At 40.8% G+C, this 72,089-nt stretch overlaps 2 protein-coding genes across 3 annotated transcripts; both read right to left on the bottom strand.

Moving 5' to 3' along the window:
- Window positions 1-2,049: 2,049 nt before the first annotated feature.
- LOC118809221 (nectin-2-like) lies at window positions 2,050-13,912 on the bottom strand. Its single transcript, XM_036572343.1, has 4 exons — window positions 13,831-13,912; window positions 5,693-5,802; window positions 4,182-4,431; window positions 2,050-2,132 (listed from the first exon to the last, which is right to left on the bottom strand). Exons 1-4 carry the CDS (start codon window positions 13,910-13,912, stop codon window positions 2,050-2,052), a joined length of 525 nt encoding a protein of 174 aa, XP_036428236.1.
- Window positions 13,913-30,774: 16,862 nt separating this feature from the next.
- LOC118811062 (poliovirus receptor-like) lies at window positions 30,775-56,344 on the bottom strand. Of its 2 annotated transcripts, XM_036575274.1 has the most exons (13): window positions 56,090-56,344; window positions 52,780-52,889; window positions 51,613-51,699; window positions 51,076-51,325; window positions 42,051-42,347; window positions 41,595-41,709; window positions 39,247-39,395; window positions 35,731-35,836; window positions 34,543-34,591; window positions 33,111-33,185; window positions 32,946-33,023; window positions 31,169-31,246; window positions 30,775-31,094 (listed from the first exon to the last, which is right to left on the bottom strand). In XM_036575274.1, the coding sequence occupies exons 1-13, from the start codon at window positions 56,145-56,147 to the stop codon at window positions 31,044-31,046; spliced, it is 1,503 nt and encodes a 500-aa protein (XP_036431167.1). In that variant the 5' UTR covers window positions 56,148-56,344; the 3' UTR covers window positions 30,775-31,043. The 2 variants fall into 2 exon arrangements, with proteins under 2 accessions (XP_036431167.1, XP_036431175.1); XM_036575282.1 differs by lacking the exon at window positions 51,613-51,699.
- Window positions 56,345-72,089: the final 15,745 nt, after the last annotated feature.

Here is a 72,089-nt window from a genome sequence, read left to right as displayed (position 1 = left end):
ATATCTAAGACTTCGAAAAAAGTTGTAGCAAAACCATTAAGTTCCTATTTGTATAGGAATCAAATCCATGAAAAATTCCAATCTGGCTTTAGGCCACATCATAGTACAGAGACAGCACTAGTAAAAATTGTAAATGATCTATTATTATTATTCTCTGACCAAAATCATGTGTCCTTGTTAGTCCTCCTCGATCTTAGTGCGGCATTTGACACAATAGCCCACGATATCTTACTAGACAGACTAGAAAACCTTGTAGGGGTAACAGGAACAGCTCTTTCCTGGTTCAGGTCTACTACCCATCAATCCTGATCTGTCCTTCGACGCACATATAACTAATATTACTAGAACAGCCTTCCTGCATCTCCGCAATATTGCTAAATTGAGAAATGCATTCTCTCTACAGGAAGCAGAAAAGTTAGTTCATGCATTTATTACCTCAAGGCTAGATTACTGTAATGCCCTGCTGGCTGGATGTCCCAGCAAAAGCCTTAACAAGCTTCAGCTGGTCCAGAACGCTGCAGCCAGAGTTCTTACTAGAACCAGAAAGTTTGACCATATCAGCCCAGTTTGATCAGCCTTACACTGGTTACCAGTTAAATTTCACATTGATTATAAAATTCTCTTACTGACCTATAAAGCTCTAAACGGACTCGCCTCTCAGTACCTGAGTGAACTTCTCTCTCACTATGAACCATCACGCCTACTTAGATCACAAGGTGCTGCTCACTATTAGTACCTAGAATTAATAAAGTTACATCAGGGGGCGGAGCTTCTCATACAAAGCCCCCCAGCTTTGGAATAGTCTTCCTGTTAATGTTCGGGACTCAGACACAGCCTCAGTGTTTAAGTCTAGGCTAAAAACTTACTTGTTTAGTGGAGCCTTTGGTGATTAGTTTTCCCTGTTAGATAAAAGGTGCAGATCTGGGGTTCATGGTCATAGAGTATTATGGTAAACTGGGAGTGTTGGTGCTGTCGTCCCGCTGCTCACGCACTCACTCAGGTTTGTTGATGGTGGGGCGGAGGGGTTGACGTCTCAGAGAGCCTCATGACTCTGTTACCTTTCTGGTTTCTCCCTCTTAGTGAGGCTGTAATATCTAGACCTGCCGGAGTCTCTGCTGCTCTGTTAACCCTGTAATCTGTGGTCAGTCACTCTGTACTGAACTGACTCTCTGTGTGTTTCCTTTCTTTGCCGAGCTTAACAGCTGCCCATCCTGTGGGTCTGATGATGTTCTTCTTCTGCCTTGATCAGGTGCCACTGCTCGCCAGCCTTCTGGACCGGCTTGACCACCATTGAGCTTCATGCTGTACAACGCTGTGCAATCCTAACAGTCCAAATTTAGTGTTCTATGGTAAAATTATGAGTGTACAAAATTTGGACTGTTAGGGTTTGAAATTTCTGGTCAACATGGTGCCCTAAAATGCAAACAGGGATCCATTTCGGTCAAGAGTAGAAGCCACATCGCCCTCTACATTTCCTGTAGTGTACTGCAACATCATTGAGAACTAACCTTGTTGGCTAACTGGTTAAACGTTTTGGAGTCAAATTAAGCAAAAATTTCAGCAAGAAATCAAAACATCCAGAATTTTCGTCTTAACCCAAATGTATTGGATCAGCCAAGACATGTTTGGAGGTGTCTGAAATTTGCTTCCTTAGTTTTACACTGCTACAATGCTAATGCAGCTAATAGGTACTAGAAGCCATGAGTTAGCACTGTGCAGACAGGTTTCTGACACTGTATTACATACTGTTATCTACAAACACGGACAAATTACAACAACATTCAGGCTTCAGGATGGCTGTTACTAGTGTTTTTAACTTTGCAATGTACTTTTGTACAGGATGTCATGCACCTTCAGAAATCACATTTGTTGCTCCAATAGCAACATTAGCAGTGAAAAACTGAAGAAGCACACGACTTTTCAGACACCAAAATGGAAAAAAGTGCAAATTTGACTTTTGGCTAAACTATCACCAAGTTTCCTCAAGCAATTGAGTTTTTACAGTACAAGGGTGCAGCAGCGCTGCCCGACAAGACTGACTTTTATTTCTCAACACGCTCTGAGGGAGGAGAGGATGAAGGAGGGAGGAAGGAGAGACGACTGCTTGGCTCGGCCCACATTATACCCGCATTCTGCTCAGAGAAAGACATCAAAGCGAGCGAGAGCAGAAAAGCGAGGGAGACAGTGAACGACAGGAGAGGAGCGGCCTCTCAATATGATAAGCAGGCAGATCAATAATGCAGAGAGAGGGAAAGAGCGAGAATCTGGCCGAGCTTACTGTCAAAGTTCTTACACAACCAGCGGCGCAAATGATCTGACAATATAATTTATAAATCCAGTTAAAGATACACAGTAATATATGGAGCAAAACATGGCTGTAAATTTCTGACCTCAAAATGATTCGATTAGACAATTCAGGAAACAATTCAGTGCCTCATAAAATTGTAAACATTAATATGATTCAGCTGAATTTGGTAAATTTGGTCCAATTCAAAATCATGTTTAACAATATACTGAATATGCAAATGTGACTGGTAGTAAAATATAAACAAACATTTGTCTCCTGAGTGGTGCAAACATCTAAGTTTCGGGAAATTGCAGTTCCCAGCCGTGCCACAGCCATTTGAGGAGTCCAAGAGAACATAGCCTCTGGGTGGGTAGGATGGTCCTCCCTCTCCCCCAGGACTCAGCGCAGTGCTAGCCAACACAGGCATCTGTTAGCTGGAGTAAAAGAATTAGCAGTTATTGTTCTTCTCCAAGTGTGCTGAGCTGCCCAGTGACCCTGCAGTGCTGGAGGATGTGGTGGAGCTTAACGTGTCTCAGAACCTTCACCCTCTCAGCCTGGTAGCACTGTGTGATGGGGAGACCTAACCAGCAGGTGGAGTCAGCCACAGCTGAACTGTGTTTTATCAAAACAGCATTAAGCAAAAGTCTCGACGGTACTTAAGCACATTACTTAAAACCATTTATCTTGGTATAGAGTGTGCTGGAGCTTGTAAAAACACTGTTTATCATCAGAATTAGTACAAATAAACAAACACAGTAAAAGTAACAAGAATTTCTTGTATTCACAGTAGTAGCTGATCCTATGAGCTAGTTTGAAGAACAAACTTTGGTTCCAGATTTCTCCTGGACACCTCCAGCTATAACATGGTTATCATCAAGCACCTGATTTAACGTAATGAAGGACTGATTCAGCAGCTCCACTGATTCTTCTTCTTTTTATGTTTTCCAGTCGGAGCTACAGTGCCACCAAATTCAAGCTGCTGCTTCCGTATAAAAAGTGAAAAGCGCCCTCTAGAGTCAGAGTTTGGTTTGTCCTTTCTGGGCTACTGTAGAAACATAGCAGCGCAACGTCAGCCTCTGTTGAAGAGGAGCCGCTCACTAGGTAGATGAGAAGGGCTCATTCTAAGATGACAAAGACACAATGGTTCATAGCTACAGGTGATTATGCACTAATGAACACATGATTTTATTATTGGGGGGGCGGGGGTCTTTTGAATGGAGGTGTTCAAGCTTTTTAACACAACTACATAAACAATACAAGCTGTTTTTTTACCATTTTGAGTGTATTTTACATTTGAAAATATTCTGATAATTTAATTTTGGTCAAAAATAAGCACAGTGTAACGTAGGGTGAGCAGGAGATGAAGCAGGATGCAACTGCATGTTGGTCCTGGCAAAGACTGGAGCAATATGCAGGAAAAACAAGAACACGAGGAAAACAAACAAGAAATGAAACAGAATCATGAAGCAAAACTAAAACACCATAAAAACAAGGCTAAAACTGCTCTTTGAACAATCCAGAACGAACAAACACACATTCACATTCAGTACCACACAAAGACAAAACTGAAACACGGGTTTATATATACAAACACTCAAGACAAGAGACAGCTGAGAACAATGACAGGGCGGAGCTAAGAACAAGAAACAGGTGTGAGCTGAACACTGGCAGAACAGAGGAGGAGCTGACACAACAACAAAAGCACATGGACTAGAAAACACAAGCACATGGCAAACGGAAACAAAGGCACACAGCAGATGAAAACAAGGAAACAAAGAAAGACAAGGACAAGGTCATTACACACTGAATATTACTATAATCAATCACAGTTTAAACCAATCACAGGAAATGCATTAATATCTCACAGACACACCCAGTCTTGCCTACTGCTCACCTAGTATGACGAGGTTGGTGACGCTCTGTTCGCTTCCACTGGGGAAAGTGGTGAATTCACAGTTGTACCTTCCCTGATCGGTCATCTTAATGTCTGTGATCTGAATGGCTGCATTCTCCAGTCGGGGCGGGTCACTCATGAAACTCAGGCGGCCTTTCAACAGGGACTCGGAGTAATTGACTCCAAACTGTGGATTAAACACTGCTATGTTGTGTCGGGCTCCAGTAGCCGTTTCAAAACTCCAGGACACCTACAGCACAGAAAGAGAGAAAACTGAACCCAAACAGAGACAAAATATCAGTATAAACATTAAATCATCTATAAAACACACACTTTTCACTCCACTCAGGCATTTTAGGAAGGAAAGGAACCAAATCAATCAACCAACCAAATTTAATTAAACTAGTACACTGTAGTACATTGAGGGTGACCCTTATTTGCAATGTAGCTGAGCCTATTAACACTGATATTATTAACATGATATCAATATTATTAACACAAATAATAGAATGATAGATTTTCAGGTTAGAGATTCAGTTTAACTTGCCTTTTTTATCTGCATGTTGCTATAAATATTTTTGCAAACCCCAAAAAATGATAATTATGATAACTCAGAAGAAAAATGTTGGACTTTTATGGCATGAGTCAACAAATGACCAGTAAGTGATTTCAAAGCAGGCAGATACTTTCTTTCTTATTATTGACTATAACTAAAGGAAACAATCTTTTTTGGGTTTAATTAGCTTTTTAAAATATAATTGATGGTTTTCTATAATTGATAAGTACAAAATTTTTTTGTATTAACATTTTTTTATTTTCTTTCGAAGAGGTACTTTTACTGCAGTCACTGTTTCAATTAAGGGGCCAAATCCTACAAATTTTTACTACTTAATTTTTCCCTTGAGATCCTCTCATAACCCTCATGTACAAAAACAGCCATCATTCATTTTTACATGGCCACTGTTAAACCTCTTCATCCCTCAGAGTTAAACAGGCTGTTTTGTTTGCTGTGCCTTTAAGGCTGATATATGTAAATGAGCTCTGTTCTGATTGGCTGCCCTGTGTTGAAAAAGCAGTCTAGACTGAAACACTCCTTATAACTTCAGTGTGAGTGGGCGGGGCTAAACTGCTGTAGGCTGAATTGGTGGATGAGTGGAAATGTATTTTCATGACACCAAAGAAGGAGTGAATTCAGAACAGACTGTTTCAGAAACTAAAACTGAAACTAAATAAGAACTAAACTAAAATGATCACTTTTCAGAAAATAAAACTAAACCAAAACTATTAATGCAGCTTTAAAACTGAAATTAAACTCAAATCAGAAAACAAAGTGAAAAACTAAACACAAATAAAAAAAATGATAAAAACTTAAAACCATGATAACCCTGATCTACAGTCACCTGGTCATTGACCAGCGATCAATAGGTGCATTAATCACACACAGAGACCAGCTGCATTGTGTCTGTGTTTGTTTGAGCTACTGGACTGATTATGGTGAGGTGACCTCTGACCTGTGTGAGCTGAGTTTGGCCTGGATCAGTAAAATGACACTGCAGGGTTACGACTTGACCCGGATACGAAACCACCTCCGGCTGAACCTTCACACGCTGAGCCAAAGACCCTGCAGAGAGAGGAAGACGAGGGGCCTGAGGACAGGATACTGCACTGAGCACAGGTGACCTCTGACCTTAGCCAGGTTAGGAGAGTCAAGCTAGGTTAAAACAGCCAACAGTAAAAGTGACAACAGCAAAATTCAGGTTTTTTCAAAGTCAAATACAAATTTGAAAAAGCTAATTAAATTGTGCATTTCCAATGCGAGTGTCCATCATCAAAGACAAAACTCAAATACAAAATGTAAAATATGTATTAGCATTTACTCTCTGGGTGAACTGGAAGAAGATTACACTGTATTTTCATGGTCTTGATGCTCTGATGTTTAAAACAGAATCATAATCGCCTATTTGCAATCGCATTTCCTCATCGTTGCTCTCCAGTTCTGCTAAAGTGAAAATGTGCTTGCAGCCCTGCTTGAATTTGCATTTTCACTGTCAAACATGGTGGGCGGGGCGTTGGGAGGGGCTTTTTAGTGCAGTGCATGTTTTAAAAGGGAATGAAAAGTAAACTTTGGTGGTGCTGGAAGATCAGCAATAGCTGCTAATAACATTTTAACACAGCATATTTCAACAACAATATAAAACTATACTCACAATTCACTATTATGTGAAATTCAAAATAATGAAATAGCTGCTTGCATCGCAAAACGGAGAAACAGCATTTACTGAACAGCTTTTTGCTACAAAAAATAATAAAAATAAATTCCTATATATTGTCTTTCCTTTATTTTTCTTTGTTATAAAGGCAGAAAGAAAAAAAAGAAAAAAAATGAATAATTCCACATGAATAACACATTCTGTGTATGCGAAGTGAAAGAGGGAGGCGAAATCATATAAAAACAAGTATTTTCTACAGAAAACTTCCACTTTACAGATAAAACTCCTCTCTAGAGGAGGACAGGGCGGGGGTGGCAGTCTGACGGTCCACTACACAGATTAGCTGTGGACACAGGTTCTGCACACCTGAATGAAGGCATTAAAAACATATTCCAGTTCCATTGTTTTCTACAATGAGGGAAATGACCTAAGGGGGCAGGAGCTTCTTCCTTTTGAAACGAGTCAGCACTTTCTAATCTTTCTAATTCTACATTTCATTTTCAAAACACTTTCAGCCTCAGTTTGTCTGAAAACACAACAGTCAAAATGAAAAACACACTCGTAATTGTTAGATTCATAAGCTGTTCATTCGTCCAAAGCTGACGGATTTACAGAGGTGAAATCCGTGCAGCAGTGTTTGAACTGAACTGCCGCTACTGAAAGCTCTGTATGCTCTACACATGTACAAACATACAGGGCTGCACAATGTACTGTATTTAAACAGGTTTTCTGCTATTGGTCTTTGCAATATGCAAATGAGATTTCCAAACCAATCACGATGTTTAAATCACTGTGTGCCGTAAGCATCCTGACCAATCGCAGTTTCACATGAGTTTCCAAATAACGTAACACAGAGATGATCAAAAGTCACTTCATGCACAGTGGAGTCTCGAGGTGGTTAACACATCTGAGTGAAGTCTCAAATCAGAGAGTCGGTTAATTGTAAGTCAGAGGCAAGTTATGAGTTAGTTAAATGAGCATCTGAGTCGAAAGCCAGCTGAGCACGTCAGAATTGTGAGTCAGTTGAGCGAGTGTGAGACTCGAGTCAGTTTAGTGGGTACACTAGTCTTGAGTCAGTTAAGCAAGCATCCTAGTATTGAGTCAGTTAAGTGCACGACCTAGTCTTGAGTCAGTTAAGCATGCATAGTAGTTTTGCTTCAGTTAAACACACATTCAATTTGAGTCAGTTAAGTGTGCGTTCTAGTCTTGAGTCAGTTAAGCAAGCATTCTAGTCTTGAGTCAGTTAAGCACACATCCTGGTCTTGAGTCAGTTAAGTTTATGTGATCATCTTAAGTCAGTTAAGCACGCTTCCAAGTCTTGAGTCAGTTAGGCATGTGTCCTACTCTTGAGTCAGCTAAGAATGCATCCTAGTCTTGAGTCAGTTAACTACGTGTCCAAGTCAAGTCAGTTAAGTGAACGACCTAGTCTTGAGTCAGTTAAGCAAGCATCCTAGTATTGAGTCAGTTAAGCACACATCCTGGTCTTGAGTCAGTTAAGCACACATCCTGGTCTTGAGTCAGTTAAGCATGCATAGTAGTTTTGCTTCAGTTAAACACACATTCAATTTGAGTCAGTTAAATGTGCGTTCTAGTCTTGAGTCAGTTAACAGCACTTCCAAGTCAAGTCAGTAAATCATGCATCCTAGTCTTGAGCAGAGGTGTAAGTAACAAACTACATTTCCTCTCGTTCCTGTAATTGAGTACAGTTTTCCCTGTAATGGTACTTTCTGGAGTAGAATTAAATCATAGTACTTTTCCTCGAGTTAATTTCTGATTAAATATTTTTTCTTTGCTACTTTAATTTTCATAACGTTACAGAGCAAAAATAAATGATGAGCATATCAGCTCAGAAACCAATAAGAACGAAGAGCGGTTAAATTTAAAAGACTCACCAATCAAAAAACAGCAGCTTCGGCGGGAACAACACTACAGAGAGGTCCAGTTTAGTGTAGACGGACAGAGGAGAACTGAACCAGCACACACGAGGAACAGACCACGTCCAAATGGTCATCTGTGTTCATTGAACATGAACTAAAGAAAACAGAGATCCGCTCTTCTTTTATAATGATTCTGTTTATTAAACTTAAAATCTGCAGCGCAGTAGGAAGAATGAGGCCACAGGCGCTGGCTGTGTGAATCCTGAGCTGATGTTGAGTGGAATATGAGTATTACAGGCTGGTAGGCCAGGTAGAGGTGCTCAGCGATGTGTGGGGACAGAGTGCTGTACTGTGCTGTGTTGATGATGATTCTCACCTGGTCTTCCAGTTTTAACTGTGTTTTAACCTCATATATCTGGATGGATCTGTTGTGATAAAGGTGTAATTATATAGACAGAATACAGTTGTGTTAAAATTTCACTCTCTCTCTCCATCTCTGTTCTTTTGTCTGTCTCTTCCTCCCTCTCTCTTCCTCTCTGTCTCTCTCTCCCTTTCTCTGTCTGTCTCTCTCTGTCTCTTCCTCCCCCTCTTTCTCTCTCTCTCTCTCTTTCTCTGTGTTTGTCTAACTGTGAGGCTGTGTAGCTGCTGTATCTGTTTAACTGTGAAATGCAGTAATGATGTCTGATTCTGTCTGAACTGATCAGCATGATTTCCAGTGAAATATATTACAGTAAAATCAAAGCTGGGTAATTTGCTGATGTTGCTGCTGATTTTAATGGTGTAAATGTTCTGAACTGATATCAGTGTAAATATACAGTGTGAAGGCTGTGAATGTGTTTACTGTCTGTAGAGGTTCACACCTGTTAACGTAAGCTAGAGTGCAGGGCATGGTCATCTACTACCCCAGACAGTGATGACGATGTGGTCACAGAGCCCGTTCATTCTGGCTGTCACTGATAACTTCAGCTTAAAGCTTCTCCGTTGGAGCGTCGCCTTTTGGCCGGCCTAGGTGGCGTCCCACGTGCCAAGTATCAAGAGCCTTTTATTGAAGCCACTGCTGTTTTGCCCTGACCTGACTGTTTGGGTCAAGTTTTCTAATTGATTTTTCTTTTCTTTATTTATTTAGTTTTCTTTAATTACTATCTTGATATTTGAAGTTTTATTAATTTCAAATTTATTTTGTTGGTTTATATTATTAGCTTGTTTACTTTTTTTTTCTTGCAACCACTAAGTCAATTTCTAAGTGGTTTGTTTTCATTTTTTTTTCTGCTGGTTTGATGATTGTTCCTTTCTTTTGATTATGGTTTACTCAGGTATATTGGCTGGGGTGTAAGTGATCTAAGTGCAGGTTTTGGGCAGTATATAATCTGCCTGGTATTAATGATTTTGTTTTCTTTCTTTAGAGCCTCCCGGTGCATGTGGTGTCTCTCCTGTTGACTGGTCACCCTCTTGGAGTTTTCCTCTCTCCTTCACCCCTTTTGCACCTAGCTTGCAGTGTTGAAGTCACTATTGTTGAGGTTCAGTAACCTGTGTGTGCGTGTGTGGTGTAGAGTTTTGGTGTACAGGTGTGTGGAACCAGGTGCTAGAGAGCTCAGAGTGGTTTGTTCTTTTGGTTAATAATATAGGGCGGTTATGTGTTTATAAACCTGCACAGCCTTTTTTCATTTTGTTTCAGTAGTACCTGGAGGACGAGGCCCCGGCTTGAGTGTTTTGATATTCTTTTATATCTATATATAGATTTTAAAATTATGTATTAATAAAGTTGTAACAATGTTAATGTTGAGTGGCATGTATTATCTTTTTAAACATCTGGTAAACATTCTGAACTGAACTCAATATCACGTCTCTCTAACTTCTAAACGTACCTGTGTGCTTGTGGGTTTCACTCCATTAAATTTCCTGTGGTGAAATTCCTTAGGTGGTGTAGTCGAATCCTTAAATTAATTTAATACCTGAGCAAGGGCCACACTTGCCTATGTACTATGTATGTTTTTACAGTAGTGCTGTAGACACAGGATTTAGAAAAGATCCTGCTGGCTTCCAAAGAAGTAACTTACAAAATGCCACTTGAGGTTTCAGAGCAGATTTGCTATCAGAATTGATGCAGACATCTTTAAAAAATGATAGATTTGGAAGCGAGTGTTGGAGTGCTGGCAGTAGACAGTGGGAAGAGGGCTTAACAAAGCAGTGGGCAGTGGAGACACACAGAGCTGGGCCAGCAGAACACATGGACTGAGCTACTAATGTAAGTGAAGCTGGCAGAACTTAGCAATAGGTCCACATTGGAGCTGAACCCAAACGCTGTGCTACATATAGCTCTGTAGTCTCATCCTCCACTCCTGTTACCACAGCTCTTCATGACAATGCTAATGCTAAAGCTGCCGTACATTAAAGTAGTACGGTAGATAAATAGATAGATTGCAGTGCTGCAGTAGCAACACATATAATTGCCCATAAACTATGCAGAAAATAAAAAATAGAAATAAATCTAGACATAAGTTAAAATACACTGAGAACACCCTGATTGAGCTGCACTTAGTGACTGAGAGCCGTGATGATGTTCAACTGTATCAGCTGCATCACCATCACCATCACTCCATCACCTTCTAACCCCATCTGAACTTCTCACCTGTTATGGAGAAACAGGTATCAGCTTGGAGGAGGCTGTCACTTTCCCTGTCAGCCCTCAGGTTCAGTGGAAAATCAGCCCAGTTTCTCCCGCTCACTCACCTGCTGCCCCAGGGACCCAACACCTTCACACTCACCAATCAAGGAGTTACTCAAAGCTGCCTCGCTGAAGCTCAGACAAATCGACAAACTATTAAACAGAGTTAAACACAGCTTTCCCAACACCTGCACCACCTCAAAGAAAGAGACAAGCTCCTCAACTAACAGTAAGGTTCGCTCTCCACCTCATCACCAGCAGCAGCTCCACCCACCCTCCTTCACTGAAAGGGAAGACGTCCCCCCATCTTCAAGTACTCTGGCAAACAGAGACTTTGAGTCTGTGCTGATACAGTGATGATGTCAGCAGTACATGTTTTCAAAACAAGCTCGGACCCTGTGTTCAAGAAATCTCTTCCATTCCAGTACTCATGTCAGATAATGTGAATGTATACAATCTCACGTAAAATGTGAAAAGAGACTCAGCTTCTGGAGCATAACACACAGACAATGCTGCATGATCTGGGCATTAGGGGCGCTGTCCTGGAGTCGTTTAAGTCATATCTGACTGACAGAAAACAGTTTGTCACCCTCGGTGGTCATACTTCTCACACATCTGTGGTTACTCAGGGGGTCCCTCAAGGCTCAGTCCTTGGACCTCTCTTGTTTATTGTGTACGTGTTTCCTCTTGGCCACACAATACGTAGTTTCAAGCTGAACTTTCACCGTTATGCAGATGACACACAGATTTGCATTAGCACTCAATCTATTAAAAATCCACCCCTCACCAAGCTTGAAAACTGCATAACAGAAAATAAAACATGGATAAAGCACAAATTTCTCATGTTAAATAGGGACAAAACAGAACTTATTCTTATAGGATCCAAATCAACTCTCTCTAAAACTTCTCCTTTCTCTCTTTCCATCGACAGTGTAACTCTGTCCCCTTCGCCTCTGGTACGAAATCTGGGTGTTCTCTTTGACTCAACTCTGTCATTCAGTGCACACACGTCACTCTCTCAGTCTGCTGCAGAAACCCTTATTCATGCATTCATTTCTATTTGCCTGGACTGTTGTAACTCTCTACTTGCTGGTATTAACTCCTCCCATTTATGCAAACTCCAGATGGTGCAGAACTCTGCTGCTCGCCTTCTCACCCGCACCCGTGCACATCAGCATTTACACCCATCCTGCAACGTCTCCACTGGCTTCCTGTAAAATACCGCACACAACTCAAAATTCCTCTCCTCACAGACAGAGCTCTGCATAACCTCAGTCCTTCTTACCTGTCTGATCTACTTATCCCTACTAACCAACTCGCACTCTCAGGTCTTCCTCTGCTGGTTTACTCACTGTCCCACCTTCCAACCTACATGGGTACGGTGATCGTGCTTTCTCTAGGCTGGCTCCCCGACTCTGGAACTCTCTCCCCTCACATATTCAACAGGCCAACTCTGTCTCCACTTTTAAATCTAAACTTAAAACTTATCTCTTTCCTATTGCTTATAACTGTTCTCAGTCCTAAACCAGCCCTTTGCCAAGTCCTGCTATGTTTTGCTTGTGATGTTATGACTGTGCTTCGTGTTCTCATGTTTGTCTTTACTGTTCTGTATTTCGAAAACCTGTAAGCGTCTTTGAGTTCTTGAAAAGCGCTATATAAGTATAATGTATTATTATTATTAAGATCTCTCACAAACAAGTCTTATTTGAGTAATGATTTCATTACAGCTCATGGGCTTGATTTTATGCTTTTGACAGAAACATGGTTGAATGAATGCAGCGTGAAACCATATTAATCGATTCAGCTTCACCCAACTTTAATTTTATATGTGTCTCAAATGCCGACAAGAAAGGTGGAGATGTAGCTGCTCTATTTGATGACTCTTTCCAATCCAAGCAATGACCACTGGGTGATTTCACATCCTTTGAGTATCTTTGTGTGGTTCTAAAAAGGGGCACCAAGAACATTATTCATAATTGTCTACAGGCCTCTGAAGTACAATGCTAATATTATTGACAAATTTATATATATTATTTTTAATTTCCACTGATTTTGATCATTTTATTATTGCTGGTGATTTCAACACACATATTGGCAATTCCACTTAAAGTTATGCCAAGGAACTATAGACTATATGTGCTATACTGGACTCTTTCGGACTCTCAGTATGTGACCGGGAGCACAAACTGCCATGGTCACACTCTCGATGTGGTCATCTCAAAGGCTCTTAACATATCAGCCACTGTTAAGGATGTCGCTTTGTCAGATTATCACTCTGTTTTCTTTGAAATGTAGACCTCACTAAACATCAAGAGCAGATACATCATCTTTAAGGTTCATAAATGACAGCACAGCTACACTTTTCATGAGCAGAATGCTCTGCACCATGTAAGCAATCAGACTCTTGATGGTTTGCTGGAGAGCTTCACCTCAAATTGTCAGTGTTGTGGATGGGAAGCACCAGTAAAAGTTAAAACATGCCAATAGAAACCTTTAATAGAAAGCTCCAAAAGAGAGAATGTAGGAAGGCTGAACACAGACGGTGTAAAACCAAGCTTCAAACCTTCAAAGACAGGATGCGTGATTACAGCACAATAATGAGCAAAGCTAGACAATCGTTCTTCTCCAGCATTATCAACAATAATATTAACAACAGCAGAATCCTCTTCATCATGATCGACAGACTAACAAAGTCACCTGTGGATATGACCCCTGAACCAAGGAGCTGGTGGTGGACTTCCGCAAGTCCAAACATTCTCCTCCGGTGCCTGTGAACATCCAGGGAATGGACATTGAGATTGTGAAGTCCTATAAGTACCTGGGTGTTCACCTCAACAACAAGCTGGACTGGACTGACAACACAGCTGCCCTCTACAGGAAAGGCCAGAGCAGGCTACATCTCCTGAGGAGACTCAGGTCCTTTGGCGTGCAGGGGGCACTTCTCAGGACCTTCTTCGACGCTGTGGTGGCATCAGCCATTTTTTATGGAGTGGTGTGCTGGGGCAGCAGCATCTCCATTGCTGACAGGAAGAGACTGAATAAGATCATCAGGAAGTCCAGCTCTGTCCTGGGATGTCCTCTTGACCCAGTGGAGGTGGTGGGGGACAGGAGAATGAGGACTAAGCTAACAAACATGCTGAAGAACCTGTCCCACCCCATGCACCGCTCTCTGACAGCACTGAGCAGCTCCTTCAGTGCCCGGCTGCGGCACCCGCGGTGCGTGAAGGAGAGATACCGCAGGTCCTTCCTCCCAGCCGCTGTCAGACTCTATAACAGTCACGGCACTCAGTAGACAGTAGTTTACAATTACTTTCCATGTGCGAGAACTCTCAACATCACTGCCACAGCACTTTACTGTGTGCAACATCTCAACCCACCATGCGTAGTATATTCACTGCGGATCACTGTCAACATGTTTACCACCATTATGTGCAATTATGTCAAGTGCAATATTTCTCCATTTATTACTGTTTATTTATTTGCTATTTTATTCACTGTGCAATACTCACTACAATACATACATTTCTACATTTCTAAATTTAAATTTAATACTTTGTATATTTTTCTTGTAATTTTTGTACATATACATATATATCTTTATATTTTTATTGTTTATTCTATTTTATTTTATATATTGTTTGTATATTTCCTGCTGCTCTGTCTTCTGTGCTGCTGTAACACCGCAAATGTCCCCGTTGTGGGATTAATAAAGGATTATCTTATCTTATCTTATCTTATCTGAACCTTTAACGAAGAGATATAATGAGTTTGCGTACTTTTAACACTAAAATCCATATCAGACAAGCCATTAATACATCAAGCTTTATAAAGGAGCATATTCTACCATTCTTATATTTTATTTTTCCCTCTGAGGTCCCTTCATATAGTTTGTGTGGGTTTATGTAACAAAAAAAAACATGTTTGATCTGTTAACAAAAGTGGAAATTTGGAGACAGAAATATTCTGCAGTGAAGGTAAAACAGTGTCTATTTAAAGACTCAGAAACAAGAATATAAAAGTAAAAAAGGTAAAAAGTATAAAGTAACACAGTGTCTGTTCTGTCACTAAAGTACAGTTTCTGATTTGTTCCACCCTGTTAACCCTGTAACCAAGAGCTACTCAGAGACGTGTGAAGATGGTGGAGACCTCATAACCACAAAAGAGCTGATCTCAGTTTAAAACAGTTTCAAAGCTCTAACAGAGTTAATCACACAAATAAGCTCTGATGATGAAGATCTTCAGCTTAAAGCTGCAGTTAGTCTGAATGTTCTGTGAGTTTAAGAGATTATAAAATGGTATCAGTTATTAATCTGTAGTTACTGCAGCTCTGCTGTTCGTTCTAAAGCCACTTCCTGTGACTGAATCGTGTCAAATGTATTAAAATGTTCTGAAACACACTGTAACTGTTATATGTTGAAGGATTTTTAGTCTCTACACGTTAATCTGACACAGAAGTAGATCAACGCTGTGGAACACAAACACATTAAGAGCAGAAATGTAAATAAATGTAAAGTTTACCTGCCAGTAAAATGAGGATCAGTGCTGCTGTAATATTTGCTGAGCTCTGGGAAAACATGGCAGCATCACTCTTCAAACACAGCGGATACCTGAAGGTCCAGAAGGTCCAGAAGCTCCTCACTCTGACTCTCCTACACTTATGAACTGTTCTGATCTCAGCAGAGAGAAAGTCAGCAAAGACACTGAAGACGTGATCTGCATTGTGTGTTCTGTCGTCACTCCTCCCCTTTCAGCTCAGAGTCACTTCCTTTTTCACTCAACACTCAGAAAGACGTCTGAGTGTGATGATCATTTTATTTCTGTTCTTCTTTGTGAGGATCATCTCATCACTGTCAGATCAAAACCTACTGACATACATTAAAGTCCAAAAACGCTGCCACTTCAGAGAGGAAAGGGTTAGTTATGATAGCAGTGATATGAGATGAAGCTCCTCTTCTAAACTGCTCTATTTCTGTCCTTTTATCTACAGAAAGGGTTGATAATGTTCTATCAGGTTTGGACTCTCCTGTGTCCTGATATTCAACTTCAAACACCTCCATCTGTTTGGTGGTCATCATAAATGCTGCACTCTCACTGTTACAGTACAGTTTCTATTTATTTGCTGAGTTTAACTTTGTGCTGTAACTTTTGCACAGGTCACATTTTATATTTTATTTTCCTCCAAGATGTTAAATTCAGTAAATAAACAGTAACTGTGTATTATAATGTGCAGATGTGTGTCTCTGTAGAGGATGTGCAACTTATTCACAACAATGAACAACAACATGGAATATGACCAGGGTGCCCAAACTTTTGCATGTGACTGTATTTGAGAAGGAAAATGGGCCGGACCACATTGGTACTGTGTGCAGCTGTTTTACTCTTTTACTCTTCTTTTTATTGTTTTTTTATAAAATTAATGCAAAGATCATTTTAAAATATTAAATATCAAAGTTTAAGGGCAGCAGAAACAGACAATTTAGGATTTTTCTAATTAAAAAAACAGCAATGAAAACTGGTGATAGAACAGACAAGCATATATGAGACAAGCTTATCTTACACTATCAGAAATTTGAAGAATTATATTTATACTATGTTACACCCTCAACCACAGGACCAACACTTCACACACACAGAGCTGCTGCTGTGTCCATTTAGCAGGAGTAGACGTCTTTATTTTGGTCATTTCAGAGAATCTCATGAAGGCTACGTTTGTTCATGTTTAAATATCTGAACACCAGCTTTAAAAATGGTTTTACACAGTAAGAGTCTGAGTGTAGAGTTAAAACCAGCTTAAATAACCTGTAGAGAGCAGGGCTTTCAAAACCAAGACTCTAATGAAACAGAGCACAGCAGGATGTTTAAACTGCTGCTATTAAAGTGTTAAACACCTTCAGCTGTTTGGTTAATGTGGCCATCATGACAGACACTGCACAGGTTTAAAATATATTGTGGCTGTCAGGCATTAACTGGGTCGTGTTTTGTGGGTAATGATGCAGTGATGTCATTCTGAGGGTGTATATATATATGTATATATATGTGGTTTCTGAAAAAGAAATGTTGAAACAAATGGCCGATGCTGCAGTAAACAGCACATGATATTTATTGTAATGATGTATATAAAATGGAAAATAAATTTGGGTGGTGGTCAATATACTTGTGAGGTGAGGGGGGGCGACTGAGTAAAGCCTATGTGTGGGAAACACATGCAAAGCTTTCGGTACTGCCGGTCAAATGACATCACACAAGTCATCACATCTTCTACAGAAAACAACCTTAAATTCCAACATGGAATTTGACCAGGGGTGCACAGACTTTTGAATAGGACTGTATGAGCAGTTCTGTGGTTCTGGAGTCGACTCTGACTCTCGATTCCTGCTCCTCGACTCCACTTAACCGACAGCGTCAGAGCCGGTGATAAACAGATACAGCAGAGATTAAACCACCCTAAACACAGTTCAGCCAATTAGCTACAGATTAAAGAGATACGATGAAAGTTCACAGACCAAACGGTTTATTCATACAGTACACACTGCAGTGAACCTATAGTATAACATCAGGTAGCTGACTGACGCAGCTCACCATCAGACGGCCGACTTCACATAACGAGGCTGCTGAAAGGAGCTCAAGCTCCCTCTCAATAACCGATTGATTATTTTACCACCTGGGCTTTCGAACAGGTCAGAGGGGCATCTGTACATTCACCCCCGTAAAGGTCTACTCTCTGTAGTCCTCCAGGTCAGAGGGTGGGCGCCGCCACATGCACTCTTGGTTGTTGGCCAGAGAAGCTTAATCTGCTTAGCTTTTTGCTCGTTTTGTAGTTGCTAATTGGTTTTGTTTGAGTAGTGTGGATTTGTTTTGTTCTTTTCTTTGGTGCTGTCCACAGTTTGATTCTTCCAGTTTGGTACTAGATATTATAGTACAGCATTTTTACTGTGGTTAGTTTTAATAAAAAGCTCTTAATTGCTCAAAAGCTCTTATTTGTCTGTTCCTCATGCTTTTATCTTCATCACTGGATCAGTATTTTAAATGGCACCTGTTACTGTGCAGTGTGGGGTCGTAACACAAGCATGTGTGAGATGTGCTAATCTAACACAATCAGCATTTAGAACAACTAAATTTATGCTACCTTAGTCAGTCACAAGACCAACACTTCACACACACAGAGCTGTAGCAGTGACCATTTAGCAGGAGCTGTAGACATCTGTTATTTATATTGCCCATTCTAGAGTACTGTGTGAAAGCTACATTCACTCCTGCTTAAACATCTGAGCAGCAGCGCACACCATCTGTTTATGATTTACACAAAACAGTACAAGTGTAGAGTTAAAACAAGCTCAAATGACCTTTAGATGAGAGCAGGCTTTCAAAACCAAGACTCCATGCTGAGTCAGAGGGACGATAAAATACCATAAGGAGCGACGTCTACATCATTTAGGACACTTCAGGGATGATTACATCAACATTAATATTCAGGTTAATGTCTGTAATATCATAAAATCACACCCTAAATATTGCAACATTTGATTGAGAAACTGTTTTTAAATTGCTTTATTAGTGCTAAAGCTTTCGCTTTAAGACTCTCAGAGACGCTGCCTAGCAGTGATCTCCAACCCTGAGTGAGAGGCGCCTTCCTGCAGAGTTTAGCTCCAACTTGTATCCAATAAGCTGCCCCACCCCTTACTTAATGTTCAGATCGCCAGCTCAGAACAGATTTTCGGCATATTCAGACTGGTTTTTGGTCTCGACAGCTGAAACCCACACGAAATCTGATTTTTGCACATCAGATCCAAACCACATTTGGAGCTGGTCTGAAATGCAATTCTGACTGAATTTGTACCGACGCGTCTCTGTCTGGACGCTTTGGACGCTCAAATCTGATTTCAAAGTGTCTTTTGTGTCCCTCGCTATGCGAAACAATGTCAGATCCAGAGTGATGAAGTGCTGGGATTCAGGAAGAGCTGCAAAGATTCATGATGATGAAGAGAGTTCTGAGAGTTTGGAGGGGAGATGATGCTCCTCCATCTCTCCTGCATCTGCGTTTGAAATCCGCATCACCAGCGTAGCTACACAGCAACTGATGCAGACGTCGTTACCACAGCAACCCATGCAGACTGGCTGGTGATGTCTGGACCAACAAATCCGATCTGGTCACTCACCAATAACACTGCAGACAGTCGCCTCAAAAGATCTGATTTGAGAAACGAATCTGATATGCCTGCAGTCTGAACGTAGCCTAATGTGTCTGATCCAGGAATCAGGAACATGGAAAGAGGTTGATTAGCTGAAGCAAGAGTGGCAAACTGTGGTTGGAAGAAGCTCTCCAGGACCAGGGTTAGGTACCACTGCTGTACAGTGTATCTGAGAGTCTTATGGCTAAGTTTTAGCATTAGCTAGAAAACATTTACATTTACTGATTTTGGCCAATAAATTTGTCCAAAGCCCCTAAATAGTTAAAGCTAAACAGTTTTAAGACCTGGAGAATAAACATGAGGTGCATTTTGATTAATGAGTGAATAATTAAGTGCAGCTTAAGAAGAGTGCAGGATTAAGAAGTGAAGAGTGAATGAGAGCAGAGAGATGTTTCACAAGGTAACACTGTAAAAGTAACACCACTCCTTACTGCAATAACAAGTGTACTTTACTTATTTCATACTATCCTAGTGATTTAACTCCTGTAATTTTAGTGAAATACTCATTTTCTGTAAGACTTCTAAAACTAAATACACTTGAATAAACTACCCTGGACACTTTCAGGCACATGTAGGAGAACTTTCCCGACACTGGACTTACATGTGGGAAGCAGAACAATTGTTCTGGTAAAATTCTTTTGGTAAGTTATTCAAGTTAAATACTTATTAAAATTAGTTAGCTACAGTTTCAATACTCACAACTGCATTTTTAGGCCATATTTTCTGTTTATAGTGATAACCGCCAGTAAATAAGTTAAAATTCATGACAAGCTAAAAATACTGTCATACAGACTATCACCCAAATTTTAAATTTACTTTTAAAATTTTACTCCATGCACACACTGCAGTCTCTCTACCCTACAAATATCAGAGACGTTACTTGAAGGCTCCATGGACAATTGTTTTTAGACTGATGGCAAAAGCTCTAAGGATGTGAACACTAAGACAATTCAGCCTTTCATGATAAATTTTTTTCTCATATTTGAGACTTCTTTTTTGCAGCTTCAAGATGAGGAACTAAAACTAGTTCTGTAGACTTGCAAGTTTTGCAAGTTTACGTGTGAAAAGAGAGAGAAACTACTTAGACATTATTGACTGAAACATGGCGCTCACACAAGAACACTGCCAGTACTAGTGCTGTGTGATATGAGTTCAAATCAATATCACGATTAATTGAATATTTTAAATTGATTATGAATAATGAACAATTATTTTGTTTTTTGTTTGTTTGTTTTTCTGCCCTCATAGTTCACTGACAAGGTTTGTACTGTAATTATGTTCTGCATATTTTAATGTAAATTGTCTCAACAGCCAGATCGGAATTCATGCAGATTTTACATCAGTCCAACTCGACATTCGTCATAATTTCACGCTGCTGAGATCTAATAAACATTTGGGTGATATTTCTGTACAAAAATTAGAAAAGACTCATCCTAAACCCTCAAGAACCATCCTTAAAGAATCACAAACCAAAGAGTCAAAAAGTCAGTGAAGCTTCATGATGGCTCCTGTGATGCTGGCGAAGATGAAACTGATCCTCCGGGAGCGACTGGCGTTTGTTCATAGTCATGATTGTTTACCTCTGGATGAACTACATAAAATAACATGACGTGTTGTTTTGCGCATGTGGGCCGGTTTAGGAGCTGATCTGTTCAGAGTGATGTCACATACAGATCACATTTGGGATTTGGGATATACACCAAAATCATTAAAACTCACAGTCGTTAAATCCCCACTTAAAAGCAAGATCTTGATCCCATTGAACTCGCCAACTACAGACCAAGTTCCAATCTCCCCTTCATTGCTTCATTCCATGCCAAAGAAACCACTGAAGGTAATGGCCATTAAAACTGGAACCTGATCAGACTGCTTACAAAGGCTCCACTAAACAAGTGGGTTTTTAGCCTAGACTTAAAGACTGAGGCCTGAGTCCTGAAGTGTCTGAGTCCTGAACACTGACTGGAACATTATTCCAAAGCTGGGGGGCTTGGAAGAGAAGGCCCCCGATGTAGCTTTATTATCTCTAGGCACTGATAGTGAGCAGCACCTTCTGATCTAAGTAGGCGTGATGGTTCATAATAAGGGAGAAGTTCACTCAGAAAGAATTTTGTAGTCAATGCGGAATTTAACGTGCAAACAGTGCAGGTTTGATAAAACTGGGCTGATACGGCCAAACTCTCTGGTTCTAGTAAGAACTCTGGCTGCAGTGTTCTGGACTGGCTGAAGCTTGTTAAGGCTTTTGCTGGGACATCCAGCCAGCAGGGCATTACAGTGATCTAGCCTTGAGGTAATAAATGCATGAACTAACTTTTCTGCTTCCTGTAGAGAGAATGCATTTCTCAATTTAGCAATATTGTGGAGATGCAGGAAGGCTGTTCTAGTAATATTAGTTATGTGTGCGTCGAAGGACAGATCAGGGTCTATAATGACACCAAGGTTTACAGATGAACCTGACGCAACTGAGAAACTATTAAGTTTAAATGTTAAATTAGACAGTTTGTTTCTAGCAGCTTTTGGACCAAGAAAAACCTCTGTTCTGTCTGAGTAGACAGTGCGCAGCAGCAATTGTTTGCAACTCATGTACCTCAATACACAGTCTTTGCAGCATCATCTGTCACCATAGACGGTATTAAGTATGCAGCTGACATGGTGATATCTGTAGGCTCATGTGCAGGCCTCCCAGAATCAGGCAGATTCAGAAGATTGTGGTTGTGGATACCAGGGTTTGGTTAATTTGTAGACAGATGTTTGCATGGTACCACGAACACCTTAGATCTTATGAGGTCTGCAAAAGTAGTTCATGCTTGCTCATGACCAAACAAGCTTAAAATACGTCTTTCTCCTGTCTGGCTACAGAGTGAAGGGCAAACTGTTTATTACTCTGAAGCACTAAATTTTGTGCTGATGTCATTATTGTCACTCTTACAGACCCATGGACTAATCCTGGCCAGTGAGGGTAACAGTTTGTAAAAAAAATGACATTCATGAAAGACCTCATAATGTGGAAGTTGAAAAATCAGCTGAATCTACAGTTCGATTTCAGGCTAATTGCCTAATAGAGCAACTCTGAAGATTATCTCTCTGTGGAAAGTATAATTTTAACATTGTCTTCAAGTACACTGTCTTCAGCAAGTTCATCTGACACAGAAATACTGCATCGCACTGAGCTGACCTTACCTGAAGAGTGGCCTTCATTTGAGGTGCCTTATTTCTCTTTGCATGTTGAATATAGACTGAGACAGTTAAACCAAATTTAGAGGAGAGATGGCAAACACATGTCAGTTTCACGAGACAGGCGTTTCTAAGCACCCTTGCCTTGCTGAGCCAGGGTCAAGCAGATGATGCCTCGGACGAAAGAATAGTTTAAAAATCAGAATGGGTAATCTTCGTTCCAAACTTCACAGATGTGGAATGGTGGATGTGCCAGTCAATAGTAAAAATAGAACACAGCAGAATCCAGATCAAGAGCCACCTGCAAAAAGCCTTGGAAAGCTCCAGACAGTTGCTTGAAAATGAAATGAAAAGGAGTAAATGCAGTACTTGTGAGTCAGCTGATAAATCAGACCTTCTCACTGAGACGGAAAGGAAGAGCAGCCTCCAGTGAAAAGAACGCTGGTCAGCACTTTTCAGAAAACAGCAGGCACGTTAACAAATGCATTTAAGTAAGATCAACCCATCAAGTTTTACAGTGCAGAGTTCCACCACTGAGGGGCGCTAAAGAACTGTAAGATCCTACCTTGTGAGAATGATCAGATCTCAGGGAAGAACATGAGAGTCCAGAAGTGAAGACCTGAGCTGGCGTGCAGGTGTGAAGGTCTGAAGGTGCTGAGGGAGGTTCTGTATCTGATTCTTGTCTCCACAAGAAGTGAAGTGACCTAAGAAGGAAACAGTCTAAATTAGTCTAGTTAGTTACAGCAGCTCTGAGTCTTTATTTCACTGTATATGATAATAATCAGTAATGAAGAATAATAACCATTAACAATGTAGACTTGCAAAAGTGATAAAGTCTGAAATACAAATGATGTAACATTACAGTAAACTAAGGCTATTAAAGAAATCAGTTAATGATGAAGTCATTAATCTCCCTGAAAAGAACAAAGTTGAGGTTGTGTCTGTTGTAAATAGATCATGTTGATCACTTTCATAAATAAACATTAATAAACTCTATTTTTCACATTATAGACAGCACTGTACAGTACGCCCCTGACAGAAACTCATCTGAAAGGAACGTTTCTGATACAAATAATTTCTTTTACTTATTTTTTTTACTAAAGCTGAAAAGGTTCCACACACTTTTTACCTTCTTAAATAAATGTTTATCTCCTTAATTCTAACACATATTCTACTAAATCTGAATTTTATCCACCTACAACAGTGATCAGTCTTTGTGTCTCAAACTCCTCTTAAAATCCTGACTTGTTCAAGTAAACAGGAACCATAACCCAAAGTTCTGTACATCACAGTATTGATTCACTGTTATTTCCCAAAACTGTCCCTTATCATTCTTTATGTTTCCATCACACAGAAACTCACAGCAACATACAAGTTAATATTCTTTTACAGGAAGTAAAATAAACTCACCACCTTTATTTCCTTTATTTTTACAGTTATCTTAGAACAATACAACAGATAATCATTTCTTTTCCCATATTTTCAGTGTAATTAATCTAGAACCTTGCTTTCTTTATCAGGTTCTAACAGCTGAGTTACCTGTTCAATGTGCTCTCATTCACCTGTCATAACTAAGTTTATATTAATAAAATAAACTCCTACAAAGAGTTTTAAAGTGTGCTGTTTGTTCCCAGCATCTACCTGCTTTACCAAGACTCACCTGAATATGAGCAGCTTTCATCTCTCTGGAATGTTCTACATGTTAGCGCTGTCTGCTGTCACGGCAGCTTCAACCTGCTCAGAGTCCAACAAGGCAAAAAGAACATTTTCCTCCACAGCTTTCAGTGAAACTGTCCTTAATCCAGTAAAATGGGTCGGTACCGTGTGGGTTTAGTGCGTTATATTAGCGTTTAGCTGAGTTAAACCCACTTTACACTGAGCTGCCCTGCCAGGAAAGCTAACAGGATTAGCGTGATGAGCTACTAAACGCTAAAACAGAGATTGTGGTTTTCTGAGGAAAACCAGTGAAATAAACTCCCCCAGATGTGCTGCTGAGCCGCGTGTTGAGCTTCTGATCAACATTAACGGCTTTTGTTGGTGTTTTTTTCTGTGTTTGAGTCCTAAAGCGACTTTTCTGTAGAGCTGTTTGTTTTAGCTGCTAAGCTAACTCCTCACTGAGAGTCCACAGCACAGAGCGCGCGACGGAGACACAACTGAGCGCCAAATAGCCCACTGTGGTCGTGTCGTCATTTTGTAGTTGGCGCCATGTTCTTGTGCCCATATTAGGAACTCCGGGTCTGAGCCCCATTTCTCTATGGGCCAGAATGAATAGGGTTTTCGAAAAATCGCCTCTAGCGCCCCCTGTGTTAAATAAAAATGTTCAGAACCCGATACGTTCTGTCCTGTGAACATTCTCCTCTCGAATATCACTGGATCCTCTGAATTACGAGGTCGTTAAAGAGCTGAAATATGAATATTGCTCCATGTGAGCTAAAGCTCTGAATTCACCTCATTAGACTGTCAGCCTCCTTAATCAGGTTCGTCAGCGTACATTTCCATCTACAGACTGAAGGCTGATGAAAAGGAGTCAGAACAAAATCAGCAGGTTTCCCTGCAGTTCTCTGTTCTTCACCTGATGCTCACTGAAACATGATAGATCTCTCCTTTTAGCTTGATTTGAAAAGATCTACAAACATTCCTGAACTCAGGCTGATCCAGCACAGACTCAGCTTAATGATCACTGCTCACCCTGATAAACTGATTTAGGCTCTCAGAATATCCTCATTATTATTTTAATGCTAGGAACATTTTTCTCAGGACATTCGCCAGCTTTTTGTTCGACTTTTCCCGTGCCACCTTAAACGGTGCAGCAGTCACGTTCTGAACTACTGCGCCATTTAAGGTGGAATGGGAAAATTTGAACAAGCAGCGGCGAAAAAGAAGCAGTTCAGCTTCATGGAGGGCTGAAAGGCCTGATATGAGGAGGTTTCTCTATTTCCGCTGAACAGCTGAGAGACATTAACTTTCTCAGAACCGACAGGTCAGGATTTTGTCTTGCTTGCCAATGTTTGTGATAGCCAGTCACAGCTGCTGCACCATTTAAGGTGGAACAAGAACATTCAAACAGGAAGCTGTGAAAAAAGAAGCTAAATTCAGCCTCGTAGTTTTAATGCTGGTAGTATTTTTGAAAAGGAGTTTTAGCCTTTATCAAAATATCCCACCCAGAGGTTTTATTTACGGAAATAGCTGTAATTATGCACTACAGTAGAACATTTCCATAAGGTAGCTCAGCTCGTCAGAGCAGCGCCACAGCCCGCCTTAGTTTAGTGTAGCTTAGTGACATCACATTGATGCGCAGTAGCTTTAGCTCACATGTAGCAATATTAGTATTAGAGCTCTTTAACGACCTCGTAATTCGGAGGATCCAGTGATGTTCGAGAGGAGAATGTTCACAGGACAGAACGTATCGGGTTCTGAACATTTGTATTGAACACAGGGGGCGCTAGAAGTGATTTTTCGAAAACCCTATTCATTCTGGCCCATAGAGGAATGGAGCTCAGACCCGGAGTTCCTAATGTGGGCATAACGAGGACTACAGAGTGACGTACGACTACAGTGGTCTATCTCGGCTGATGAGGAGGCGTAGGGGGGGACTGATGAAGAGGTGGGGCTAAATGGAGGAAACTGATGAATGGGTGGGGCCAAATGGGGAAAACCGATGAGGAGGCGGGGCTAAACTGGGAAAAGTGATGAGGAGGCGGAGCTTAACGGAGAAACTGATGATGAGGCACAGCTAAAGATTAAATATTTTGCTGGGGGCGGAGCTAAAGATGAAATATCTCGCTGGGGGCGGAGCTAAAGCACCCATTTGAACTGCCTGCACTCCAGTCTGACTGCATTACTGGCTGTAACACTGAGTGTCAGTATTACTGAGTAACTCAGACTGATTTAAAGCGACTGTCTGATTATTTCCTTAATCTGTTGGTGCTTCTAGCTCTGATTGGCTCCTGCATGAATTCACTATTAACTGTCAAATAAAGAACAATGCGGCACATTTTGATTGACAGATTCCTGCACTGTTGTGTTTCCTCTGTTGGCTTTGAGGTGGGCAGTATGTTGAAGAGGCTGATGTCCAGTTTCTCCTCGTACCAATCAGAATTAGGACAGATTTTTAAAAGTCCAGAAAATAAAAGCTTTAAAAGTGTAAAAATCTGCTGCTGCTGTTGGTTGTTTATGCTGCTTTATGCTGCTGTCAATCAGCGTGAGGTCAGACACGCCCACACAGTCCTGATCAGGCAGGAAAGATGAGCTTTTCTAGCTTTTAACTCCATTTGAATTGTGGATTAAATTCAGTTTTAAATCTCTCTTTGGTTAAAGATCATCAAGTCCTAAATCTGTAGGATCATTTCTGATGTTGAGTGTCTGTAACGGAGCTGACAGTCTCTTTAATTACTGACTGACAGAGAGAGAGACTGAATAACTGACAGTATCCAGTGATGAGAGGCTGAAACAGTGAAGGTCACTGCAGTTACAGGAAGAGTGGCTGAGAACAGTGACCTACACTTCAGCTGGTCTTCTACACAGGAGGAGTTTGGGGGGAATAGGTGGTGCACTGCGCCCCCTACTGGAAGGAGCTCAAACTGCTTTATCTGGTTCAGATTAACAACTGAAAGGAATGAAATGTGAAAAGATAAGATAAGATAAGATAAGATAATCCTTTATTAATCCCACAACGGGGAAATTTGCGGTGTTACAGCAGCACAGAAGACAGAGCAGCAGGAAATATACAAACAATATATAAAATAGAATAAACAATAAAAATATAAAGATATATGTATATGTACAAAAATTACAAGAAAAATATACAAAGTATTAAACTTAAATTTAGAAATGTAGAAATGTATGTATTGTAGTGAGTATTGCACAGTGAATAAAATAGCAAATAAATAAACAGTAATAAATGGAGAAATATTGCACTTGACATAATTGCACATAATGGTGGTAAACATATTGACAGTGATCCGCAGTGAATATACTACGCATGGTGGATTGAGATGTTGCACACAGTAAAGTGCTGTGGCAGTGATGTTGAGAGTTCTTGCACATGGAAAGTAATTGTAAACTACTGTCTACTGAGTGCCGTGACTGTTATAGAGTCTGACAGCGGCTGGGAGGAAGGACCTGTGGTATCTCTCCTTCACGCACCGCGGGTGCCGCAGCCGGGCACTGAAGGAGCTGCTCAGTGCTGTCAGAGAGCGGTGCATGGGGTGGGACAGGTTCTTCAGCATGTTTGTTAGCTTAGTCCTCATTCTCCTGTCCCCCACCACCTCCACTGGGTCAAGAGGACATCCCAGGACAGAGCTGGACTTCCTGATGATCTTATTCAGTCTCTTCCTGTCAGCAATGGAGATGCTGCTGCCCCAGCACACCACTCCATAAAAAATGGCTGATGCCACCACAGCGTCAAAGAAGGTCCTGAGAAGTGCCCCCTGCACGCCAAAGGACCTGAGTCTCCTCAGGAGATGTAGCCTGCTCTGGCCTTTCCTGTAGAGGGCAGCTGTGTTGTCAGTCCAGTCCAGCTTGTTGTTGAGGTGAACACCCAGGTACTTATAGGACTTCACAATCTCAATGTCCATTCCCTGGATGTTCACAGGCACTGGAGGAGAATGTTTGGACTTGCGGAAGTCCACCACCAGCTCCTTGGTTTTTCCTGCGTTGATCTGCAGGCAGTTCCTCTGGCACCATTCCACAAAGTCCTGCGTCAGTTCTCTGTACTCCCTGTCATCTCCGTCTGTGATGAGGCCGACGATAGCAGAGTCGTCAGAGAACTTTTGCAGGTGACAACTGGCAGAGCTGTACTTGAAGTCCGCAGCGTAGAGGGTGAAGAGAAAGGGAGCGAGGACAGTTCCCTGTGGAGCCCCCGTGCTGCAGACCACCGTGTCCGACTGACAGCCCTGGGTCCTCACATATTGCGGTCGGTTAGTGAGGTAGTCCAGGATCCAGGTGGTGAGGTGATGGTCCAGGCCCGTGCACTCCAGCTTGTCCTTCAGCAGTGTGGGTTTGATGGTATTGAAAGCACTGGAGAAATCAAAAAACATGATTCTCACAGTGCTCCCAGCATTCTCCAGGTGAGAGAGAGAGCTGTGTAGGAGGTGGATGATGGCATCCTCCACTCCAATGCCAGGTTGGTAGGCAAACTGCAGTGGGTCCATTGAAGAGCTCACCAGGGGGCGCAGGTGGACAAGAAGCAGTCTCTCCAGGGTCTTCATCAGGTGAGATGTCAGCGCCACCGGCCTATAGCTGTTGAGGTCTTTGGGGTGTGGGGTCTTTGGCACTGGCACCACACAGGATGTTTTCCACAGCTGTGGGACTTTCCCTAACCTCAAGCTGAGGTTAAAGATGTACCCGACCACGTCACACAGCTCATTCGCACAGGTCTTGAGAAGCCTTGAGCTGATGGCATCTGGACCTGCAGCCTTCCTGATCTTCATCCTCCTGAGCTCACTTCTCACCTGGGATGATGTGAATGTGAGGCTGGAGTAAGGGAGAACAGTGCTGGGATGTATGTCAGCAGGAGAGCCGTCTGATGGTGGCTGTGTGTTGAGATGAAGGGGGGTGGGTGCAGGAGAGGGGGGAGGGCCAAATGCTGGTAGTGCCAGACAGGGAGAATTCAGCAGTGATGTGCCTGTGGTGGGGGGAGCAGGCGAGTGATCAAACCTATTAAAGAATAGATTGAGTTCATTCACCCACTTGTGGTCCCCCACAGCCCGGGAGTCGGGCTTCTTGAGTCCAGAAATAGTTTTGAGGCTATTCCAGACTCCACTGACATTATTCTGCTGCAGCTGGGCCTCCATCTTTCTCCTGTAGCTGGCTTTCCCCTCCCGGATCTTCCTTCTCAGCTCCCTCTGCACAGATCTCATCTCCTCCTTGTCACCTGATTTAAAAGCCCTCTTCTTCTCTTTCAGGAGGGCCTTTATATCAGGATTAATCCAGGGTTTGTTGTTGGAGAAACACCGAATGGTCTTGGTGGGTACGGTATTCTCCACACAGAAGTTGACATAGTCTGTTATGAAGTGTGTGAGGCCATCAATATCTTCCGCATAAGGATCACACATCTCCTCCCACAGTGTTGCGCTGAAACAGTCTTTCAAAGCCTCTTCAGACTCTGCAGTCCATTTCTTCACTGTGCGGGTGATGGTTGGTTCTCTGTGTACAAGTGATTTGTACACAGGCAGAAGATGAACCAGGTTGTGATCTGATCTTCCCAGGGGAGGGAGGGGTAGGGAGTTATATGCCTCCTTTGTATTGGCATAAAACAAGTCCAGTATTTTATTGTCTCTGGTGTGGGAGGTGACATACTGGGTGAAGGTAGACAGTGTTGAGGATGGAGAAGAATGGTTAAAGTCCCCAGAGATCAGGAGGAGGGCCTGTGGGTGCTGGGTCAGAATCCTGCTCACAGCTGAGTGCAGGACGTCACAGGCAGCATCAGCGTTAGCAGACGGAGGAACGTACGCAGCTATCGTGATAGCATGCGAGAATTCACGTGGCAAGTAGTATGGCCTCATGCTAACGGCTAACAGTTCAATGTCCTTACAGCAGATTTGCTCTTTAATAGAGATGTGTCCAGAATTACACCATCTATCATTCACAAATACTGCCAGTCCTCCTCCTTTCCTCTTACCGCTCTCCGCTGTCCTGTCCGCCCGTACGAGGTGAAAGCCATCCAGAGAGACGAGTGTATCCGGAGTTAGCGAAAATAATAAAGCGTCTCATTTTCACATTTCAGACAGTAGGAATGGTGTAATTATGGGGAAAATGACATGGTGTGATTATTTTTCTAAAAGAATTCTGTGTTATTATTATTATATATATATATATATATATATATATATATATATATATATATATATGCTATAATAGATGTTAAGTGTCTCTTTTCTATTTTGTATGGTGGTAAATTTGACAGTAACAGAATACACACAATACTCAGAGTGTAATTACTTTAGCTGTTGAGATGTGAAGCAAATCAAACTAAATGAAAAGATACAACATCACAAATATGAATATGTTTACAGAGACGTGTTATTAGCAAGACATGAAAGGTAGTTTTAGTTACTCACTCAGTGGCCAAGCTGCAGTTTTTCACTCAGCCAGCCAAGTTTTTAAACAAGTTTTGCCCCCAATTTTAAAGATGTGACGCCACTCCTGATAGATTCTGTTATTATTGCCTTATTAAGTCCTGTGATCTGTGCATTAAGACACTTACACATAAAATATACATATACACAGACACTATATGGCCATTAAACAGAAGACAATACCTGCTTCAAAACTTTATTAATAATCTATTTTTAGTCACACATTTAGAATAATGACAGTACAGCACAGCTATAGAAGAGTTTATGAGGATCTAGTTAAATAAAATAATAAAACAAATGCAAAAAAGTGATTTAATACAAGCAAACCTGTAAAAAAAGATATAAATAAACCAGATTGTTCAGAATTACATTTTTAATCAAACAGGATTCATATAATCTTAACTCTGTTCATCCTGAGTGATCAGAACTGTCTGATTCTGGTCCGTGTCTGAATCATCATGGTGTATAAAAGCACAACAGTGAATAAAGACCCTTCATAAACAGAAGCTCCTCTGACTGATCTGAGAGAATCACTCTGACTTTAGGAATCATCTGATGTGTTTTGAGCTCTAAAAGCTCTTTAATCCTCAGAAATCCTCCGTACGCCTCTTTAATGTTCTGTCCATAGAGCTGAAGCTACAGTGGTGAATGAAGAGTAAATGAACACAGCTGTTAGTTCTCGTTCTCTGGAGCTCTTCTCATCACTGGGTGAGGACGGACAACCTGAAAAACAGGAGATCTTAGGAACTGTTATGAAGCTCAACCAGAGAATGAAGGTACACAGAGTGCAGACTTACAGTCAGAGTGTCGTAATCAGACGTCCTGGTTTCAGGGTTCAGGGCTGAGTACGTGTCACTGGGAGAGTCTCTAACAGGCTGAGGATGAAAACAGAAGCGTACAGAACTGAACACTCTCTGCAGGCTGACTGTCAGAATCAGTGACGGGCATTTCAGTCAAATCTGATCTTCAGTTTCTAATAAAATTCTAATGTCTTTTCTACATGATTTCATCTTCAGTGGTTCAGACTACTGTAACTCTCTACCTGCAGAATCAGCTCTTCTTCCCTTCACAAGAACTCTCGTCTTTCACTCATCCTCGCTCTCATAACCACATTACAGCTGTTCTCCATGATCTCCACTGGCTTCCTGTAAAGCACCGCCTTCACTTCAAAGCTCTGACCGACCTCCCTCCTTCTTACTGTCTGATCTCCTCCTTCACTGTAAACCCAGCTGTTCTCTCTGCTCTTCTTCAGCTGATTTACTGAACATTCCTCCATCCAACCTTCACAGCTTCCAACATTCCCTAGTTCTGCTCCTCGTCTCTGGAACTCTCTTCCTCCACAAGTCCAGCCGTCTAATTCTCTTTATATATTCAAATCAAACATCTAAACCCGTCTCTTCTCTCAGACTTCAGCTCAGTGCTGTATAGTTATAAATATTTTCTCTTGCCAACCTGGTAAAGATCTTTTTGTCATCAGTCAATTTAATCACTACAGTCTGCAGATTCACTCTGTAGGATCTTCTTCCCAAACGTGAACTGACACCAGGCGTACACACTCATTACACCAGGTTCTGTTGAAGCTGAGCTCCAGTGTATCATGTGTGACGTTCTGTTAGATGAAGTATGGATTTCAGAAACTGCTTAAGGGTCTAAATGTTCAACTTCATGCAGTTATTAGTAAATTGGAGCGTAATGTCTGCATTTGACTGTTTCTGCTCTGAAGCACTTTTTCTGAGCTTATGTCACTTTATATTCTCCATAACTGAACTATATCCTTCCAGATGATGTTAGCAGGTAGCTAATAGGCTAACAGGCTTATTCATACTGAGAAACAAGCTTCAAATCCAGATCATTCCAGAAGTCACACTAAAACTGTACACATAATAAAAATATGGTTTTATGTCTGTTTTAAACTTCATCTGCCAGTGTTTAAGCTAGAATTGGCATCAGATGTGATTATACAACATTGCTAGATCGGCGCCAACAACACTACAAATTCATAGAGATCCATAGAGAAGCTAGCAGAAATGAGTGATAGGCTAATCTGACAATGCAAGGCTACTTGAAAATGAATTATGAAGTTGCGGCATTAAACAATGTAACAACACACGACTGGCAGATCTGTTTGAATTTATTCCTGCTTCACAGCAGAAATAAAACTAAGATTAGCAGTCAAACTCTCTCCTGAACTCTGTGCTCCACAGGCTCAAACTCGTACAGTACAGGCTCCTGTATGCTGAAATAAACTCTCTCCTGATGTTCTAGATCAGGAGAACCAAAAAAATCTCCAACACTACAGTGACTGCCGCTTTCTACATGGCGGCCATTTCTCTGGGTTTAGAACACTGTCCACTTCACGAGTTACGAATATTAAATATTACTCTTTACCTCATGCTGCACTGCTGAACATTGGAATGATTTCATGTGTCATTCAGTTATTTTCTGCTGGAGTGTATCTTTAATGCTTGACCCTAGAACAGTATCTAACATGAATAACACGCTGGAAAATACTTACAAAACTAAATACACTAATAACCATAATAATACTCAATTATAGAAACACTCCAGACTTACAGTGAGAGTGTCGTAATCAGAGGACATGCTTTTGGGGTTCAGAGCTGAGTATGTGTCACTGGGAGAGTCTCTAACATGCTGTAGAATAAAAGAATATTAAAAATACGTATGAATTAAATACATTAACCACAATAATACTCAGTCACACAAACACTCCAGACTTACAGTCAGAGTGTCGTAGTCGGAGGACGTGGTGTTGGGGTTCAGAGCTGAGTAAGTGTCGTCTCCAGACTTTGGAGCCTTTTAGAGAGACGAGGAGAAACAGCTTCAGTTTATAAGGATCAGTCAGAGATGCTCATTCAGGGATACAGGAAGAGTTTTAAGCTCTGGTGCTGAAATTTTAAGCAGCCTGTATGTGACAAACAGTGACATCATGCACTGACATCAATATCGATAACGTCTATAATAGAAAATAGTTGCCAGTGAATCTGGTTCCTAATTAGATGGCTCGATGATGTTTGCGCTCCTCGTTTACATCACTAAAATAAAAGAGGGAAAACAGAAGATGGAGACTTTAGTACAGGATCTCCAGTCAGAAATATGGGGACACTTCACTACAACATCATTTAAAAAGACGGTTTCCTGTTAGACGTGTGAAACTGGGCTGACCTGTGACAGCAGCACAGCTGTCCTGAGTGAAGATCCAGAGAAACACGTTCAGGACAGAAAAGCTCAGCATGGTGGTTTATTCTAGAAGGCTGAAGCTCACAGACCGGCTCGTCCTCACGGTAAAGAGTCCTTTTAAAGCAAACTTTCTCTCTCTGTGTTTGAGCTTCCCGTCTGTAAGACAGCGCTGCTTTAGCTCACTGAACACGGAGCTGATAATCGATCTGCCTTTGTGGTATCAGGTTTGATTACATAGTGTTACCAACCACACAAACTAATTAAGTTAATAACAGTGTGAAGCTCTTAATTTACCTTCATACTCTTTCAGAATGTGGGAAGTAGTGTCTGGTAGTAGCGGTCCTGATAATACTATGCTGTAGAGGATCGGGCAGGTGTTTTGTGTTTGAAATAATGTTGTGCAAAATGAGGAATAATCTCTGTTTTTTTAAAGCTGTACCAAGTTGTACTAAAAACAGTGCAGCTTTGACAGATTTAAATGATGTTTGACTGCTCTGTGTCTGATTCATGAAACTTTCACAGTGTCAGTGTCAGAGGTGTAAAACATAAGCAGAGTGCAAACTGTCTTTAATTGATAATATAATAGTCGCAGCATTTGTTTATACCAATGTGCCTGAATATAAGTCCAGACACTTCTGTACTGGATAGCCAAGTGCACAAATTACTAGTATTACTGTTATTTTCTAATTGTTTCTGTTGTAGGCTGTTAAACAAAGTTTTATACACTCTTACCAGATGTGAGTTTGATTGTACAGATATGGAAAAGATGAAACTGATGAATCACAAACTTGTCAGTTAAATTTGCACGTTCAGATTTAACCGTATGTAGCCTGATGAATAAGGCCCACTGTGTGTGATGTGGAATACGTTAGTTACTGATTACTGGCTGCATGTTTCTTTTTCCAGTTAATCAATTAATCGGTTGTGGAAATCATGTTGACTGGATCCAAATAACTCCCTCATTAAAACTCACCTCTCCACTGCTCTCCTCTCTCTCTCTGCTGGTCACTGCTGCTCGTCTCCTGTTGGAGTTTTCACAGGAAAATGACCTTCAGATTCACATCTCCAGCATTAAATCAACTCCTGTTAATGTTCTGAAACTGCACACCGTCTATTTTACTCTCTACTGTATTCAGGGTTGGGTAGTGACAGAATACATGTAACGGCTTTACACAGTCGGGATCCAAAGAAAGGTAACTGTAATCCATTACAGTCCCAGTAAAAAAGACAGTAATCTAATCACAGTATAAAAACAGGCTGATTACCAGCAGGATTAAACACAAACTCATCGTCTGCTGTCAAATTTGGCCTTTTTAATTCAGAAATCTGTCACATAAATTGTGTATGTTTGTTTTTATTTTGGGAAGAAGGGAGTTGAGTCCTGATGGTAGGAATCTGTAGAAATATAGAAACTGTTTCATTTTCATTCACAGAACTGAGATAATATATCTGAATCAGGCGTTTACTCTGGTTTACATAACGTAAAGTTGAAGGCAGCTCTTTTATTCTAGTTTTCTATAGTTTTTCTATCTGTCAATCAAACTTTTTCCTACGTTAAGCTGCCAGACTGTAACATGGAGTGAGCTAACATTAGCCAGAAGAGCAGTGTAGATTTAACTACACTGCTTTTGAATGGATGTTGAACTCAATGGACTGGATCAGTTTCAGTTACAGAGCATCAGTTCTTTTCCTCTTCAAATCATTGTTCAGAGGAGCTGAAGAAGCCTTGATCTCTGAGATTGTCACCTTTTGCTCATGCTGACACATCTAAATTCAAACTTCACTAAATGTGACAGAAGAGACGTTTGTGTGAGGCTCAATATCAGCTGCTTAAATCCTGTCCTCTCTGAAGTTCTGCATCACAGCTTATTTGAATAGTCAAATTCTTGAAGAAAAAGTACTGTTTTTTATTTAATATACGACTTTAAAAGTACAAGTAATCCAGAAGTAACAGAAAGTAATCATATTACGTTACCTTAACTGAGTAATGCTTTGGATTAGGTTACTATAGTGTTTTAACAGGTAATCAGTAATCTGTAACTGAATACATGTTTAAAGTAACCCTCCCAACTCTGATATACTCTATTATACTACTATATAATATACTATATTACACTACTTATATTAGAGCAGAACGTCTTATGTGAGTTCCGATTCTCACCTGATCCACAAAAAGACAGCAATGAACATCAGAATCAAAACCACGACGACTCCAGAAGCTGCATATACTAAAGTCCTGTTATCTGTATCAGTGTGAAAATGCAGGCCTGGAAAAAGAACAGAGAAATTATACTTCAGTTCAGTCCAGTTATAATTTTACTGAAATTAGGAAGCCTTAAAACATTCTCGAACGTTTAGAATAAATTTACATATACAACAGTGAAAGTAAATAACTACTTGTAGCACGTCATGTGCTACCCTGGGCTCAAGGAGGACGCTGGGGGCAGGGTTCAGTGCTGCAGCAGCCATATTTATTAACAAATAAACGCAAAGCAAATAAACCAACTCCAAACAACCCAAACTATGCTGGCCACTTTTCAGTGGCTTAAGCTGGCTAGACTTTTCAGTCTCTCACACTCAAGCTTTTTAGCTCTTCAGTCTCTTGCTGCTGCTGCTGCTTTTTCAAAAAACAATAAAATTTCTTAGTTTCAACATTTTATATGTTGTTTTTGTAGTATTTTCAGTGAAATACAGGGTTTAAATGATTTGCACATCATTGCTTTTTGTGTTTATTTACATTTTTCACAGCATCCCAACTTTTTTGGAAACGGGGTTGTATATCTCAAGATATACTGGGCAGTATTTATTATTACAATAAAATACATCTTAATATATCACACTGTGTGAGTATTTTCCAACATGTTTCATTAAAAATAATAATGATAATAATAATAATAACAACAACAACAACATCAACAACGACGGGATTTTGAGATTTGAAATAAATGTATGAAGAGAATTAGACGGCTGGACTTGTGGAGGAAGAGAGTTCCAGAGACGAGGAGCAGAACTAGGGAATGTTGGAAGCTGTGAAGGTTGGATGGAGGAATGTTCAGTAAATCAGCTGAAGAAGAGCAGAGAGAACAGCTGGGTTTACAGTGAAGGAGGAGATCAGACAGTAAGAAGGAGGGAGGTCGGTCAGAGCTCTGAAGTGAAGGCGGTGCTTTACAGGAAGCCAGTGGAGATCATGGAGAACAGCTGTAATGTGGTTATGAGAGCGAGGATGAGTGAAAGACGAGAGTTCTTGTGAAGGGAAGAAGAGCTGATTCTGCAGGTAGAGAGTTACAGTAGTCTGAACCACTGAAGATGAAATCATGTAGAAAAGACATTAGAATTTTATTACAAACTGAAGATCAGATTTGACTGAAATGCCCGTCACTGATTCTGACAGTCAGCCTGCAGAGAGTGTTCAGTTCTGTACGCCTCTGTTTGTAAGTCTGTGTTAAACTCCTCCTGTGTGGAAGACCAGCTGAAGTGTAGGTCACTGTTCTCAGCCACTCTTCCTGTAACTGCAGTGACCTTCACTGTTTCAGCCTCTCATCACTGGATACTGTCAGTTATTCAGTCTCTCTCTCTGTCAGTCAGTAATTAAAGAGACTGCTCCTATACAGTCAGTGGAGCTGACAAAGTGGACTGTGAGTGTAGAAACAAAGAGGAGGACTTAATGAACCGGCCAGTCGGTGTATATATTGGTGAGTTTATATACGTATATAGACACACACACACACACACACACACACACACACACACTCGAAACCTTTCCTCTGAATCTCCCACATGCCTCCCACTGTCCTTCTCCAGTCAGCATGTCTATGTATCTGATTTACAATCAGAACTAAACTGAGAAACCATGTGTGCATCAGTGAGTCGAGGTTAGGGAACCTGACTTCCTCTTTATTGTTTAGAGAGAACCTGCTGTCCATCTATAACACTGACAAGAAGCCCATTCAACCCTGAGAGAGACTGTAGTGCAGCACTCAGTTCTTACTGACAGACATACGTTAGAGTTTTCTTTTCATTTCAGATAATATTTATTTTGTGTGTTCAAGGTCAGAGGTCAAACTGCTGAGATTGAGACTGGGTGTAGTTTGTGTGGCTGTGTAATTGAAGTGTTTAGGTATAAACGTGGGACTGATGAGTTTAACAGCCTGTTCACCAACTTCAGTTTTGTTAGCTAGTTACGACTCTGGTCCAACACAGCAGCTTGACGTTACTGATACAGCTGTATTTATATCTCACTGTGCCATCGCTTAGCAGATCAATCAGATGTTTATCCCTAAAAACCTCAATTACATCACAAAAACAAGATTCACCCTATAAAATTTACATAAATATCATCTTAATGTAATTATAGTTTAGGTTGAATGAGATTTTTGCCAAAGCTTGTCCAACTTCACAACAGTAGACTGGAAAGAACACGTTTGAGGAGCTTGAATAGATCAGTTAACATTAACAGAAATGAGAGCGAGAGGAATAATTCAGAACAAAGGGTGAGAGAGAGAGAGAGAGAGAGAGAGAGAGAGAGAGAGAGAGACGGAAAAAGGGAACAAGAGAAAAAACCTCAGAAACCACACAAACAGTGGAAGCTGATTGGCTGGAAACCAGATGACCTGCTCTAATTAAAGTGCCAGTTCAGTGAAAAATCCCCCTTAAACCAAAAGTAGCCCCTCAGCTGAGACGTGTTCGGAGTCTGAGGTTTGCTCCTTTAGTTTTGCACTGAAGCTACGAGGCTGTTCAGCTCAGTAATGGACGCTGTTGTAGCTTTGTGTAGACTGTCATCATCACACACTAATAAATCATTCATAACTTTTACAAACTGATCCTTTAATGATGTTCCTGCGTTTGAATTCTGAAGATCTTAGAAGGCTGAATTAAGTGATTTAAAGAGAGCAATAAAAAAATATTTTGAGGGCGGGGCTTAAATAGATCAATTAACACTTCAACAATGAGAGCGAGAGGAATGAGTCAGAATGAAGGGAGAGAGGGAGAGAGAGAGAGAGAGAGAGAGAGAGAGAGCGAGAGAAAGAGCGAGAAAGAGAAGCAGAGAGAGAGAGAGAGAGAGAGAGAGAGAGAGAGAGACAGAAAAACGTAGAGACCACACTGCACTGAAGCTCCGATGCTGGTTTAGCTGGTATGCTCTGTACACCAGTTAGCTGTGTGTGAACTGTCATCATCACACACTCATAACTTTCACACACAAACTACTCCTTTAAGGCTGTTCCTGAACAAACTGTCCAAGAAACAACAGCGTCCACACATTCAGAGAGAAAGAGGTGAAACACAGAATATGGAGACAGACGGACGAATGAAGTGATGAGTAAACGTAAAAAAAGAACAGTATGGATCCAACAAACTGCCTTACGCCACTACCCACAATCCCCTGGGAGTGGAAACCCAGAATATCGGGCGATTTCTGGTGGTGTTCAGCTCCACGTCTCACAAAAGACACTATAAAGCTGCACAATATATCATTTATTAACTTATTGTGATTTTGGCCTTTTCAATATTGAAATCACAGAAAACTGTAATATGCAAATGAGCCCTCCAACCAATCACAGTGTGTTTTACTGTGTGCTGTGTGCATCCTGACCAATCACAGCTCCTCTGTGGAGCTGAAGCTCAGCCATGTGAGAGTGAACAGTGATCCTAGTGCATGTATACGGATGGTTTCACTCACCCCTGACCATCACGGTGACCTGGTCTGTTCCTGTGCTGACGCCGTTCCTGACCTCACAGATGAAAGTGGTGCTCACCGTCTCGTCCACTTTCAGCACGGTCAGTTTGTTCTCCTTCACCTGCACCGTCTCCGGCATCAGACCCGACGTCCTGTCACGGCACGTTAAAGCAACGTCAAAACAACGTTAAAGAGTCCTTTTCTGTATTTTTACTTATTTCACCTTTTCACCTCTGAAATCCACAGATAACAACGTCTGTGTGTGTTTATGTATCAAAAACACTGTAATCCAGTAACGTCTTTATATTCCACATATGACACTTGATTTCATGCACCAAAGATGTGGATCATGTCTTTAATAAACATTCATCAGGCTCCATCTATCACTGATTAATATTCATTAATGATATGATCCATATCTTTGGTGGATAAGACTCTTTAGCTTAACTAGCTTTATTAGATTTCTTACTTTGATGGCGTGTTACATTGGTATTATTTTAATACACACTTTGAACAACCGTAAGGATGAAGAGGAGAGTTCCATCAGTAAAGATCGGTAAAGTAAAAATTTCTATCTGCTGAAAAGAAAGACTGAGATAAGCTACAATCTCTTATTAGGAAAGCATTCCAGTTAAAGGGGAACGCCACTGAATTTTTTCAAAATTTCTGCATAATTAAGTGGTTCAGAGTGGTTTGGTGTGAAAGAACTGTTCACAGTGGTAGTGATAGGAACCAGACGTCCACCTCTAAAAGCTCCCTCACAGAAAGTTCCTACATGAAATGGTTATGAATTCACTGCCTGATGACTGAGAAACTGTTTTATGATAGTTTTGAGATAAAATATTAGGGTTGGGGTTAAAATGTGTTTTTATCAGGGCGTTACAAGCAAAAACAGGTTCATTGGTGGTTTTGGAGGTAAAAAAATGGCTATGTTTGTGCTGCAACCATCATGACCACTGGTTCCCATCATTACCCCCTGTAAAGAAATCCCTGAAATTACATCACAAAAACAAGATTCACTCCATAAAATTTACATAAATATCATCTTAATGTAATTATAGTTTAGGTTGAATGAGATTTTTGCCAAAGCTTGTCCAACTTCACAACAGTAGACTGGAAAGAACACGCTTGAGGAGCTTGAATAGATCAGTTAACATTAACAGAAATGAGAGCGAGAGGAATAATTCAGAACAAAGGGTGAGAGAGAGAGAGAGAGAGAGAGAGAGAGAGAGAGAGAGAGAGAGAGAGAGACGGAAAAAGGGACCAAGAGAAAAAACCTCAGAAACCACACAAACAGCGGAAGCTGATTGGCTAAAAACCAGATGACCTGCTCTAATTAAAGTGCCATTTCAGTGAAAAATCCCCCTTAAACCAAAAGTAGCCCCTCAGCTGAGACGTGTTTGGAGTCTGAAGTTTGCTCCTTTAGTTTTGCACTGAAGCTACGAGGCTGTTCAGCTCAGTAATGGACGCTGTTGTAGCTTTGTGTAAACTGTCTATATCACACACTAATAAATCATTCATAACTTGATTCATAAACTGATCCTTTAATGATGTTCCTGCGTTTGAATTCTGAAGATCTTAGAAGGCTGAATTAAGTGATTTGAAGAGAGCAATAAAAATTAATTAGCAATTAACCAGATCACAGAAAGTTCACACATTCAGAGCAAAATGTCTGAGAGATTGTTTTATGATCTAAAATGTAAATTAAAACATAATTTTATCAGGGTGTTATGAGCAAAACAGTCCCCAAAGGAAACATATTTTTTCATGTAGGTCGGTTTTGGATAGTAAATGTCTATATTTGTGTTCAACCATCATAACCACTGGTTCCCATCACCATCACTGTAAAGAATTCGTTGGTGATTGAGTTGGTAAGTTTCTCTACAGTGACCCGTTTCACATCAAACCACTCTGAATGACTTAACATCTTAACTGAATTATGGAGATATTTTGAAATATGGGTGGAACTGCACTGTGAACAGTCAGGAGACATGGTTTCCATCTCTTCCTGAATGATCTTGAAGCCTCTGGCCTCCATCAAATCCAATGCCCTTGTAGCAGCCACTGACCACTCCAGCTGCCAGGATAAGCTGTGTATTTATTATAGGTTACAGTGACGTCAAAAGGCCTGAGGGTCAAGCTTATAAAGCTTAGTCCAGCAGTGACTATGGAAACCAGGAACGGTCAGCAAGATGGAAGGAGACGAGGAGGCTGGAAAGGAGGCTAATGGAGGCTAATGGAAACTAATAGAGGCTAATGGGAAATCATTAAAAACACTGATAGAGCCCACTGAAGGGAGCTCATTGGGCAGCGGTAGATGGTCCTGAGGCGTTTGCACAGGAAATACTCACGTTCTCCAGGTGATGGTGGGGGGAGGGTTCCCCTGAGCCTGGCAGGTCAGCACTGCATTTGTGCGTCCTAAATACCAGTTACTGTCATACCCCACAATCTGCACCTGAGGAGGATCTGAGAGAAAAGAGGAGGGGGGGGTTGTAGAAAGGGTAAAGGTTAACTATGTGCTGCCAGCATAAAGGTTTTATTATTTTAACATTAACTAGCACAACATGAGCCACATTAGCCCTGAGGCAGAGCACAAGCTAATCCAGTGCAGCAGCTCTGCAGGTTCCTGACTGTCAATGAGCTCAATAGCCTTTAGAGTGGAATACATTTGTATTGGTTCCAGTGAAAAACATGCTCCTGTTTCCCTCCTGAGTCGCTCGAGTTTACCAGAGTGTCTACAGTAACAGTCAGGCAGTGATCTGGACATAATGAGGCTTTTGAGACTCGTGCTCTGAGCTGTGACATACATTCAATCACCAGCTTCATGGGGAAAGTCTCTGGGCTGGTCAGTGTCCGGTGTGACACCTCGCAGCTGATGTCTCTGCCATTGTCAGCTGGAGTCGGCACCAACCAGTACTCGCTCTTCACCGTCACCGTGTTGTCCAAGTTATCCATCTCCGTTGGGGTAGTTCCGTTGCCCCCCACTGAAGTCACCCAGGAGATGGTGGCTGGCGGACGCCCGTTGACCGACTCGCAGCGGGCCACAATGACCGGGGCTGTGCCAGCCTGTACAGTGACTGTGGAGGCGGTGTTTGAGGGCTTGGCTGGAACAGAAAGAAAGAGATTAGATGATGGATGATGAAGTAGAGTTGCAACTAATGTAGTTTCTGATGTACAGTTCTCTGTAAAAATGGACAGAAGTACACTGTGTAGCTAAAAACAGTAGAATCAGTCGTCTACAAGCTTCCTCTGAGACGTGAAGCTCCACTACACCTTTTCAAACTGCTAAACCAACAGAAACAGCTCAACACGTCTGAAGGAGAACGCTGACTGCTAATTCTGTTACGTCAGCTGACAGACGCCCAGCTCGGTTCACACTACTCACCCAGAGAGGGAAGACAATTATAACATCTTGGACTCGTAGTCATGAATGGCTGTGGCATCAGCGAGGATGAGGCTCGCGATCACCTGATGAGCCAAGCTTAGACGGCTGCACCACTCAGGAGCGAAGCAGCCACCTTCAAAATCGTGCCAAATCAAAATACTACATTGCTGAATGCACCACTGTTGGTGAACTGATTAGACATAGTGTTTAGTATGAGAGTGTGCAGTTTGGAACTATATACAGTGAATGGTTTAAACACGCTCGCGACATCTCGATCGTTTAGTGTGAGCTGGTCAGGACGGCCGTATTACGTCAGTCGTTTTCTCGTCTTGACGCTGCGACAGAATCAACTATGTTTAATATTATCACACGTTTTTAAGTCTTGGCTCATGCAAATAGTGACGTGCCAGGGGCGCGCGAGAGGGCGAGCGCAGGCGCACGGCGCGATAGAGAGAGAGAGCAAGGGAGAAAATGCGTGAGAGCCTGGAATCTCTGTAAAAAGGCAAATCTGCTCCATATTAACTTAAAATGTAAACTGACTGCTTTAATATTTCAGGTTCACTGAGTGTAACGGTGATGTAAGGAAATGTGTAGACGACTTCAGGAACGGCTTTATTGAAGAATCATCAATGAAGAATCATCACATTTTACAGGTTAATTAAAAGATTCTGGGTGATGATCTGCCAGAGTAAACAGCTCTACAGTGAACTGGGCTGAGCCCCAGATCTTTACACACCCAGCCAACGTATCTTCCCATCTGCACCACTATAGAGTGGAAGGAACTGCTTGTAAATTTCCACCAGGTGCATGATGGGGAATAATCTCTAAACTCTAGTTGCAGTCTTGTAAATAGTGACACTGCAAGATTCTTAGCCTTTGCAAAATCATAGTCTGTGACTAAAAACCGTGACACTGTCTTTAGATGTGAGAGGGTGTCAGACTTTAGTTCTAGTGTGTGGTTAGCATTAGTCTGATTCCTTTTGGCTTCCCAGTCTGCGCATGTGTGAAATCAGGCTACTCTCCCAAAAAAGGCAAGCAGTGATTAACACAACACCGCAAGACGCCAACAAAACACCAACAACATGCTTGCAGGATTTAAATATTCTTTATCTTCTAGATGATGTTTATTCATATTTTCTGCTAAAGTGACTCAATGTTTAAAAAACAAACATGAAGTTTGTGTTTTATGCTACACTTACGCCACATCATGTTCTGAGTTCATTGGCTGGTTGCAAAGCAGAAATCCATGTTCATAGATAGATAGATAGAGAGACAGATACTTTATGTAAAATAACAAAACACTAATAATAATTTAAAACAAAAAAGAGAAATTTGCAATATATTCATGTTTAAATTCTTACGAATACAGTAAAGTGGCAGTGGCTGTGATAATAAATATGAAACATACTGTATTAAGCAGTTCAAATTATTGAGTTATTGCACACAATTAAAAAACAATTACATTATTATTATTATTATTATTATTATTATTATACATATGAACAGTACAATTCGGTATTGAATATTGCACAAATGAACCTTAGTGTCACACACTGAGGGAGGAGTTATAGAGTTTGATGGCCACAGGTAAGAATGACTTCCTGTGGTGCTCTGTGGTGCATTGTGGTAGAATGAGTTCTGCACTGAATGTGCTCCTATGACTCATCACTGTGTCGTAGAGTGGGTGGGAGCTATTGTCCATCATGGCCTGCAGCTTAGACAGCATCCTCCTCTCCGACACTGCCATCAGCGAGTCCAGCTCCACACCCACAACATCACCGGCCTTGCGGATCAGTTTGTTGAGTCTGTTGGCGTCTGCCACCCTCAGCCTGCTTCCCCAGCATGCAGCAGCACAGAGGACAGCACTCGCCACCACAGACTCATAGAAGATCCTGAGCATAGTCCGGCAGATGTTGAAGGATCTCAGGCGCCTCAGAAAATAGAGACGACTTTGGTCCTTCCTGTAGAGGGCGTCAGTGTTCTTAGCCCAGTCCAGTTTATTGTCAATATACACTCCCTGATATTTGTAGTCCTCCACAGTGTCCACACTGACCCCCCTGATGGACACAGGGGTCACCGGTGCCTTGTCCCTCCTCAGGTCCACCACCAGTTCCTTTGTCTTTGTCATGTTCAGCTCGCACCATGCGACAAAGTCCTTCACCGTCGCCCTGTACTCGTCCTCATCACCCCTGCTGATACATCCAACTATTGCAAAGTCATCAGAAAACTTCAGAAGGTGGCTGGTCTCTGTGCAGTAGCTGAAGTCTATGGTGTAGAGGGTGAAAAGGAAGGGAGAGACGACAGTTCCCTGCGGGGCTCCAATATTGCTGACCACTCTGTCCGACACACAGTGCTGCAGGCGTACATACTGTGATCTGCCAGTCTGGTAGTCAACAATCCAGGACACGAGGGGGGCATCTACTTGCATCACTGTCAGCTTATCACCCAGAAGAGCAGGCCAAATGGTGTTAAATGCACTGGAAAAGTAAAAAAACATGACCCTCACAGTGCTGGCTGGCTTGTCCAGGTGAGCGTAGACTCGGTTGAGCAGGTAGATGATGGCGTCCTCAACTCCCAGATGGGGCTGATAGGCAAACTGGAGGGGGTCCAGAAGTGGCTGGACCATGGACCGGAGCTGATCCAGGACGAGCCTCTCCATGGTCTTCATGACGTGGGACGTCAGTGCCACTGGCCTGTAGTCCTTGACATCACTGGGTCACGGCGTCTTCGGAACAGGAACAATGCAGGACGTCTTCCACATCATAGGGACCCTCTGGAGACTCAGGCTCATGTTGAAGACATGGTGCAGTACTCCACAAAGCTGGGAGGCACAGGCTCAACTCCTCCCTGTCTCCAGCTCTGAAGGCCCTCTTCTTGTTGTTAAGGGGAGCTTTAATGTCCTTTGTTACCCACGGCTTGTTGTTTGGGTAACATTTAACAGTTCTGGCTGGGACAGTGGAGTCCACACAGAAGTTAATGTAGTCCGTGATGCACTCTGTGAGCCCGTCGATGTCCTCTCAGTGCCGGCCAATCAGTAGCCTCAAAGCAGTCCTGCAGTGCCTCATAAGTCTCCTCAGACCATCTACTCACTGTCCGTGTGGTCACAGGCTGACTCTTCACCAGCGGCACAAACCAGGGACTGAGGTTCACCAAGTTGTGGTCTGACCTACCCAGAGGGGGGAGGGGGGAGCAGCTGTATGCATCCTTAACATTAGCATACAGCAGGTCCAGTGTTCTTTCCTCTCTGGTGGGTCCACATACTGAGTGAAGTTTGGTAGTGCCTTGGCCATAGTGACGTGGTTAAAGTCACCCGATATGGCGATAAAGACACTCGGGTGTTGAGTTTGGAGACACGCTATGGTTGAATGAATGATGTCACAAGCCGACGTTGGTTTGGCAGAGGGGGGAACGTAAACAGTCACGATAATAACATGGGAGAACTCCCGCAGTAAATAATATGGCCCAATCCAACAGCCAACAGCTCAATGTCCAGGCAACGGGCACGTTCCATGATGGTAATATGACCAGGGTTACACCAGCGGTTACTAACTAGCACAGCGAGCCCTCCTCCTTCACGCGTACCACTCTGGGTGCAGCCCCGGTCAGCCCAAATAGTCCGAAAGCCATCGATGGAAACGTTGTCATCCGGAATGTCCTGGTGTAGCCATGTCTCCGAAAAGCACATTAAACTACACTCCCGGTACTCCCTCTGACTCCTGGCTAATGCTGTTAGCTCGTCCATTTTATTAACCAGCAATCTCACGTTGCCCATGATGAGAGAGGGGAGATGCGGTTTATATCCCCTCTTCTCCATAAGCCTCCGTCGTCTCACCCTCGCTTTCCCCGTGCGCTGTTTTGTTCCTCCTCTGCATCCCCTGTGCGTCCGTCTCCAAAGCTCTTTGGGGATGTTAGTTGTCCTGGTCGCCATGCCGGCCGGCCGGCTTCAGCGCGATCAGCTGATCCCGAGTGTAAACAAAGCGGCCATGTTGCTGCACAGCGGTGGACCAGGAGAGTGAAAGAAGCACTTTCACGATGAAAAAACAGACCAAGACTCTCTCTACTAGCATGTTTCGAGAGGGCACAGCTTCACTAAGTTGCCTTGTCAAATAAGTAAAATATTAGAAAGATAAATAAAAGTTAAAAAAAAAACGAAAAACACGAACGGGAGCGTCTGTAACAGTCTGTAACAGACTACATTCAGAGTTAGAGGACAAAAAACCTCCAAAAAAGCTGAGATGACCACTTGGCTCGGTCCACAGCATCACATTGTACCAGTATTCCACTCGGAGAAAGACATCAAAGTGAGGGAGAAAAGTGAGGGAGACGGTGAACCAAGGAGAGGAGCAGCCTCTCAGTGTGATAAGCAGGCAGATCAATGGCGCAGAGATAGAGGGGGACAGCGAGAGTCTGGCCAAGGTTACTGCCAAACTTCATACACATAAACAGCGGCGCAAATAATCTGACAATATAATTTTTGAAAACAGTTGAAGCAGGACAGAGAGGGGCACGGCGACATAAGATACACGACAATATATGGTGCAAAACATGGCTGTAAATCTCTGATCAACGATTCGATTAGACAACTTAGGAAACAGTTCAGTGCCCCGTGAAGTTTTAATATGATTCAGCTGCTTTTGGCAGTTTTGGTCTGATTCAGAATTATGTTTATGTTTAACAATATACTGAATATGCAAATGTGACTGTAGTGGAATATAAACAAACATTTGTCTCCTGAGTGGTGCAAACGTCTAAACTTCGGAGAATTGCAGTTCCCAGCCGTGCCACAGGCATCCGCCAGTGGGAGTCCAAGACAGTATAATCAGACTCTGGGTGGGTAGGACGGTCCTCCCTCTCCCCCAGGACTCAGCGCAGTGCTAGCCAACACAGGCATCTGTTAGCTGGAGTAAAAGAATTAGCAGTTATTGTTCTTCTCCAAGTGTGTTGAGCTGCCCAGTGACACTGCAGTGCTGGAGGATGTGGTGGAGCTTAACGTGTCTCAGAACCTTCACCCTTTCAGCCTGGTAGCACTGTGTGATGGGGAGACCTAACCAGCAGGTGGAGTCAGCCACAGCTGAACTGTGTTTTATCAAAACAGTATTATGCAAAATTCTCAACAGCATTTAGGCACATTCTTTAAAACCATTTATTTTCATATAGACTGTGCTTGAACGTGTAAAAACACTGTTTATCATCAGAATAAGTACAAATAAACAAACACAGTAAAAGTAACAAGTATTTCTATTTTTCAAAGTAGTAGCTGATCCTGTGAGCTAATGTGAAGAACAAACTTTGGTTCCAGATTTCTCCTGGACACCTCCAGCTATAACAGTTACATTCCATCAAGCACCTGATTTAACGTAATGAAGGACTGATTAACCAAACCGATTACAAAGGTTAAACAAAAACACAGGCATACATAAAAGTGCAGTGTGTAAGATTTACAGTGGTGAGGCTGCAGACCAACTGAACCCCACACCCCTCCCTTTCTAATTACGCAGTAAAACCCTGCAGGTTTCTTGCCGTCGTCTGTCCTGATTTCTTTTTGCTTCCTGTTTTCATTGATTGAGGATTCACCCTCTCTCACTTTTTCTGGTGCTAAATAATAAGTCTGATCCTCCATTTGTCTAAATTTGGGTACTCAAACTTCTCACAGCACAAAATGGTCAGCAGCACCGGAAGCTCCACTGATTCTTCTTCTTTCTAGGTCTTCCAGTCGGAGCTACAGCGCCAAAAAATTCAAGCTGCCACTTCAGTGTAAAAGCGTGAAAGCCGCCCTCTAGAGTCAGAGTTTGGTTTGTCCTTTCTGGGCTACTGTAGAAACATGCCGGAGCAACACGGTGGCCTCTGTTGAAGAGGAGCTGCTACCTATGTAGATATGAAGGGCTCATTCTAAGCTAATGAAAACACAATGATTCATAGATACAGCTGATTACACACCAATGAACACATGGTTTTGTTACTTTATTTCATTTCTGATTATAGATCCCCCGAAATCTCACACACTGCACCTTTAAATAACTACTGTTGTAGTCATGTTATTGTATTTATGGTAAAATGTAAAAAAATAGTGTTTTTATGAGCAAATAAAACACTTACTGGCAAAACAGCCCAGATAAATGGCTTATTTTTTATTAATATTATTAATGTTTTATTAATATTAATGCTGTTATTTTTTTAACATCAAATTGAATACCTTTGTGCAGTTATGTATAAAAAAATAGCCGGATGTAAACGTTTAGGTGCCCCTGGTCAAAGTACATGTGTTGTTGATTTTCTGAGTGAAAATACATGAACACATCCTCTACACAGACACACCTCTGCACATTTTAATGCACAAGCTTTTTAAAATGACTATATAAACGTGCTATTTTTTGCCATTTCTGTTTTTTTTTTACATATGAAGATATTCTGATAATAAAAATGAGCACATTGAATATTATTATAATCAGCACATTGAACCATCATAATCATCACATTGAATATTATTATAATCAGCACACTGAATATTATTATAATCAGCACATTGAGTATTATTATAATCAGCACATTGAATATTATTATAATCAGCACGTTGAATATTATCATAATCAGCACATTGAGTATTATTATAATCAGCACATTGAATATTATTATAATCAGCACATTGAATATTATTATAATCAGCACACTGAGTATTATTGTAATCAGCAAACTGAATATTATTATAATCAGCACATTGAATATTATTGTAATCAGCACACTGAATTATTATAATCAGCACACTGAATATTATTATAATCAGCACATTGAATATTATTATAATCAGCACATTGAATATTATTGTAATCAGCACATTGAATATTACTGTAATCAGCACACTGAATATTATTATAATCAGCACATTGAATATTATTATGATCAGCACACTGAATTATTATAATCAGCACACTGAATATTATTATAATCAGCACACTGAATAATATCATAATCAGCACATTGAATATTATTGTAATCAGCACATTGAATATTATTATAATCAGCACATTGAATATTATTGTAATCAGCACATTGAATATTATTATAATCAGCACATTGAATATTATCGTAATCAGCACATTAAATATTGTTATAAATCAGAACATTGAATATTATTATAATCAGCACACTAAATTATTATAATCAGCACACTGAATATTATTATAATCAGCACATTGAATATTATTATAATCAGCACATTGAATATTATTGTAATCAGCACATTGAATATTATTATAATCAGCACACTGAATATTATCATAATCAGCACATTGAATATTATCGTAATCAGCACATTAAATATTGTTATAAATCAGAACATTGAATATTATTATAATCAGCACACTAAATTATTATAATCAGCACACTGAATATTATTATAATCAGCACATTGAATATTATTATAATCAGCACATTGAATATTATCGTAATCAGCACATTGAATATTATCGTAACCAGCACATTGAGTATTATTATAATCAGCACACTGAATATTATTGTAATCAGCACATAGAATATTACTGTAATCAGCACATTGAATATTATTATAATCAGCGCATAGAATATTACTGTAATCAGCACACTGAATATTATTATAATCAGCACATTGAATATTATTGTAATCAGCACATTGAATATTATTATAACCAGCACATTGAATATTATCATAATCAGCACATTAAATATTGTTATAAATCAGAACATTGAATATTATTATAATCAGCACACTAAATTATTATAATCAGCACACTGAATATTATTATAATCAGCACATTGAATATTATTATAATCAGCACATTGAATATTATTGTAATCAGCACATTGAATATTATTATAATCAGCACACTGAATATTATCATAATCAGCACATTGAATATTATCGTAATCAGCACATTGAATATTATCGTAACCAGCACATTGAGTATTATTATAATCAGCACACTGAATATTATTGTAATCAGCACATAGAATATTACTGTAATCAGCACATTGAATATTATTATAATCAGCGCATAGAATATTACTGTAATCAGCACACTGAATATTATTATAATCAGCACATTGAATATTATCATAATCAGAACATTGAATATTACTGTAATCAGCACACTGAATATTATTATAATCAGCACATTGAATATTATTATAATCAGCACCCTGAATATTATTATAATCAGCACATTGAATATTATTATAATCAGCACATTGAGTATTATTATAATCAGCACACTGAATATTATTATAATCAGCACATTGAATATTATTATAATCAGCACATTGAGTATTATTATAATCAGCACACTGAATATTATTATAATCAGCACATTGAATATTATTATAATCAGCACATTGAATATTATTGTAATCAATCACAGTTTACACCTCTTGTAGTAAATTTATCACAGACACACACAGTCTTGCCTACTGCTCACCTAGTATGACGAGGTTGGTGACGCCCTGCTCGTTTCCACTGGGGTAAGTGGCGTATTCACAGATATACTTTCCCTCATCGGTTAACTTCATGTCTGTGATCTGAATGGTTGGATTCTCCAGTTGGGGCGGGTCGATCGTGAAACTAACGCGGCCAGTCACCGGGGACTTGGAGTAATTAATTCCAAAGTTTGGGTGAAACACTGCAATGCTGGTTCGGACACCAGCAGCTGTTTCGAAAATCCAGGACACCTACAGCACAGAAAGAGAGAAAACACAAACAGAGACAAAATATCAGTATAAACATTAAATCATCTATAAAACAGACACACTTTTCTTTCAGACATATTAGGAAGAAACTTAATCTTTTTCCTTAGTTCCATTTTATCTCTTTGCTTTAGTCACTGATCCCTCTTTTGTGTTTAACTCTGTTACGCAGGTCAGTGCTTTGTGATTGGTCAAACCTCTGACCTTTGAGATTTAGCATCTCATATTAGTCTAAAGGTTCATCAAGAAGAGAAGAACAGAGTGTAACTGACTTCAGGTTCTGTGCTGATCGATGCTGGATGTACTGAGAAGTTTCTGTCAGGTGGCTGAAGCTCACATACAGCAATTTGCACTAAACACTGTAAACAAACCACGCCTACAATTACACTCATCATACTGATGTGTTCATATTAAAGCACAAATCATATCACATAAATCAGCCAACCAGCCTTTATTTAAACTCAGAGTACATTAAGGGTGACCCTCATCTGCCATATAGCTAAGCATATTTTTAACATTGATATTATTAATGATATTAATATTATTAACAGGAATAATAAAATCAGACATATTCAGGTTAGAGATTCAGTTTAACTGGCACTTTATCTGCATGTTGCTATAAATATTTTGGCAAAATCACAAAAAATGATAATTATGATAAATGGCATAAGTCAACAATTAGTCAGTGATTTCAAAGCAGGCAGGTAGTTTTTTTCTCATTACTGACTATAACTAAAGAAAACAATATAACTAAAGGAAAAAAAAAACTTTTTCAACTATACTGGTGATTTTCTATAATTGACCAATACAAAATTTTCTTTGTACTTGCATTCAAATATTTTCTTTTGAAGAAGTACTTTTACTGAAGTCATTATTTCAATTAAGGAGCCACATCCTACAAATTTTGCTACTTATTTTTTCCCTTGAGGTCGACTCATAAAGCTCATGTACAAAAAAGTCATCGTTAATTTTTACATGGCCACTGTTAAACCTCTTCATCCCTCAGAGTTAAACAGGCTGTTTTGATTGCCATGCTTTTAAGACTGATATGTGTAAAAGAGCTCTGTTCTGATTGGCTGCTCTGTGTTGCTCCTCATTGGAAATAGAGGTGGATAAGTGGAAATGTGTTTATGACATCAAAGGGACATCGAATTCAAAACAGGCTGTTTCAGAAACTAAAACTTAAAATAAATAAATACTAAACTAAAACTATCACTTTTCAAAAAAAAAATATTAAACCAAAACTATTCATTCACCTTTAAAACTGACAAATTAAACAAATCAAAAACCAAAGAACACCATGATAGCCCTGCTCTACACTCGTCTGGTCACTGACCGGTGATCAATAGGTGCATTAATTATCTACACAGAGACCAGCTGCCTGTTGTGTCCGTGTTTTTGTGAGCTACTGGACTGATTATGGTGAGGTGACCTCTGACCTGTGTGAGCTGAGTTTGGCCTGGATCAGGAAACTGGCAACGCAGGGATACGACTTGACCCGGATACGAAACCACCTCCGGCTGAACCTTCACACGCTGAGCCAACGACCCTGCAGAGAGAGGAAGACAAGGGGCCTGAGGACAGGATACTGCACTGAGCACAGGTGACCTCTGACCTTAGCCAGGTTAGGACACTTTGAGAGTGTCCAGGGTGAGTGACGGTTCGGTCAAAATCACAGTAGTCAATCATGCCAGTCCCCTGCGCTCCTTTCCCACCCTGCCTCTTTCACCTCTGCCACCCCCCACCCACTCATCTCCCCATCAACATGAAGGACATTAAGATGCTTTTCGGCAGATAGAAGGTGCAAAAAGGTCCAGGGCCAGACGGAGTCTCTCCATCCACCCTACAGCACTGCTGTGACCCACTAGCAGAAACTTCAAATCCCTGGAACTCTGCTCTGTTCCTTTGTTCTTCAAAACATCTGTAATCATTCCAGTCCTCAAGAAAAATGAACAGCACTGGATTAAATGACTACAGGTCAGTAGCCCTAACCTCTGTAGTCGTGAAGGTCTTTGAATGCCTGATCGTAGCCCACCTGAAGGCTATTATAAATCCTCTACTGCATCTGCTGCAGCTTGTGTACAGAGCTAACAGGTGTTAATGATGTGTGTGGGTGTGTGTGTGAGTGTGTGTGTGAGTGTGTGTGTGTGTGTGTGAGTGTGTGTGTGTGTGTGTGTGGGTGTGTGTGTGGGTGTGTGTGTGAGTGTGTGAATGTGTGTGTGAGTGTGTGTGTGTGTGTGTGAGTGTGTGTGTGAGTGTGTGTGTGTGTGAGTGTGAGTGTGTGTGTGTGTGTGTGGGTGGGTGGGTGTGTGTGTGTGTGTGTGAGTGTGTGTGTGTGAGTGTGTGTGAGTGTGTGTGTGAGTGTGAGTGGGTGTGTGTGTGTGTGGGTGGGTGGGTGTGTGTGTGTGTGTGTGAGTGTGTGGGTGTGTGTGTGTGTGGGTGAGTGGGTGGGTGTGTGTGTGTGTGAGTGTGAGTGTGTGTGTGTGTGTGTGTGTGTGAGTGTGTGTGTGTGTGTGAGTGTGTGTGAGTGTGTGTGTGTGTGTGTGTGTCTGTGTGTGTGAGTGTGAGTGTGTGTGTGTGTGTGTGTGTGTGTGAGTGTGTGTGTGTGTGTGTGTGTGTCTGTGTGTGTGTGTGAGTGTGTGTGTGTGTCTGTGTGTGTGAGTGTGTGTGTGTGTGTGTGTGTGGGTGTGTGTGTGTGTGTGTGGGTGTGTGTGTGTGTGTAACGTTACTTTTGGATTACATCTCTTTTTACAGTCACGTAAGTAATAATCAAATAAAAACCAGAGAGGAAAGATTTCAGCAGGAAACCCCCCAACAAGATAAATCTACACAGCTGATGTATAACGGTCTTATTTGTGTGCTGGTGTGCACCCAGTTGATAAGGTTATCAGCAGTAAACAGTAGTGGAAGAAGCTGTGGAGGAAAAGTGACATTTATCACTTTTAGCACATTTCAGGTCAATCTGTTCCAAGTTAATAGTTAATAGTAAACACACTGTTTCTCATTAGAATTCTCTCTTTCATGTGAGTTTACTGCTCACGTTTTATCAGAACCACAGAGCTGCGCTGTGGTGAACTTCCCTTACAGGGGGGAACAAACTAAAAAACCTGCATTTAGCACTGAACATTCTCTCTTTCTCTCCGATCTTCTGTGTGCTTTATTTAACCTCCTGTTTATTTTCCATACATGTCTCTCACCAGGTTTTTTAGCATGAAAAGAAGCCCACAACGTTTCTACATCATAAACTAATCTGCTTTTGTGTGTGATAAACATCACAATGTTAAAGGAGAATTTTACCATTTATTTCAAAACGTATGAATAATTAGGTGGTTAAGATGTAAACAGAGTCATTCAGAGTGGTTTGGTGTGAAACGCTCTGTTCTAGATAAACTTACAGAGAATTTTTGAATTTGCTGTTGAATGTTTGTGAATTTTTGAATATTACGTTTCAGATTTTCCAATATTTTACAAACATGAACACTACATATAAATCTCATATGAAGAAGACTCGTGTAGGTTCACTGGTGGTTCTGGATAGTAAACAAAATGTCTATATTTGTGTTGTAGTCATGGCGACCTCTGGTTCCTATCACCACCACGGTAAAGACATCTGAACCATTTCACACCAAACCACACTGAATGACCTAATGATTAAGTTTTGCAGAAGTTTTGATAAATTGGTGGATGTCCCATTTAAAGTGACATATCGTACGCAAATGTTCAGAACTGATCTTAAGAACATTTTTTTTTTAATAAATTAAAGTGTGTTTTATATATGAGTCCCCTGACATTTTCAGGTGTCTGGAATGTGTCCAGCGACCTTTGCTTTAGTTTGCTGCTGGTGAGACGAGCTCATACGAATCATTTGAGAGAACCCCAGAGTGTTTTTCTCAGTGCATATTAGCGTTTTACTGCCTGCCTGTTTAACATTTTACTCTTTGCAAACATTCATATTGCAGCAAAAACTGCTGTGAATAACATCAGAGCAACACAAATAGCTAAGATTTAATTTAATTTTGGAACTTGGATCACAGGATATATTTAGGCCTAGCGTCAGCAACCTGGCTGGTTAAATTCAAGTTGTGTTTAGTTCATTATGTTTATTTTGTCAAGGACTCTGTATAAAATACATTCATCTCAAAAGAGAAGAAAAGCTTCACACAAGAGTTAGCTAAAAGCTAATTTCCATAAGTAGTCCCCGAGCAGGTAAACATATGACTAATATAGTGGTAAACAATCATAAAGAAGCAGAAATCAATAGATTTATCATTATTGCTTGTGATAAACGTAGACAGTAAGTGTCTCTGTTTTCTGCTTTTCATGGTGGCAGATGTGAGAGTGTAAGAGAGTAAGGACCCTGTAAAATATCTGACGGTAAATGAACACGTGTGTGATTTGGTGCACTTTAGCCGCTGCAGCGTGAAAACACCTGAACAAAATGAAAAGACGAGTGGAGCTTTTCTGCTGAAGTTTTTTCGACTCATTCCACGGTGGGAAAAAAGCTCGTTCCACGGATGAATGAACAGAGCTGCCTAATCCGTGTCTGACCAGAGGTTATAATTTCAGAATATGCTCTGCTGTCTGAATGACTGAATCGTGTCAAATGTATTAAAATGTTCTGAAACACACTGTAACTGTTATATGTTGAAGGATTTTTAGTCTCTACACGTTAATCTGACACAGATGTAGATCAGCGCTGTGGAACACAAACACATTAAGAGCAGAAATGTAAATAAATGTAAAGTTTACCTGCCAGTAAAATGAGGATCAGTGCTGCTGTAATATTTGCTGAGCTCTGGGAAAACATGGCAGCATCACTCTTCAAACACAGCGGATACCTGAAGGTCCAGAAGGTCCAGAAGCTCCTCACTCTGACTCTCCTACACTTATGAACTGTTCTGATCTCAGCAGAGAGAAAGTCAGCAAAGACACTGAAGACGTGATCTGCATTGTGTGTTCTGTCGTCACTCCTCCCCTTTCAGCTCAGAGTCACTTCCTTTTTCACTCAACGCTCTCAGAAAGACGTCTGAGTGTGATGATTATTTTATTTCTGTTCTTCTTTGTGAGGATCATCTCATCACTGTCAGATCAAAACCTACTGACATACATTAAAGTCCAAAAACGCTGCCACTTCAGAGAGGAAAGGGTTAGTTATGATAGCAGTGATATGAGATGAAGCTCCTCTTCTAAACTGCTCTATTTCTGTCCTTTTATCTACAGAAAGGGTTGATGATGTTCTATCAGGTTTGGACTCTCCTGTGTCCTGATATTAAACTTCAAACACCTTCATCTGTTTGGTGGCCATCATAAACACTGCACTCTCACTGTTACAGTACAGTTTCTATTTATTTCCTGAGTTTAACTTTGTGCTGTAACTTTTGCACAGGTCACATTTTATGTTTTATTTTCCTCCAAGATGTTAAATTCAGTAAATAAACAGTAACTGTGTATTATAATGTGCAGATGTGTGTCTCTGTAGAGGATGTGCAACTTATTCACAACAATGAACAACAACATGGAATATGACCAGGGTGCCCAAACTTTTGCATGTGACTGTATTTGAGAAGGAAAATGGGCCGGACCACATTGGTACTGTGTGCAGCTGTTTTACTCTGCTCTAAAGTGTCTCCATGTAATGAAGTGTCTGTTGAAGTTCAGCCAGTGAGAAATCATACCTTCACACAGACGAGCTTTCAGATCCTGAAGTCTCCAGGAATTTTTTAATGCAGGAAATTTAAGCTTTTATTGTTTTTTATAAAACGAATGCAAAGATCATTTAAAATATTTTTTAAAGTTTAAAGGCAGCAGAAACTGAAAATTTAGGATTTTTCTAGTAAAAAAAAACTATTGAAAACTGGTGATAGAACAGACAAACGTGTGTGAGATAAGCTTATCTTACACCATCAGAATTTCAACCACATGACCAACACTTCTCACACACAGAGCTGCTGCTGCTGTGTCTATTTAGCAAAAGCAGACGTCTTTATTTTGGTCATCCCAGAGAATCTCATGAAGGCTACGTTTGTTCATGTTTAAACTTCTGAACAGCAGCGAACACCATCTTTAAAAATGGTTTTACACAGTAAGAGTCTGAGTGTAGAGTTAAAACCAGCTTAAATAACCTGTAGAAAGCAGGGCTTTCAAAACCAAGACTCCAATAAAACAGAGCACAGCAGGATGTTTAAACTGCTGCTAGTAAAGTGTTAAACACCTTCATCTGTTTGGTTAATGTGGCCATCATGACAGACACTGCACAGGTTTAAAATATATTGTGGCTGTGAGGCATTAACTGGGGGGAGGGGGTGGGGGTGTGGTTCGTGGGTAATGATGCAGTGATGCAGTGATGTCATTCTGGGAGTGTATACAGTATATATATATAGTTTCTGAAACAAGTAGCTGATACTGCAAATCAATCAAGTTATTCAAAGTAAACAGTACGTAACATTTATTGTAATGATGTATATAAAATGGAAAATAAATTTGGGTGGTGGTCAATATACTTGGGAGGTGAGGGGGGGCGACTGAGTAAAGCCTATGTGTGGGAAACACATGCAAAGCTTTCGGTACTGCCGGTCAAATGACATCACACAAGTCATCACATCCTCTACAGAGAATAACCTTAAATATGGCATTTTAGAGCAGTTTCTACTTACTGAGTTTAACATACTGAAAGAATAAACATTTGCTGTAACTTACAGGCCACATTTTGTTTTATTCATCTCCAATGTGTTTAGTTCAGTAAATAAACAGTAACTGATCATTAATCTGTGCAGACGTGTGTTCACAGTGGAGAATGTTAACTTATTTACTCTTAGACAATGAACAACAACATGGAATTTGACCAGGGGTGCACAAACTTTTGAATATGACTGTATGAGTGGTTCTGTGGTTCTGGAGTCGACTCTGACTCTCGATTCCTGCTGCTTGAATCATAATCACTCCTGCACTTCATGTTAACCGACAGTGTCAGAGCCGGTGATGAACAGATATAATCTATAATCTGCTGAATTCAGTTGTGTCCAAGTTCAGATCTGTAGATGTTTAACTGAGAGGAACTGAACATTAACAGGTTTAATACAGACCATCAACATCCTCAACAAGCTGATACAGACATTTACATTTACATTTTACATTTACAGCATTTAGCAGACGCTCTTATTCAGAGCGACCTACAAAAAGTGCTTTGTCTATCCAGAGAAAGAATCTTCGCTAGTTACCAATAGGTTAGAGAGAAAGTCAGTCCTGAGCTCAGATACTGCTAGAATCAGAAAGTCATTATTGACACCTAGAGAAAAAGGAACAGAGTTAAACACAGAACAGTGCAATACAATACAATACATAAGTGCAGTACAATACTTTACAATCAATACTTAACTCAGTGCTCATTTAAGTGCTGTATAAACAGATGTGTCTTCAGTCTGCGTTTGAAGACAGCAAGAGACTCTGCTGTTCGGACAGCCAGTGGGAGTTCATTCCACCATGTTTCGGGTTGAGGTTAAGATTAGGATTAGGGACAGGGTAAGGTTTAGGATTAGGGGCAGGGTAAGGTTTAGGATTAGGGGCAGGGTTAGGATAAGCTTTTACAATGAGCTTAAGGTTAGCATTAGGATTAGGGGCAGGGTGAAGGTTAGGATTAGGTTTTTAATGTAACTAATGTATCACCAGAACATCATCAAGATATTTACCAGACATTCACTCTGAGCTAGCCAGGTATCTACATATAAACTTACCTAAGGACAAAGTAACTCACTGTTTGGATCACATCATGAAAGAGGTTGTTCAGTATTTCAGCTACAACAATGGTTGTTTTTACAAGTGTTTGACGTGTTGCTGCTCTTTGTAGTCTCTGCCTTGTTGAAAAGCTTGTTTGGATTTCTGTGTGTCACTAATGACATTTTCATTGAAGTGCAATTAACCTTTAGATGTTTTTATATTTCTGTTAGTTTATTTTACTTTAGAAAAAAATTGTTTTTCAGATTGTTTTCTACTGAGTTTTCCTCCTCTCCATAGAAACATTTTTATCTGTATTTAAGAATAATTAATGGATTGTAATTAAATTGTTTTGTGTTTGTGAATTCCTGGTGTTTGATTAAAGCATTATTTGATTATAAGGTCTGTAATTAAGATGTCTAAGCTCCAGGATTTATTTTCAACAATCACTCCAAAGTACTCTTGTTGGAAACACACAAAATCAGTGTTCTTGTTCTTTCAGCATTAAAATAAAAGGTCAGAGACCCCCACTGAAAAGGTCAGAGACCCCTAATGTAGATAAAGTTAACCTTTCAACAACTTTCAGCTGTTGAGGTGTCCTATTATTTTTAATGCAGATAATTAAAGCATTTATTGGTTTATTATAAAATTAATGCAAAATGTCCTATAAAAGCGTATTTCAAAAAGGAAATCAGAAGACAAATGTTACCTGCAAGTGCATATTTTGGTTTTGGTCTCTCTCTCTCTGTCTCTATCTCTTTCTCTCTCTCTCACTTCTTTTTCTTTCTCCTGGTTTCTCCCATCACAGGTGTGCCTGCTTTCTGCCATCAGGGCCTCTGACCAATCAAATTTCTGGCTGGTGTAACTGGGGAGGAGCCTTAAAAGGAGGTGTCCAAGTTGGCTGAACAGAGAGGAGTTTAATAAATATATCATGTGTGCTGTGGTTTAGTCTGTGTTTTAAGATTATGTGGTTTTAGATATTTTACCTGTGTTCCCTTCAACTTGGTTTACTTGAGCTGGTCTCTTGTGTTGGGAGTACTTTAGTTTAATATTGTACCTGCACATTTTTACCTTTTTTTTTTTTTAAAGAGATTGTTTGAGTAGGCAAGTGTGGTTTTGTTCTTTTCTTTTCTTTGGTGCTGTCCACAGTTTGACTCTTCCAGTGTGGTATTAGATATTATAGTACATCCTTTTTATTGTGGTTGGTTTTAATAAAGAGCTCTTAATTGTATGTTCTGTATGCTTTTATCTTCATCACTGGATCAGTATTTTAAATGGCACCTGTTACTGTGCAGTGTGGGGTCGTAACACAAGCATGTGTGAGATGTGCTAATCTAACACAATCAGCATTTAGAACAACTAAATTTATGCTACTTTAGTCAGTCACAAGACCAACACTTCACACACACAGAGCTGTAGCAGTGACCATTTAGCAGGAGCTGTAGACATAAATATTTAGCATAACGTCTGTAAAGTCATAAAATCACACCCTAAATAGAGCAACATTTGATCCAGAAATTCACTTTATAAGTGCTGAAACTTTAGCTTTAAGACTCTCAGAGACACAGCAGAGATCTTGATTGAGCGGTACCTTCCTGCAGAGTTTAGTTCCAACTTGTATCCAACAAGCTGCCCCACCCCTTACTTAACTTGTTCAAAGGTTATGTTCAGACTGCCAACAGAGTATTGTGGAAAAGAGAATGGAAAAGATTGGCAAGCTTTTTTTTTTTTTTCTTCAAATTCCCATTCCACCTTGAATGGCGCTGCAATTGCATTATGGCGCCAGCGCTCCATTAAGTTAACTGCTGCATCTCTTAAGGTGGAACGGAAACATCGAATAAGAAGCTGGTGAATATGAAGCCAACTTCAGCCTGTAACAAGTGAATAAGAACATCCAACTGGTTCCTTTTCAAAAAATCTGACTACAGTGGTGATTTTCTCAGTATATCACCCTGAGTTTCCCCTCGTTAAGTGAAATGACTGATTTTTCATCATATCACTACAATCTGTACTCTTAAAACTGGATAAACTGTATCTAGGATGGTTTAATCTCTTATCTTTATCACCGGCTCTGGAGCTGTGTTGGTCAAAAGTGTGACGTTGACTCCAGTAAAAACAGAATTGCACATCACACGCGCCTTGGGGTTCTGGTTTAGTAAATATGCAGTGTAGCACAAAGTCCTGACACAAGAGCCTGAGAGACATTACACACAAGGATGTACTTTTAAAATTTTACTCCATGCACACACTGCAATCTCTCTAGCTTACAAATATCAGAGACATGACTTGAAGGCTCCATGGACAATTGTTTTTAGAGTGATGGCAAAAATTCTAAGGATGTGGACACTTTAAGGCAATTTAGCTTTTCATGATAAATCATTCTTAATGTGCTTTGCATGCATATGAATGTGGTTAATACCTTTTTTTCTGAATTGTTTAAGAGCGCCAATATTTAGATCAGGGTATTATGACCAGGTCATACTGTATTTTAAATGTATAGTTAAGTGTATAGTTAATCCTGTAATTTACAAACAAGTAGTTCAATTAAAGAACTAAAAAATGCAGGCTGTAAATAGTGAGTTTTTGCTTTTTATCAGAAAGAAAACAAGTTGTCTGTGGCCTGTTATGTGCAAGAAAAGACAGACTAAGTATAGGGGTACCTTGTTTAAACTTAATTTATGCTGATGTGTTGACAAAAACCTTTAATTTATTCAATAACTATGTAAGTAAAGAAAGGACTTTTATGAAACACACTTTACTTCATACGTGAGCCCTGAAAAATCTAAGGACTTTGAATCCATTTAGACTTCTTCTTTTTTGCAACTTCAAGATGAGAAACTAACACTAGTGCTGTGGACTTGTAAGTTTTGCAAGTTTACATGTGAAAAGAGAGGAACCACTTAGACCTTATAGATTGAAACATGGTGGTCACACAAGAACATTGCCAGTACCATATCTTCATAAAGAGTACCTTTGCACATTTGAGTCCTTTAATGGACTGAATGTCCATTTATCAGCAGTGCATTCCCAGATTAATGACAATCATAGTGATGGCACAAAAAATGTGATCCACTGTCAACTTTGTGGCTTTGAAGAGCCATGCATATTTCACATTTACGCACACACATTCGGATGCGCCAAAAAGTCCAGTGCCCCTACCAGGATTGTCATTTCGAAACCACTGTCTGTATCACATTAAATGCCTGTAAAGGAGATGATCCTGACTCCCAGATGTGTTAGAGTTAAAGAATAAACTTTTGGAATTGACTTCCTGTCTCTAGTAGAAACAGGTCAGAACACATTACGATGGAACAGCGTTCCAGCTCAGGTGTGTAAAATCTAGGTAACAGTGTTTAGGGAAACTAAACTGTCTATCTGTTTTACTCTGTTCTAATGTGTGTACATGAAACAAAGTCTCTGTTGAACGCACTTCATGTTCAGCCAATGGGAAATCAGACTGTGGCAGGCTCCGCCCACCCAATCTCCATGGCAATGACTGTGTTTGTTCCACACTCTGGTGGTTTGTGTTTGGATATCTAGTCTATTCACCATAATTATTGTCTGACCATTTGTGTGTTTACAGTCAGTGAGCTCAGTTTAAAATGTCCATGATAACTTTAGCATGTTAGCTAAACTCAGATAGAAGGTAATGACTGATACTGAGAAAACTAGCCTGCTATCAGACATTCACTCTGAGCTAGCCAGGTATTTACATATAAACTTACTTACTCGAAACTTACTCGATGCTTTGAACAGTCTAGATCACATCATGAAAGAGGATATTTGTCGATCTACTTTAGATAATGTGGCTCCATTAAAATGTAAAATAATAAGGCAGAGAAAGCTGCCCCATGTTATAATGATCAGACTCAAGCTTTAAAACAGACTGTCAGACAACTAGAGTGAAAATGGCGTCTGACTAGACTAGAAGTGTTCCAGTCCATCTGGAGGGATTATAGCCTTATAGACTATAGAAGAGCACTTACTGCAGCACAGTCAGCCTCTCTCTCCTCTCTCACAGAAAACAATAAGAATAATCCTAGACTATTATTTAGCACAATTTGTAAATTGACTAAGAAGTCAAGTCAGGTCAAGCCAAAGTTCATTTATATAGCGCTTTTTACAACAGGTGTTGTCACAAAGAAGCTTTACAGAAAAATCCAGGTCCAAGCCCCCATGAGCATCGCCAATGGCAACAGTGGCAAGGAAAAACTCCCTAAGAACAAGAGGAAGAAACCTTGAGAGGAACAATGATTTAACAAGGGAACCCATCCTCCTCTGGACCACACCGGATAGCAAACAATAACAGCAGAAACTGAGATTTGACCATTAGATACAGATACAGGACTTCCAGTTACCACTGCACTGCAGTAGGAGCGACTTGTGTAAAGAAGGTGTTGTATCGATGTTATTAGTGCATACAAATGTTATTTGTGAGATGTTGTGCTGGGCTGTGGGGGCTGGTTGGTGGGATTTACTGATTGCATAGCTGGAGGTGACCTGCCTGCCTCCCAGCCATGTTAGCCAGTGCTGAGCGGCAGGTTCTCCACTGCTGCTGTGTTCAATAGCAAGCATTCATCTAAGGTGCTGTTTCCCACATCATCTTCTTCACTGGTTCCACAACATGTAAATTCTGTAACTTCTTCTAGCCTGTGTGGTCAACTTAAAACTACATCTGTTGTGTACAGAATGTACAGAAAGTTGTTCAAAAGTATTCAGACAGTCCTCTAATGAGTGAATTCAGCTACTTTAAGCTCTGCTACTGCTGACATAGGGTGTATAATCTCCATAGAAAAGCACTGTCTATAGAACAGGACACTCTGGAGCAGCTGCACATCAGCCTAAGGTCTCCATGCTCAATGCCAAGCGTGGTCTAGAGGGGTATAAAGACCCCCAGCATTGGGATGTGGAACAGTGGAGTGATGAAGCATTTAAAAGTACACTGAAATATTGAGTATCACATTACATGAATAGTTTCCTCAGCGAACATGTCCCATACAGAGAACACACTTTGGCACATTTTAAGACACAATTAATGTTTATTTACTGAATTTAACATATTGGGGGAAAATAAAACAATGTTGTGTGTGCAAAAATTATGTCACATTTTCTATTTTATGTTTATATTTTTCATTATGTCAAATACAGCAAATAAACGTAAACCATGCACTAAAATCATATTTTGACCAGTGATATAGACTTTTGCATATGATCTGCAGACACTCATTTAATAGATAGATAGATAGATAGATAGATAGAGCAATTTATTAATCCCAGAGGGAAAGTCAACTATTACAGCAGGCATTGATTATATTGCTGTAGCTGAAACTCAATAGTGGCCACACCATGTGCCCCATTGTTGCAGCCCTACAGCTGAGAAATTAATGCTTTGTCAATTTTTCTTTGCTATTATTATGCTATTATATGTCATGTTATATTAAATGATAAAATGACAAAATCCTACCTTTAGCATCAGTTTACATGGAAGCTCCACCCCCAGTGCTACAGTATATTATTTAAGATTGTGAGTTTCTGCTGTTTACTGGAGTTTGAGAAGTGTTACAGGTGAGACCTCATCATCATCATCATCATCGTTAACCGCTTAGTCCAGATAGGGTCGCGGTAGCAGTTGGGAGAGCAGAGAATCCCAGGTGACCCTGTCCCCCGCAACTTCCTCCAGCTCATTCCCGGGGACCCCAAGCCGCTCCCAGGCCAACTTGGAGATATAATCCCTCCAGCGGGTCCTAGGACGACCCCGGGGTCTTATTCCGGTAGGCCGTGCCTGGTACACCCCCACCGGGAGGCGTCCCGGGGGCATCCAGATCAGATGCCCGAACCACCTCAGCTGGCTCCTCTCAATGCGGAGGAGTAGCGGCTCTACTCCGAGCTCCTCCCGGATGGCCGAGCTCCTCACCCTATCAAATAGAGTGTAGCCCGCCACCCTGCGAAGAAAGCTCATTTCTGCCGCTTGTATTCGCGATCTCATTCTTTCAGTCATTACCCACAGCTCATGACCATAGGTGAGGGTCGGGATGTAGACCGATCGGTAAACAGAGAGCTTCGCCTTACGGCTCAGCTCCCTCTTCACCACTACAGTCCGGTACAGCGACCACATTACTGCTGCCGCTTGTCCCAGCCTGCGGTCGATCTCACGATCCTTCTTCCCATCACTCGTGAACAAGACCCCGAGATACTTAAACTCCTCCACCTGGGGCAAGTCCTTTCCCCCTACCTGGAGTGGGCATACCATCCTTTTCCGGGCTAAGACCATGGACTCAGACTTGGAGGTGCTGATCCGCATACCAACCGCTTCACACACGCTGCAAACCGCTCCAGTGTGCGCTGGAGGCATCCATGTGATCCAGCCAAAAGAACAACATCATCTGCAAATAGCAGAGACGCCACCCTCCGGCCTCCACACATAATGCCCTCCTGACCCCGGCTACGCCTTGACACCCTGTCCATGAATATCACAAACAGGAGTGGAGACAGGGCACAACCCTGGCGGAGTCCAACGCTAACACTGAAAGAGTCCAACTTAATGCCGAGTATATGAACACAGCTCTCACTCCGGGCGTACAGAGATTGAATGGCCCGGAGTAGTAACCCCGGCACCCCATACTCCCGGAGGACCTCCCACAAGATATCTCGGGGAACACGGTCGTAAGCCTTCTCCAAATCCACAAAACACATGTAGACTAGGTTGGCAAACTCCCATGCCCCCTCAACAATCCGTGAGAGGGTGAAAAGCTGGTCCATTGTTCCACGGCCAGGACGGAATCCGCATTGTTCCTCCTCAATCTGAGGTTCAACTATCGGTCAAAGTCTCCTTTCCAGCACCTTGGCATAGACTTTCCCAGGGAGGCTGAGCAGTGTGATACCCCGATAGTTGGCACACACCCTCCGGTCCCCTTTCTTGAAAATAGGGACCACCACCCCGGTCTGCCAGTCCAAGGGTACTGTTCCCGAGGTCCATGCACTATTGCAGAGGCGTGTCAGGACGACAGCCCCACAATATCCAGAGCCTTAAGCATCTCCGGACGAATCTCATCCACCCCCGGTGCCTTGCCACTGAAGAGCTTGCCAACTACCTCAGTGACCTCCACCAGGGAAATGGAGCTTGACACGCCAGAGGCCTCTGGCCCTGACTACCGTGAGGGAGGCATGTCACCCGGATTAAGAAGTTCCTCAAAGTGCTCTTTCCACCGACCGACAATATCCTCATTTGAAGTCAGAGTTTCTCCACCCCTGCTGAATACAGCCTGGGCGCAGTCACCCCGACCACTCCTGAGTCGCCGGACAGTTGTCCAGAACCTCCTCGAGGCCGACTGAAAGTCTTTTTCCATGGCCTCACCAAACTCCTCCCACGCCCTGGATTTTGCTTCTGCCACCGTTGCAGCTGCCACCTTTTTTGCATGTCGGTACCTATCTGCTGAATCGGGAGTCCTTCGGGCCATCCAGTCCCTAAAGGCCTCTTTCTTCAGCTTGACGGCCTCCCTCACCACCGGTGTCCACCAGGGGGTTCTTGGGTTACCGCCATGACAGGCACCAACAAGCTTTTGGCCACAGCTGCGCCTGGCAGCTTCCACAATGGAGGTTTTGAACAGGGTCCATTCAGACTCTATGTCCCCTACCTCCTCCGGGACATGAGAAAAGCTCTCCCGGAGGTGGGAGTTAAAATCATTCCGAACAGGGGCCTCCGACAGTCGTTCCCAGCACACCCTCACTATTCGCTTGGGCCTACCGGGTCTAACCCTCAGTCTTCCCTGCCATCTGATCCAACTCACCACCAGATGGTGATCAGTTGACAGCTCAGCACCTCTCTTCACCCGAGTGTCCAGAACATATGGTCCCAAGTCAGATGAAACGACAACAAAGTCGATCATTGACCTTTGACCCAAGGAGCTCTGGTACCATGTACACTTATGAACATCCTTGTGTTCGAACTTGGTGTTCGTTATGGACAATCCATGCCTGGCACAGAAGTCCAATAACAATTCACCATTCGGGTTTAGATCGGGCAGGCCGTTCTTCCAAATCACGCCTCTCCAGGTCTCCTAGTCATTGCCAACATGAGCATTGAAGTCTCCCAGTAAGACTATGGAGTCTGTAGTTGGGACCCTTTCCAGAACCCCCCCCATTGCTCCAAGAAGGCCGAATACTCCGACCTGTTGTTTGGTGCATAAGCACACACAACAGTCAGAGTTTTCCTCTCTGCGATTTTAATACGCATTGAGGCGACCCTCTCGTCCACCGGGACAAACTCCAACTGTACTGCCGCCAGCCGGGGACTCGTGAGTATCCCCACACCCGCCCGGCGCCTCTCACCTTGTGCAACCCCGGAGTAGGAGAGGGACCAACCCCTATCCAGGAGTTTGGTTCCAGAGCCGATACTGTGGGTGGAGGTGAGCCCAACTATATCTAGTTGGTACCTCTCAACCTCCCGCACAAGCTCCGGCTCCTTCCCCCCCAGTGAGGTTACGTTCCATGTACCAAGAGCCAATTTCTGCCGCAGGGGCCTAGGCCACCAAGGGCCCCCCTGCAATCTCCCACTGCCTGTACGGCACTGCACCACTCCCCCATGCTGGACCTTGCGGGTGGTGGGCCCACATGGTCCCCCCACGTTGCCTCTTCGGGCTGAGCCCGGCCGGGTTACGTGGGCTGCCTGGCCACCAGGCGCTCGCTGAGGGACGCTACCCCCAGGCCTGGCTCCAGGGGTAGGTCCCGGTGACCCTCTCCCGGGCAGGGTACACGATGTTCTGCGTCCGTTTTTCATGGAGGTTTTTGGATCGAGTTAGTCTGGGTCTTCACTCCAGACCTGTTCGCCCTGGGAGACCCTACCAGGAGCATGTTGCTCCCGACGACTTAGCTCTGAAGATCCCTAGACCACACAAGCCCTTCCGCCACGACAAGGCCCCGATCCAGGAAGGGAGGTGAGACCTATATCAACCAAATTTTTAGCTCATCTGCCCATGTCAAAAATGATCTTGGTCTCCATTCTCCACCCAGAATTGATGGTGAATAGTTAAGTGGCAGACTGTCTTATATGTATTGTTTCTAATTTTAGTTTACGGAATACGCCTTAACATTACATTTTTAGTCTTTCACAAAAATGCAGTAAAATAATCATGCAAGAAGACTTCTCCATGTAAAGTAAATCTCTCCCCCAAAAGCACTAAGAGTTGTTTCCTAAATTTATCTCTAATTTTGAGAGCATTTTTTGAGGAATGACCTTATGTTTTCAATTATGTTTTTTTTTTACCAAATAAATGACTGAACATTTCATTTTGTCAACACAACAAAACTTTACCAAATGTTACAGTAGTGACTGTTTCAGTAGTGACTGTTTCGGTAGTGACAATATTCACTCAATATGGCACTCAAAACCACTATCCAGAACATCGTATTTTAATTAAAACAAAAAATGTTTCAGTAATGAGAATTCTTAATGTTCCCTGTTGACTTCCAGGCTTTGAGACACACTTCAGAACAATGGGATCTAACTGCTCACCATGTGGCCATGAGGGACAGGGATGCAGCCTCACTTCCCCTTTTAAAATTCGGGGGTGTGGTTAAAATATGGCATCACCTATGGTCTAAATCTCTGTGTGTTTCTGTAGTTTTTTCATTTAAAAATTGAACTTATTCAAATGGATGAAAAGGTATTTTAAAAGCAATATTGAAAAAAGTGCATTATTAAAAAATGCAAGTATTCATTTCACACATTGAAATTTAGGGGCCAGTTTGGAAACAAATATCTCCCAACAGAAAATACCCCATAAATTATAATTTTGTATATATTTAGCTTATTGCTATGTCTATTTATGCCTGAATAGTTTTTTTTACAGATTTTCCTTGTACAGTAGGCCTGTAGTTTTAAATAGTTTAGTGAAATAATGTATGTATTATGGTATAGCTAGTATTCTCAGTACATGGAATTATTTTGACATGAACTACAGGGAAAGTGTGAACCTGTTTATAGCAAATCTTTATTTTTTACTAATAGCTTTAAAAACTTGGTAAAATAATAAAAAAAAACAATGTGATGCTGCATGTGTGTGTGTGTGTGTGTGTGGTTGCTTTGCCTTTATAGCCAGCAAATGAGTAGTGCTAACTGAGGGTCTTCTTGATCTTCTAGGTCTTGCCTTGCCTTCCACGATTTCCCTTAACTGCCATTTCTTAATGACATTTCAGAAAGTAGAAACTGCAAGCTGAAATCATTTATCTTTTTGCTGCCTTGCCTGTTTGTAGGCATCAGTCTCCTTTATTTTCATCAGCCTGTGGTTGCTGAGTGTAAGTCCAAGGTTTAAAGTATAAAAGAATATATTACCTATTGGAGTTTTCATCAACTGGTAAGTTCTAATGACAATTACTGACTCCCCTAAACCTAGTGAGATATTTAAATACTGAGATTCACAAATGGAAGGGTGTTCAAACATTCACACATGCAACAATTACTATTCTATCTTAGTAACACATAATAAATTATACAGTAACTATGCATTATGATTATGAATGTTGAAATATAAATTAATAAACTAAATAAATTCCTGAGACATGATTTTACATCCCTTGTTATATTAATATCATAAAATTTGTTTATCTTTCCTTCACAGATTACCTAGCTGTCATCTCAACATGAACTCCTGCCAGATTCTTTGCTCTGCTATGAATTCTGAAAACTCCTCCCTGAAAGAAGTGAATCTCATTAACATTGATCTGCAGGATTCAGGAATGTCACATTGCATTCTAAAATATTCAGGGTATTAGCTTTTCTCACTTTTCTTATCTTGTTATAAACATTCAGATAATAAAAATGTATTTTGTGTTTAAATAACATAGATAGATAGATAGATAGATAGATAGACAGATAGATCACTTTATTAATCCCAGAGGGAAATTCTTCTATTGCAGCAGGACAAAGCAGTGGTCATTGGTCAATGAATGAACTACTATTTACTGTTAATAATAACCATATGTCATTTAGAGATGCATACGTGACAGACCAATGTGCAATATTTGTGGCAGTGAAATATTAAATATGTATAAATGTATAATCAAAATGGCAGTGCATAGTAATATGAGTGGAGAGGTGTAGTGTACTGTCCAGCTGGTGTCCAGTGAGCCTGTCCTGTCAGTGGCTCAGTATACAGTCTTCCAGCACAGTGACAAGGTTCTTGCTGCACAAAGAAGGTCCCACCTTCTTTGTGTTGCAAGAACTGTTGTATTCTCCTTGCATAGATTAACATTGTCTAATCTTGGGGAGGAAATGTGTGAAAATTTAGGATTAGTTTTAAAACAGAAAAGCTCCTCCCTGAAAGAACTGGACTTCAGTAACAATGACATGTATGATTCAGGAGTGGAGCTGATCTCTGCTAGCTGAAAAATTCACACTGTTAACTAGAGACATTCAGGTGAAATTTCTGCCAATTTATTAGTGAAGAGTATGAAATAGCTTTTGGTGAATTGGTTATGAATGATTTAATTATATTCTGTGAGAGGAGATATTCAGTAAATATATTTAAGATATATTTTATTTAAAGACATTCCATTTGGTTCACAATATCTTTTACTTTACTCTGTAAGATATTAAAATACATAGAAGCCTTATGCAAAGGCATTTGCATTATGATTTTTACTTGCATATTTACATTAAAGTACAGTATATTTATTTAATTTTTTAAGATAAGTTCATTTTTTATTAAAATCAGAAAAAAAGGTTATCACAACATATCTACAAATTTCAACTCATTTCTAATGTTACATTAGCACTATACTAGTGGTTTAAATTTCATTTGATGGCAGCTGTAGCTTAAATCTGGAGCTTGCAACAGATATCAAAACTAACAAAAGACATTTAAGGAAATTTTTTACTTTTTCTGCACAAGTTAAGGAAACTAAAGAGGTATGGTTTTTGTTCAGCTTAAAAGTAGACTTTAAGCAGAACCACAGAACCATGTTCCTTTTTGTAGCTTGAAGTGTTTTGGTATTTTTCTTTATTTATTTACTATTATTATGCAGTGGCTTTTTCCTTAATAAATACTACAGCAACATAAATGTAAAGGAAGTTCAGGAAATGCCAAACTAAAAAAAATTGTTGAATTTGTCTATAGCAGTAATCATTTTTGCATCTGCTTGCCAATACTTAGCTAGTTGAGACCTAGCTCATTAGGTTAATGTTTACTCTTCAGTCAAATGTCCACATAGTAATAGCAATCATTTTTCATTTTTTACCTTCTCAGACTGAAGTGTTACGATCTATTATAAACACCTTAGTCTGTGAAAAAAATGATGAAAGGTAACTTAATGCTTTTTTACTTAATGCAATTTTACTTAATGTATTAGGTGCATGTGTGTAAAGTTTGCATTACACACATGCACCTAATACAATAAAGTATGCATGATGTGCAGGTAATCTAAAAACAGGGTAAAAATATTTTAAAGATACTTTCCCTATGTTAATTATGCAACATCAAAAATAGAGATTAGTAAAAACACTAAATTGTACTAGACTAGTTGCTATTCACTGAATGAACAATAGTCAAACGCAGCTTCTTTGTAACAAAAAAGTCACAACACATAGAAACAGTACATATTGCCACATGAAAGCAGAAAAGGTGTTGGAGAAAATACATTAATATGAACATTGTGTTGACATAATATAGTTTTTTTTTTTCAAAACTTCTCATGTAACTGCAAAATAAAATCTGTTGTATTCATCCTCCTTTTGCAGACTATCTAGCTGCAGGGATAAGACGTGAAAATCTAGGATCAATTTTAGAACTGGAAACATCCTCCCTGCAAGAGCTGAACCTCAGTAACAATGACCAGCAGGATTCAGGAGTGGAGCTTCTGGAATGAAGATTTCACAACTTAAACTAGAAACACTCGGGTTAGCTTTCTATAAATTCATTGCAAATGGTAAATACTAAACTGTGATTTTCAATATTTTTTAACATGATCTTTAATATCAGAAAAAGATGGACATTCTTGGTCAATATAACATTTTAACACATTACATAACACACTGTGAATTGCA

Source organism: Colossoma macropomum, unplaced genomic scaffold (genome assembly GCF_904425465.1).
Source record: "Colossoma macropomum unplaced genomic scaffold, Colossoma_macropomum, whole genome shotgun sequence".
Taxonomy (NCBI): domain Eukaryota; kingdom Metazoa; phylum Chordata; class Actinopteri; order Characiformes; family Serrasalmidae; genus Colossoma; species Colossoma macropomum.
Note: the sequence above shows the minus strand (reverse complement) of the source record. Positions and strands in the feature narration are given on the sequence as shown.

Excerpts from the sequence above, each read along its gene's own strand:
- LOC118809221 (XM_036572343.1), bottom strand. The coding sequence starts at position 13,912 with ATGGCTGATGCCACCACAGCGTCGAAGAAGGTCCTGAGAAGTGCCCCC. Across the intron at positions 5,803-13,830 it reads CCTGAGTCTCCTCAGGAGAT|GGTCTTTGGCTCAGCGTGTG; the intron begins GTAGCCTGCTCT and ends CTCTCTCTGCAG. Across the intron at positions 2,133-4,181 it reads CACCAACCTCGTCATACTAG|AATGCGGGTATAATGTGGGC; the intron begins GTGAGCAGTAGG and ends TTCTCTGAGCAG.
- LOC118811062 (XM_036575274.1), bottom strand. The coding sequence starts at position 56,147 with ATGTTTTCCCAGAGCTCAGCAAATATTACAGCAGCACTGATCCTCATT. Across the intron at positions 34,592-35,730 it reads GCTGTCTTTTTGTGGATCAG|GAGACGAGCAGCAGTGACCA; the intron begins GTGAGAATCGGA and ends AAACTCCAACAG. Across the intron at positions 31,095-31,168 it reads CTGATTACGACACTCTGACT|GTTGTCCGTCCTCACCCAGT; the intron begins GTAAGTCTGCAC and ends CCTGTTTTTCAG.